The sequence below is a fragment of the Eulemur rufifrons genome, chromosome 7, assembly GCF_041146395.1.
Source record: "Eulemur rufifrons isolate Redbay chromosome 7, OSU_ERuf_1, whole genome shotgun sequence".
NCBI lineage: Eukaryota > Metazoa > Chordata > Mammalia > Primates > Lemuridae > Eulemur > Eulemur rufifrons.
This window is the reverse complement of record NC_090989.1, coordinates 11,960,532-12,021,479: the sequence shown is the minus strand read 5'-3', so window position 1 is coordinate 12,021,479 and position 60,948 is coordinate 11,960,532. Positions and strand designations below refer to the sequence as shown.

Genomic DNA, 60,948 nt, shown 5'->3' with positions numbered 1-60,948 from the left:
CCTTCCTCACCTATTTTGGAGTTAATTCCGATAATTACTCCAAGAGAAAAGAATAAAAAGCAAAACTTCAGTTTTATCAAAATGTAACCCTCTGAATTTACCTTTTGACAATTCCCTTCATAAGAAAGGGAAAGCTATTTCAGGAATAATACTTTCTTGGTGACATGAAAACCACTTGTTTTATGCACAGTTCTATGTTAAATTCACCTTACATCAAATTTCTAGTGCAGTGTTCAAACCCATTCCCGAAACCCTAATAGCCTGCTCAATTTCATAAGATAAAAAGTCCAAGTTTATTGTAAAAGTTCTTAAAAGAAGATATAGGAAGAGTTATCAGTCTAATGAGTTTGGAAACACATAAGCCAAAAGGATCTGCATATGATGTATATGCATGTTTACATATTTTATTCCACTGATGGTAAGAATACATATTCTGACTTTATTTCTACTTAGTAGGCTACTAAGCTGTAACAAAAAATTCATCCAGAATGAATATGTAAGGATGAGATAAAATTGACGGAGCAGAGTGCATGACACTATTCTAAATATTATTTGTCTTGACCAAGAAAGCGTACACCATGGACCTGCTAATAATCTCACTTTGTGAGAGTCATTTGAAATACTGTAAAATTAGTCACCAGGAAAATACAACAAAGGATATATTTAAAAATTAATTTAATGCTTGGCTAAAGCTTAATTACATATATAATTATCAAACAATAGTCCTTAATTTCCAAAAAGTTCCTCTTTTGAAAATCACAGAATCAGAAAGCATAAACTTTAAAACAAGTTCTCTGAATATTTACAATGTGGTATAAACATTATAGAAGACCATGGATATTAAATTGCCTGGGTGTGAATCAGCAACGCGTATTCTTTATTGCATATATAACTCACATATGTGGGATTTTAAATATAATGACAGACTACTAAAATTCAAATGCATGTATCTGTAAGCTGGGCAGGGAATAAAATCTTGAATGAGACAGGACAGTCAGCCCAAAACCATGCAATTAGGTTGTGGGTTTATTATTTTCAAAACTTAAACTGCTATGTTCCATTTGAAACTATGTCGCATATATCATTTAGCATTCACATTAAACCCATTTAACTCTAATGCTGATTCAAGGAAGAATGTTCAACATTCACTCAATGACTAAGTCCACAACTCAGCTCTCAATTTTAAGGCAGCACAGCTACAGTGACAGCAACGCTAACCAAAAGGTGATGAACATTTAGTCACTTGCCAGCCCTTTTGTTGCAACAGTGTAGTAATTTCCCTAAGACAATTTGCTACTGGATAATTTTCTGCTGTTAAAAGGCTTCCTCTGTAGAAAAACACCACAAATTTCCAGTGTGAAAGTAAGTCCATGGTGATATAAATATATATATATATATGCATAATTACATAATTTACACTGCACACATCGTTTACAGAGGACAATTAACTAGTTGAGAGGGTTAATTTGAATGACCATACAAAATACTTCTGTAAACAAAGTATGACAGGCAGTAAAGAAAACATTCATTGACTCCTAGAAATAATCTGAATTCCTTTCATTCTGAAGAAATTTCATTTAAGGACACAGTATTGAATATAATGTTTTTTGTATTAAAACAAGAATCAGTATTTTACAGTTTAAGAAACTTTACATATATACAAAATTTATACATTGGGAATGGTACTAGAGCAAATAGGCTTTTCGGTCTCAGATCTATTTTCCTTCAATCAAAGACTTAAATTCTTTCACATTGTGGTCACTTGCAACAGACATAGCATGATCCAAAGCTCGAACACTTGCAAGGAGTTTAACTATCTGTTTTATGTTTTCCCTAAAAGAGAAAAAAATGTAACAGCATCTCATTAATCAGTACATTTAAGGGAAAATTTGTTATTGATGTTATGATCATTTTAGAGACTTTGCAATCAAATTTTCTGAGAATACATTTTTTAAAAAAGGAAACAAACAGAGATGCAAGCTACAGCATGTAAAAAAAAGTTAATATGTATCCATGTGAAACAAAACATATGTTTAAACAACTAGCCCTGAGACAGGGGACTCATTTTTAAAAACAAAACAAAACAAAACATAACAAAACAAAATTCATTCAGATCAATCATTTTCATTAATATCTAGAAAGAAAAGAAAGTAATTTGCAAACTACTTCAGAGCCCTGTCTCCCAATCCTTCCCAAACCAGCTCTTATGGAGTACACCTAGAACACAAATTATATTTGTGTGTCTTCATCACCAATCCATCAAAATCCAGCTTAAATTCTACTCCTTCAAAATTCACAAAATATAGCATAATATGGTATTCCTTATCATCCGAGCCAGACGTCATTCTGCCTTCTTATGAAATGAACTCAAATTTCAGCACAGATCAGAATTACCGAGGGGGCTGGGGAAACACAGATCACCCACAGCCCCACCCCAGAATTCTAATGTGGCAGGCCTGGAGTAGGGTCTGATAATCTGCACTTCTAACAAGCTGCCAGGCCATGCTGCTGCTGCTCTTCAGGGACCATACTTGTAAGATAAGAATGACTGTTTTAACCACCGCTCATGAGAAACAACACACAATGTGACATTATTAATTGTCTCCTCTCTAAAAAAATTATGGTAAGAAACTTTTAGGGAAGGATTATAATTTGCAAAATTTTGCAACCCACATGAAATCTACTTTATGTGCATACCAGAGTGAGTAATTAAATAGCTGCTAAAGTTCTTTTCTGTAGAAAAGTAAATTGTTTGTTGATATTTAACTCCCCCAACAAAAATACTGTTAAATATATGTAAATCAAAGTTTTAAAATGTGATAAAATTTATCAAGTATAAAACAACACACTGAGAAAAAATATTAGTGCCAAGAAATAACAACCAAAATGATATACACTAAGAACAAAATAAAAACATAAACCAAAATCACCTGTCGAAGAATTTTACCATTAAAATCTTTACCATCTACTTTGCTTTTAATTTTTTTGTGGAAGATAGCAAATTTTCTTACAAGAAAATAAGGTTCTTTTCAAGAAGGGGTAATGAGGGAACAGAAAAATGTTTTGTTATAGAGGTATGACCAATGATGTGATCTAAACAAAAACTGAAACTTTTGATTTTAGGAAGATACATGAAATCAAAGCTTTAAAAAGGAAATTTTTTCCAAACTGTACTAGTTATGATTTACTTTTTACACTAGAGATTTATCCCAAAATTACATGAACATCCACAATATTAATGTCCACAGAAAGATAATGGTTCATTCATTCCTTGTAACCCTCGATAAATAGCATATTGAAAAAAGATAAATGAAAGATTATGTGCATTTTGGTAGGATTATAATACTGAGTGAACATACAATTTAAACTAAAATATAAACATGTCTCTAACTTAAAACATCTTAATACAAAAATCTGATGACAACTAAAGAAACTCTAGATTACCATTTCATCAAGTAATTACAAAAAATTACCTTGCATTTCTTTTTTCCACATCAGAGCACCCAATACTATTTCTATAAATTGTATCTGCTAAATGTACAAGGTATCGACAAAAGTTTTCTAACTGAGAAATAGTTCTCTCCCCTTTCAAATTCATGAACCACTGTTTGGGGAAACAACTGATTACCTATGGAGAAAAAAGATGCAAAATAAAATAGTTAAAACAGAATAAATGAAAGCATCTACCCTGACTTCAACATAATACATTGTATCAGTGTAGGAAAATTACACTTGTACTGCGTGAATATATATACATATAAAAATAAATGAAAAAAATTAAATTATACAAAGAAAAGTAAGTATCTAAAAGCTAAGCCTAGATAATGGGCATGACGTATTTAACTAGAAGACTTGCTATTCAGCTGTAAGTTACTCTGAAGGGATATTGTTTAAACCTGACTTCCTACATTAACTATACCTGAATTTTTACTCCAACTGATGGGTCAGGTACTCGAAGCAAAAGACAAATAATTTGTCTGGTATTTAAATAAATTAATAACATAAAATGAATAACCAACTGCTTCATTCTCCAGCCTTCCAGGATGCCCTAAATGAACTGAGTTCTCCTTTATCAGCAGCTTTTGATATAAAAATATGTGCAGTTATAAATATGAAATTGTGACACCCCCGCAATAATTCCACAAATAGGCATCCACGCTAGCAGTCGTGGGAGCCGAGCTGGCCCAGACTGAGGTTAAGATAGATAACAAGGTTTTTATTATTCCAGAATTAAAACTTTTACTAATAACTACAAAAAATTAAAACTTTACTAATACCTAAAAAAAATTAAAACTTTTACTAATATCTACAAAAATAATGATACAGATAGATGGATAGATATTACAGTACACATTTTTATGTGAAAAATGCTATGGGGGTTTGGAACTACCTAAAGTAAACTGATTGTCAACCTTACGTAAGTCCAATCATCAAAGGGGGTTACATAAAATTCCCGAATTTTCTTCAAATAAAGAAAACTTAATTCATCTTATCTTATGTACTTTAAAAACTACATTGTATGTCATTTAACTTACATTTTGGGCTTTTTTGATGCTGTCATCTCCATATTCTGAATTCTGAAAAGCCATGAGAATGTATCTATTTAATAAGCCATCTATTGATAATTCCTGAAGAGTTTTATTTGAGAAAATGCCATACCACTGAAGAAAATTCCCTAATAGCTAGAAAGAAGGGGGGAAAAAAATCACTGAGAGGCAATGTTAAGCAATTAAATTTAGGTATAAAGTAAATTAGTTACACAGTAAAATACCATATGAAATACAGTAGATAATGTCTTGCCAAAATACTAGTAAGTACTTTCAAAGGTCTGAATATTTTCTAGAATTACTGAAGATTTGAATTTTAAATTTTACATTAGTTAAAATTTAAATAGACACATGGCTAGTAGCCATAATACTAGTCAGCACAGATACAGAACATTTCCATCATTGTAAACAGTACTACAGGGCAATGCTAATTCAGATAAAGTATCTCCTCCATTCAAAATTATGCCTAAGCTAGTCCTATGACCCTCCCCCCAAAAGATGGGAGATTCTCTTTCTGACTACCACACTGCATGACTACCAGATCTCACGAACCTGGACCACGCTCTATCACTTGGACATCTTAAGCTACTCAAGCTCAATACATATAAAATGAAAGCCATTATCATAAAATGGAAGGCCCAATCCATCCTACCACAAGAATTTCCCAGTTATTTCCTAACACTATCTATCCAACTGCTCAGGCCAAAAGCCTGGATATATTTCTGGACCTCTCCCTCAAGTTGTTTGATTCTACCGCCATCAAATCTGTCCGTTTCTCTCAGTTCTGGTTGCTACCCCCTAATCTAAGCTGCCATCATCTCTTTCTAAACCCTGCAGTCACTTCAGTGATTATGGGCAAGAGTTCTGGAGTAGCCTTTCTCAAACAGAGTTCGGCAAGAGAAATAAATAAACCTACAGAAAATGATCTGAGTGACTCTTTACTAAATTTTCCCAAGGGTAATACATAGCTAGTACCATTCTAGATGCAAAGGAAAGAGAATTTATTATACACAATGGAAGCTTTAGGGTATTAGGTATGATTCCCAGTTGCAAAGAGCTGCTCAAGAGTCAGACTGGCCTGAGTTAGATTCCCATATCTACCACAAACAACAGAATGACCCCGGGCAGGTTGTTCTGTGCCTCACTGTCCCAGAAGTAGAGTTAAAAAATAGTGTGTATCTCACAGAGCTGTTCTGAGGACATAACAAGACAACCTATATAAAAGGTGTGGCACAGTGCTTGGCACCTAGTAAATATACAATAAATACTAGTTCCCATTTTCATTACTACTACTTCAATCCATTATCTCCACATGCAGACAGAGTAATCTTAAAGATGGTGATCTGTTTATGTCACTTCCCTGCTAAACCCTTCCATGACCCACACATATATGGTAAACTGATTTTTAACAAAAGCACAAAGCAATTCAATGGAGAAAGAATAGCCTTTTCACAAACAGTGCTGGAACAAATGAACCTAAATTGAAGCCTCATACCCCATAATAAAAATTAACTAGAAATAAATCACAGACCTAAATGTAAAACTTAAAACTAAGAAACTTCTAGAAGAAAGAATAGGAGAAAAACTTTGTGGCCTTATGTTAAGCAAAGATTTGTTAGATATGGCATAATCCATAATAGGAAAAAATGATAAATGGACTTCATCAAAATTAAGAACTTCTGTACATGGAAGACTGTTAAAATGAAAAAACAAGCCGCAGACTGAAAAATCTATATAAATTATTTGCCTGATAAAGGATTTCTTTCCAGAATATAGAACTCAAAACTCAGGAAGAAAAAAACTGCCCAACTTAAAACATGAGCGCAAGATTTGAGAAGACACTTCACCAAAAAACATACACAGATAGCAAATAAGCACATGAAAATGTGCTCAATACATTAGGGAAATGCAAATGAAAACCACAATGAGATACCACTATACACCTAGTAGAATGACCAAAAAACAAAACAAAACAAAACAAAAAAAAACCACACTGACAACAGCAAGTGTGCTGACAGTGAGGAATTACTAGGACACTAATAGAATACTAGTAAGAATGTAAAACCATACAGTCACTTCAGAAAATGGCTTTGCCTAGTTGTTTCACCCAAGTGAAATGAAACCTTATTACTCAGAACACTGTAATAGTAACTTTATTCATAATTATACCAACTTGAATACAATCCAAATGTCCTTTAATATGGGAATGGATACAAAACTAAAAAGCCCAACTTTGGTACAACCACACAACATGGACAAATCTGAAATACGTTATGTCAAATGAAAGAAGCCAGACTCAAAAAGACTCCCTACTACATAATTCCATTCATAAGACATTTCTTGCAAAGAAAACCACAGAACATTAACAGATTGGGGCCGGGCGCGGTGGCTCACGCCTGTAATCCTAGCACTCTGGGAGGCCGAGGCGGGTGGATCGCTCAAGGTCAGGAGTTCGAGACCAGCCTGAGCGAGACCCCGTCTCTACTAAAAAATAGAAAGACATTATATGGACAACTAAAAAAAAAATCTATATAAAAAAATTAGCCGGGCATAGTGGCGCATGCCTGTAGTCCCAGCTACTTGGGAGGCTGAGGCAGTAGGATCGCTTAAGCCGAGGAGTCTGAGGTTGTTGTGAGCTAAGCTGACGCCACGGCACTCACTCTAGCCTGGGCAACAAAGTGAGACTCTGTCTCAACAAAAAAAAAAAAAAAAAAAAACAGATTGGGAGATGGCCAGGGGTTAGGGGTGGGCTTGACTAAAAAGAGGCATGGGGAATTTTGGGGAACAACAGTGTTACATATCTTGATTTTGGTGGTGATGACATGGTTGTATTCACTCATCAGAATTCACAGAACTATACACTAAAAAGAGTGAAATTTACTGTATATAAACTATACCTTAAAAAAACTGAATAAACAATCTTTCTGTGTCTTCCTACAACTTCTAAGATAAAGAACAAAGACTTCCATAGAACCTACTAGATCCTATAGCATCTGGACACCTAACCCCCTCCCTAACGCTAGCCACCCTATACTTTCTTCAGTTCCTCTAATGTAGCCTCTTCTCTTTCACTTCAGGGCCAACTCCTATTTATTCCTCTGGTCTAATAATCTAAACTGCACTTCCTCAGGTGAAAAATGATCTTCTGGGACTGGATAGTCAAGGTCTCTGTGCCCTTTGTCATATGCTTCCCCCCTAACTTGAATTTCCCGTTTCACAACTCATCATACCTGTGATTACTTATTCACTGTGGGCCAATTGTGCTGGACTGTAAACTCCATGAAGGCTCCCCCCTTCTATCTTATTCAGTGCTATATCCCCCAAACTTAGAAGAGTACCTGGGACACCAGTCCCCCACTTATCGGCGGTTTCAGTTACCCAGTACAGTACATCAAGATATTTTCAGAAAGACAGAGACACAAAGAGAACACATTCATATAACTTTTATCACAGTACATTGTTAATAATTATTCTGTTTTATTATTACTTATTGTTAATCTCTTACTGTACCTAATTTATAAATTAAACTTTATCATAGGTACCTATAAATAGGAAAAAACACAGTATATACAGGGTTCAGTACTATCTGCAGTATCAGGCATCCACTGGGGGGTCTTGGAGTTTATCCCCTGTGGATATGGAGGGACTGCTGTACTCTATTTACTGCATAACTTGTGGCTTAGTTAGGCATTTTCTTGAGAAGCTTGGACCTTACTTTGAAACCCAGGATTCATTGTCTCTTGTTGAAACATCAAACTTGAATAAACTTTTGGAAAAAAATTAGTTAGCAAAATGGAGATTTTTGTATATATAAATAAAGCTAAGCCTATGGAGTTAATAAAAAACTGAAATACTTTTCGAAATATAATATGAAGTCAAACAAAATCTGAAGTCTTTTAGATACCCTATGGACACATACCTTAACCGAAGACCAAAACTGTCGTTGAAAAAACAAGTAAGGCCCAGAATTTTTATTTTCTAAGACACTATTTAAAAAAAGAGAAAAACACAATGATCAAATATTTTATAAGTAGCTGCCATATGATTCCTACAAAAAAAGGTTTTTCTATAAGTAAAACAGGTAGGTTTTTCAAATAATTAGATTCTGAAAGATAAAAAGCAATGGAAATTTATTCTGAAACACTGAGGGAGGACAGAGTATTAACCGCATTATTCTGCTTATGGGAACAATGTTCCCACTGTGCTATCTCTTTGGAACACTGGCTTACACTACATAGGTAAAGTCTACATTTCAAGCAGTTTTCCAGAATTGCAGAAGCCTTCTCTGAAAGATAATGGAGAATATTGTTTTTAATATTCTTCAGAGTTACTTACTTTTTGGGATATAAAGGCATAAATACATCATCATCTAAAGTTCTTCTCATTCTCAATAGAAGTGCTTTTAGGTATACCTGAAGAGTTAAAAGTAGATCACGTATTTTAATAAGGACTGTGATAACAAAAATAAGCCATATTCAAAATCATATAATTGAGTACTAAATTTTGAGTGAATCATTTTCTAAAATTTTTTATTTTCCTCATTGAAGGTCCTTATGTCATTAATAATTACTAATCTATTAGTTCATTCCTCAACAATTACCAAGCAATAAAGCTATTTAGAAATTTTTCAATCTCTTAGGCTACTGTATAAAGATCAGATGCATAAGCTGGTTCTTCTCAAAATGAAGTCAGAGAAAATTCAACAATAATACAGAGCACCCACCTTCTCCATGTTTACATAGCTAATATAAAATGTCCCCTGAGGGAAAGCATCAGCTTTAAGTTTGGAAACAAGTTATAAGATAATACTTAGTCCTTTTATATGCTGTTTAAATGTTTTAGCATTTAAATTAATTGTTAACCATTCTAGTAGTTTTACATTTTTCTCCTTCCCAAAAAATACAGATCTGAAAGGGACATTTGATTAGTTGAATTGGGAGTGGGGGAGTGGTGGTGAGAAATAGTACAAATGAGAGGCTGACTGACAGTATCTTTCTTCCATGTAGATTTTTTTAAATGAAAACTAGTATCTCAAATTTTGTACACTTCAGGCTTATTAAAAGCCTGGATGACCAGACTGGGAGAATCAGATTTCTAGTTGGTTTAGAATAACCACTCGTTCTTCAACTTTTGCTGATTTTCAATAGAAAAAGGAAAAAAAAAAAAAAAGCCTCCCAAAGATAATAATTACATTACCTGTGTATTTTTATTTTCTGCATTCACTACCGAAGGATATCCATTTATTAATTTTAGTGTAATTCCAACCATTCTTGAAGTCTGTGTTGTAGAAAAAGGGTCCCACATATTTTCAGCTATCACTATTAAGAAAAAAATAGGATATGTTGAGATACAGATATACAGAAGTAAATTATAGCTTACTTAAATTTGTATCAAGCAGTCCTCTAATTATAATGCCAATTCTAATTTATTTTTCCTTTCTCTCTACAATGTAAGTGTCAGTCTTCTTTGTCCTATTAACTAGGGGAATTCTGAGGGATAGGGGAGGGATGTGGAGCAAGAATAAAGTCTTCCTATTTCTGCTACTCAGAGAAAATAAACCTTGAGGGGAAAAGGATTTCTGTATTGAGATGTCTCAGCAGCAAGAATTTCTAACTAAACTCGAAACTTATTTCTAATACAGGTTTCTGTATCAATGATTCCTAATCTTTGAGGAACTGACGAAACTGCTCCCCAGATAAATGCATATCCCCTCTCTAACTACGTATTCAGTTTTGCTCCAGGCAGTCTTTGAGTCTCTAAAACTCAACCATTGATCAATTACTCCCACAGGCCCACCTCAAGGGTCTTCAAGTCCCACAATAAGAACACCCTACCCTTTAGTCATCTCTGGGCCATACAGTAACCATCATTTATCAGGCAATTTCTATGAGAAAATATGCTCTGTATTAAAAACTCTCTTAAAAATAGGTTTGGAAAAGCCAATGTGTCTGAATGTTCAACTCAGAAAACAGGAGATTTACCTGTTAGTTTAGGAAGAATCACCTTTTCCACAATGGTAGGTAGTAGTGCAACATCTACATCATCTTTTTCTTGCTCTCTTTCTTCGCATCCGTAAAACAGCAAAGACTCAAACCACAGCATATTCTCAAAGTCACGACATTTTGCCTAAAAAATATTAAGATGGTTACCCAAACATTTAAAATAGTGGCCATTTCTGCTTTCAGCCATAATAAGAGTAATAGGGACTGGATTTAGCTGTTGGTTGTAAACAATTAAAAACTGGACAAAATATGAAATCCACTTTCCGACAAAGAACCACAAGCACCACATGAAAGAAAAGAATCAAATGAGGTGAGCTATTGGTTCAGGATAGCAGAGCAGTCTTGCTGAGTGAAGGAAACAGAACATGGAGTTTAGGGAGGCTGACAAGAGCTGGAAGCTAAGGGACAGGAGTGGGCTACACGGAAAAACAACTCCAAAATATACACAGCCTTGAGCCTTTGCTGTCTACCAAGACACCCATGCACAGGGTAAAACTTCACAAGGTCTGGCAAAGAGCACCCAGGATCTGTGTGCTGAATGCTTCCCAGAGCTCACATTTTTTTCAGTTGTGTTTTCAGGGCTTCAGGCTCAGCCTTCTTTTCTTACAGTTTATACATTCAATCCAGCCAATCTTAATCATGTCTACAGCTCTACCCATATGCTGATAACTTCCAAAACCATACTGTAAACATACCACTAGACCTACCTATACAGTCTAATCCTAGTCCTCTCCTTTATATACCAGGCCAACGGGGCCTACTGATTCCACCTCGTAAGTTTATCAACGTCTCACCCTTCCAACTTCCATTACCGCTGACTTAGTCCAGGTCTTCATTTTGTAACTGCTTCACTGCACTTTCCCATCAGGTTCTAAGTTCCTCTAGGATCAAAGGACCAAGTTCTTTGTACTCATGTTCATATTCCAGTGTCACTACATAAAATTTTAGCTGACTGAGAACGGAACTATGCATCAAATGAAAAGCAACAGATAGCTCTTTTGGTAAGGTATGAAATTTAAAAGGAAAGATCATAAGATTATACCCAGATACAATCTGCATTAATTAATTATAGCCTGTGCCTAATTTCCCCTGAAAAATGTTTTGCTTAAGCTTTATCTATAACTCTGAGATTAATACTATCCAGACATCAGGTTATATTGCTTTCTAACAGTGACAGAAGCCACCCACCTCCAAAGGCGTCCAAGTGAGGAGCTGCAGTCTTATGAGGGGGTTGAACAACTTTGGCAAACAAAGGCCGATGTAAGCATCCTTATAAGATATGTAGTATTTTGAACGCCATGCTTCAAACTGTGCTTTAATACAGTCGATTGAACAGAAACTTTCAAGGACATCTTCAAAAACTTTGCCGGATTCTTTTGAAATGCGATCTAAAAACAATGTAAAACCCCACAGAGAACCATAACTTAGAATGAAGTAGGAAAAAACAGTTCAATACTTTCAGTGTTTTCTTTGTAGCCTTACTATTGATCAGATAGGCTCATTAACAAAGGGCTATTAATCACAATTTAGAAGAAAAGACAAACAAAGGTAATTTAGGTTTCATTTTGTCTATTATGCAATCTAAGGTGCAGCCAGTCCTCGTTTTGAACAGTTTCAATGTGCACAATTTTCTGTTACCAGGGTTTAGCTAAATAATATCTGTGCCCTAAAAACATGGTTCAAATTTCAGTTACCTGGTATATTAATTGTGAATAAACGCTAGTAATAACTGACACAGACAAGCATCAGCTGAATGGATGCTAGAATCTTTAAGGGAAAATTTATTTGGGAATAAGATATTAATATGATGCCTCAGATGACTTGGGAAAAGGAAATCTTTTATAATGGAGAGATTAAGTCCTAACAAACTTCATCAGAAGATCAATCGTAACATCGATAATAGTGGGACAATCTAACATTTTTTTATGTGCTATTACATAAGAAACAGCATCCTGTATTAAGTATTCTTGCTAAAAAAAAAAAAATTTAACCTGAATCTAATCAAACCTTCAGACCTAGCTTTCAATTTACAAGAAATACTATGAATGGAAGAACAAGTTGAACAATACCATGAGGAAACATACAAACAAATCCAGAATGTAGGATGTTCTACAAGACAAGTGGTCTGGTCTCTTCAAAAAGTTAATGTCCTAAACAAGCAATAAGGTCGTGTGAATGTGCAGAGTAGTCATGGATACCCATTTATTCCAGATGAAAAAATGTAACAATCAAATGCAGAGCATGAACCTTGGGTGGTTCCTGGTTTGGAAAATACAAATGAAAACCACAAAATAACCCCCCAAAAAAACAGTTCTAAAAGAGGTTTTCTGTGAATGCCATTGAAGAAAATTAAGCATTGTTCAATCTGAGGGATAGGAATATGGGTGACTGCTGTGCTATTCCTGAAATTTTTCTGTATGTTTAGGAATTTTTACCATAAAAAAAGTGGGAGAAAAAGAAGATTCTCCAACTAAGTTTCAAATGGCTTGGAGGCAATATAATTACAAATAATTATGGTGGGAAATGAAGACTTTTATTTGGAGATCCTTCTGGAAATGCCTCACACATAATACTAACTATTCCTCTAGGTTCAAATGATTCATGACTCTATAAATCAGGAGTTTTTCTCAGGTCTACTGCCAAGCTTTACCTTTTCAGCCCAAATAGGCTGAAGTTAGAGCTGCCCTCAGAATCTGACACATATTTTGGTCACTTAAAATTCTACTGAAGAATAACATCATTTATCATTCAAGTACTAAGTAAACCCTTTGACAAGGTGTAATCCCTATTTTTGAGAATTCATCATGATATTCACTAATAAAAATGGGTACAAGTTTTTGCAATTAAAAAAAAGTGTTTGGGTTCTAATGTAGAGGCCACAAAGATCCAAACCATTTCATGGTAAAAACCACACCCAAGTAGAAACCAAATTGACAACATGTTTCATTTCCAAATAAATGTCTAACCTTTTTCCAGATTGAAATTAGTAATATCTGTAGAAGTTTCTTCGTCATCACTGGAAAGGCCTTCAAGGTGATCTGCCATCTTACCAGTTTGCTCTCTGGCTTGTCTACGACGAGTCCTAAATAACAAACGTGAAGTTTCCAAATCACATGAAAAAGATTCCTCCCTTCCCAAACAAAGCAAGCATTTCCCAAACAGAGTACTTTTAGAATTACCTCCTGGCCTCCCGCTCTGCAATCCGGCGTTTTGCATGTTCTTGATACAGTGCCCGATCTCGTCCAAAGGAATCAAGATTTGGTGCCATCAGAGCTTTATCTGTAAAACAGCAATGGTTAAAATTAAAAGCCTTCCTTCAACAATCTCGAGGAAAGAGTTTGCACAGAATAAGCCATTATGATAGACTGTTTGCTAATCTCAACAGCAGAATTCTGCAATAACTGGGTAGGTTTTTAGTTAGAACAAATCTCAGTGTTATTCTGCATTCCCATGAAAAGAAGTAGAAAAGTTCAAGAATTGATTTCTTTTTTAAGAGTCCGGCAACCCTACACAAATGCAACTGAGCTTACTCACTATTTTTATGTCTAAGTAACAAGACTAGTTTGTGCTATCATGACGACCAAATAAATTAAAAATAAAAATTACCTGTGCAAAGGGAAAAATAATAGATTACATTTTCAAGGAAGAACTTAAGCATCACATGTTGAATGACATGAAATGGGAGCAAAGAAACGTAGGTAGGAAAACATAAGAAAACAGCTTTGTTGCAAGAGTTTAATAATTTATTCTCTTTTATTCTAATTTTGCTTTGTAGAAATTTACTCTATCAATACTTTTAGAACAAGGCAAAAGTATAGATTGAAAACTGTATCTGAGTAGGACCAACTTACACATTCTCAAACACTACTCTTTCATAGCACACTTGGCCTTTTTTAAAAAGAAAAAATCTTTCTAGGGTAATTTTCTAGCTTTAGATTCCAATTCTTCTAATTTAAATTTATATTTTAGTTACCATACTTTTAGTTTCCAAGAGTTGGTTCTTATTCTTACAATATTGCTCTTCTATAGCATTCTATACTGGTATTGAGTAAGATACCTTCTATTATCTTTAAAACATTTCAATTACGTTTTAAAGCTTTTTGCTGCTGTCAACATTGTCTTTTTCCTCAGTCCTTTTGTTCTATTACTTGTGTTGGTTTTTATGATGACTGTTAACTGCCTGTTCACATATAAAAGCAAGATTGGAAGCTCTGTGTGCATAGCTGGGAGTTGTCTAAAACAAGCAACTCCAACACACCACTGGGTAGGAAAGCCATTTCTTTTATTGGGCACTCCCAGCTGTTAGTGTCCCAGGGTCTTTTCTCCATTCTCTTTCATCAGAAAAGACCCCTCTAATCTTGTCTAGGGTAGAAGGGATGGCGGAAACATCTGTCTGCTATACTTCCCTCATTTCTACATTTTAGTTCCACACTATGTAGATATTCTGGAAAGTATAGAATAGTTATGGGAAATAAACAACCCAAGAGATTGGGGGAAAGGGCGTTCTCATGTAAGATAAAAGACGTCCATTTAAGACATGCTAGCTAGCATGTCTGTTCATTAAAAAAAAAAAAAAAAAAAAAGACCTGTGCATTTTTTTCTCTGATATCAGAAATATGTCACCAAAATCAGCAGCAGGAAAAACAAAACCAAAAATCAGCTCTTACTTCAGAGTATCCTAGCTATCATAGTCTATTATTTTCAAAAGCTGACTTTTTTTAAAAGAGTTTTTCATTCATTCAAAATAGCTCTGATATTAGGAAGGAGATGTGTTCCAGAGTTCACTAATTTACAATGGAAGATTACTACAGTAAACAAGAAAGATGCCCCAGCCCCACCTCAACTATGAGTTCACTATACACCCTAGATGAAGTAGATAAATTAGCTAAAATATCCCAAACTACAGAAATAATTCCTGACTCTTTAAGAGGTATCTTTCATTAAAAAAATATTTTAAAGACTACTCATTACCTACTTAAACACTGCTTATTTATAGGTTTCATAAAATGTATATTGGGGGAGATACGTGAATGTAGATGACTCAAGTGATAACCTCCTTCATTTCTGTAAGAATTATACACAGTAATTGTGGAAAAGTGCTTATAAATCTAAATACATAACTTTCAGGCTATTCTTTACTTCTTTAAAAAAAAAAAGATCAGAATTGATGCTTCAGTGTCTCAGCAATTCTCCTCAAATCTCTGGCAATTAATACATACTACCTCTAGAACAGTATTTTCACTTTCCCATTATCTTTCAATTTCCAACTTTCAGTCTAATTAACAGGTATCATTCAACTCTTCTTCAAATTCCATATTAAGTATATAGCTCCATATTCTGAATAACAGATTGTAGGTGGGAAAGGTATTTGATGAAATGTACAGTTCACACAAACCATCTAATTTAAAAGTAAATGACTTCCCTTCGTAGTTTAATGGTTACCTGTATTCTGCCCCAGAAATCTGGTTCTGTCTGGATCAAAAGTGATCTGGGAGGGATGCATTAGTCATTCAGGTGCCCAATGTTAATAGTTCGATTTAAACTTGTATGGCAAAAACAGAAGGTCAAAGCTATTTATTTATATGGCTCACAGCTGAGTCTGTCTCAGCTCTGAGGGCCATATTACCATCTCTTTATGCTTCTCTAAAACCCATCTGATATACAGGAGGATGCTTTCTCAGAGATCCAAAGTCTCTCTGACTTTGAAGACACCTTGTATGGCAAGGCATTGCTTTCGGAAAGAATAACATTAGGGTCCTTTACACTTCAGTCACCTGAAGTGGTTGTTTAACATGCAGGTTTCTGGACACCAAAGACCTAGGTAAGAATCTCTAGGGCTAGGACCAGGAAATCTGCATTTTAAATGAATATCAGGTAATTGTGATACACTCTTCCATTTGAGAACTAGTGACATGGGAACAAAGAGATGACAAAAGAAGCCACAAGGAATCCACATCAGGAAAATTCCTATTAGGGCACTCAAGAATATGAAGGGAAATGGGAAAAAATGGAATTTCTCAGCTAAATTGTTTAAAAAGGTTTCCAATTAGTTTTGGTTTTCCATAACACGTCATAATGAAAGTAACAGAAATTCAATTTCTACATTTTTACACAAAATTTCCAGAATTGTAGGCATCAACTGACTTACTAAAAAACTCAGTACATAAGGCAAACTAGAGAAAGGAACATTTAAAAAGAAAATACAAAAAAGTATGCTTTATCCAAAGGGTGAAGCTCAAACTCCCCTAATCTTGGAATTGTAGCAGTTTGTTTTATAATACAGCTCCCATCCCCTTCCCCACAAACTTTCCCAGTCCCTAAACTCAAAATCTTTCACTGTGATCAACAGCATTTGTACTGGTGTTATGAACAGGATGAAAATGGAAATCAAAAAAATCAATTAGGACCAAACAGATAGTGGTTTTAATATAAAATACCAATAACGTGTTTTTTATACTCTAAAGGAGAATGAAAAAATATGCCTAAAGAAGAATAAGACTGATAGCATATTATCGCATGTACTTTGAGCTCCTCTGTGAAGCTGTATTTTCTTAAACACAATTCAAGGACATGTCGTTATAATCTTTAGATCTACCTGACATAAGAGCAAGGAAATTTGTTTCTTAAAAAAAAAAAAACTGCTCTGAGATCTCTAATTTTCAATTAGGCTGCACTAAGTAAACAAGGTTGTTTAATGAATAATAAAAACCTTCAAGATGGACTGACTTGAATGGCTTGAAAACTCCGAAGATTCATCTTTAATATCATCTTGTCGTCTTTGGACAAGGCGGGAAGCTCGCTGTTTGTACAGCTGATGTATTGCTGATTCAAGTTCATTAATCAGTGGCACCTGTAAAAATACAACACACTCCGTAACACCAAACTCCTCAGCTGCTTACTTATTTGAGGGTTCCATTCTATTTCCGGATTTCTGAAAAAGTACCCTCTCTATGGACAGAATATTCATGAATCCCCAACAGCACATAAATGTCAATTCAGTTTTACAATGCTTAGGAAACATGAGTTCTTCTTCTAATCCAATAATGTCCAGTGCCTAGTTATTGGAGTAAAAGGTAAGTTCGGTTAAGAAAGGTAACATTTCAATATTAATAGAGAGAACAAGTAAAGAAATGTCAAAAATTTTAATGCTTTTTCTTTAAAGAATATTTAAGTACTTAGAAGTCTTTCAAATGTCTATTTTTAATTTTTCAGCAGCATAATTTCCATTGCAATGGATCTGAATAGGTAAGAACAAGAGTCTGCTAACTGCCCAATTTTGGACATTTAAATTGCTCTGCCACTCATATGTACCAAGTATCTTGTAGTAATATGTTAAACCATTTTGCAGCTTTATTACACATTTTAAACATAAACGGAATGATTTATAAGGCAAATAAAATGTTTAGCTATCACTGACCTGTCTGAAATCAATATATCTCAAACTGAGAAAGTTCTTCCCTTCCTATCAAATGTTTAAATTTTTCCATATTTTGTAATAAAATTCTTCACATGGATTGTCAGCTTACAAAGTCAAGAGATTTTTTTCAGGTTAGTATTCATAGCTAAAGCATTTACTTGATTCACATAGACTATAAAAGCTTATAGAACATGAGACCTAACTTTAAAGAAAAAAAACCAAACAAACAGAAAATGTTCTCTTTATAAATATCTTATGTTATAACCAAATGCTATGAAACTTTCACAAAACACTAATGACCACTAGACATACCTGAGGAAACCAGAAATTCTAGTTTCCTGGTTGTTAGTGCAAATGGAAAACACATTATTTAGAGTTTGGGAACACTGGCACCAAGTGTTATAGCAGCTTCCTGAACTGAACAGACTGCAAATGGAAAATAAAAAAAGGCAGGTGGAATACAAAGATGTCTGTAATAAAAGCAATTTTATATACTTGCATGATTTCATTGCAAAAGTAGCAAATGTTCACAGAAAGGTCAAACTGATGGAGTCATGTGCCACAGCATGGGCAACAATGTCCCCAAATCTGCAATGATTATCCTTGACAGCTGAGTCCAGAGACTCTATCATTAAAATTTACTATAATCTGATTTCCCTTTAGTAATTACTGCCATATCATTGTGACATACACTTTCCCACCCCCTCATTTAAAAAAAAACATTGTGGGACTAAAAACAAATGTACCTAGCAAGCATTCTTTTAGTCCTGGAGATTGTTAACCTTTCTCTTCTGTAAGAGCTACATATCTGAGCTGGCATCACACAGAATTTAATTTTCCAATTTATAGTTAAGATTCTGACAATGTAGTTTTTCTGTTTAGGAATTGGAATGCCTTTAACAAAGCTCAAAGAAAAACTTTATTGAGAATAAAAACTCTAAACCACATTTTCAGCTCTCATTCAAGTTTCTTAACAATACTGATTTATCTCAAGAGTCTGCACTGTGACAATTTCTTTACCCTCTCCAAACTCAAGACTGTTATTGATTATTACTATTTTAGGATCAAATTTAAGTCAAAGAACACAAGAAAGATGATTATAGGGAAATAAAACAATGCAAAGTTAAAATGATTTACAAATAATTTAAAACCTAAGTTCAAAAACCACTTAAACTTTATAAGGAAAGAGGAAAAAACAAGGAATCTTTACCTTTTTATGATCTTACCCTGAAATAATATTTTTATAGTATAACAACTAAACTGAATATTCAAATCTATCCAATTGTTCCTAAATACTTCCAAGATGACAATTTATGGTATTATCAACTCAGCAACATTCTTAATAAAACTGAATGCATATAAAGATGTCAGAATAAAATAAACTACTCATCTTTAAAAGAGGGTATATCTATCTCTCTTTTAATTAAAATGTAATCACTGTAAAATATATAAGGTTTAAGATCTGCTCCAAAAACATCTAAGTGACTATAGCCACATTAGCACAACCTGAAGTAACTTCTCTAGGACAGGATAATCAAGGAGAGATGAAGTACACTAATAATTCAGCAATTAAAAACTATATAAAGTAGGTATCCTACTATTCTTTTTAATTCAAGAATGGTATGATCTAGCCGATCATATTACTGTCGAATTTTTTAGAGTTAACTGTGTTTGCAATTACAAATGTCTTAGTTTACTCAAGTTAAGTTCCAAATCAAAGGCCAAGTTACTTCAAAAACCTCCCCAGGGAAAGCCTAACGTACAAAAACATAGTTTAAGAAAAAGATCCTTTCGCTAGTCACAAAGGTTATGGGACCAGCTCCCAAGGTCCCCACTGGGCTCAGAGGGGCTTTACCAGGAGGAAGGACCGTCAGCTCTGACACTTAGGTTCCACTTCCAATCTTGACTCCAGCCCCCTGCACAGAGGAATACAGTCAAGTCTATGTTACTTCCCCAACCTAAGCAACTGATCAGCCAGATGGGATATTGTAACTCAAACTGCATTTGCTTCACCAGAAACCAGGTAATAAGGATAAAACATGGCCGGGCGCGGCGGCTCATAACGCCTGTAATCCTAGCACTCTGGGAGGCCAAGGCGGGTGGATCATTTGAGCTCAGGAGTTCGAGACCAGCCTGAGCAAGAGCGAGACCCCATCTCTACTAAAAAATAGAAAGAAATTATACGGACAGCTAAAAATATATATAGAAAAAAAAAAAAATTAGCCAGGCATGGTGGCGCATGCCTGTAGTCCCAGCGACTCGGGAGGCTGAGGCAGGAGGACTGCTTGAGCCCAGGAGTTTGAGGTTGCTGCGAGCTAGGCTGACGCTACGGCACTCTAGCCCAGGCAACAGAGTGAGGCTCTGTCTCAAAAAAAAATATATATTAAAAAAAAAAAAAAGGATAAAACATGATAAATCCTACAGAGAGGACATGGCCAATGCTGTCTCATGCTGGATCTGACCACAGATTGACTGGAACCATTAAAACCCATCAGGAAGACAGTCTGGCAATATTCTTTTGCCAGCCTTTGGTTTTAGGGTATTGAAGTAAACAAAAGAGATTTAAAACAAAAAAGTTAAAATACTCATTTAACCACACTATATGCTTATAAATTCTATGCTAATCTGCATAGCCATTATGATGAGAGGAAATGTTCCTTCCAATCCAAAGTTCAGAGACAGGATATTTAAGGACCATGATTTTAATTTTTTTTTTTTTTTTAAAGATAAGGCTACAAAGTCCACTAATGATCAACATCAAACAATACCTTTATTTTAAAGAAAAATCAATTAAGAGGTCACTTGAGAAATTAGCTGTGTGCATCTAGTTTTTAAAAATGCAAACAATAAATGGTGTAATAGAATGCAAAAAATTGTGCCAACTATCATACTAAAAAAAATGAACTTGGAAGAAATGAGACCTTAAAAAATATTATGTCCAATGAATGGTTTCTGAAATGAATAAAGCATAGGTTTACTTAAGATGAAAACACTAGCAGCAATGGCAACCATCTAGAGTAGAAAAAAAAAAAAAACTAATAAAATTTTACAACTTTATTCATATTTAGAATAACTTGTAGAAACAGTTATAAAAATAAGTTTAGACCTAAACCATAAAAAAGAAAATTCCATCAGAATGAGTCCCTTATAGTTGAATAATTCAGTGTAGGCTAATAATCTAGCATTATATTGAGATAAGACTCACCAAAGCCTTATTTAAATGTGCTTTGAGGTATTATCTATTTTTCTGTTTTCAACAAAGGTACTATAATGCCCCCAAGAGATAATGCCACTAACGAAGTAAAGAAAATGAAGCATGAGTTTCACCACTTCTAAAGTTGAATTCTGTGAATATTTCCTGATAATTATAGAACGTTCTACACAAGGCCATCTAGACCTCCCTAATTTTGCCTTATTCAAAGAGATTAATATTTTTACATTCTTACCTTTTCACTGAAACACTCAAGCAAGTCTTGGACATACCCTCGCATTTCTTGCAAAAATTTATACCGTTCACCAATACCCCCAGAAGACCCTTCTAATCTTTCGATAGCCCTGGTAGAATCCACTCGGCTTTGCAGATGTTTTTCATGCTGCTGTCGATTTGTTTTGTGCAATTCTTTCATGGAGTCCAACCTTAAGAACACAAAAGGATAAATATAACACATTTACATCCAAAAGTCTATGCTGTCAGGACTCTTGCAATATTATAATAATGCATTTAGTTCCACTATTAGAACATAAAAATACTTGGAATGGCATCTTTTCATGTGTACTGCTTTTTTCCTCCCAAAAAAAAAAAAAAAAAAAAAAAGGCAGTTTACAGACTTCGTATAAAATTATTGGGGAGCTAACCAAAAAATCGCACTGTTTTGCTTTCCCCCCATAGCTTGACTACACTTTTTCAGAGTCCAAGAGGTACAAACTTAGAACTGTCTTCAACAAGATCATGGAGTGGCATTTTTTATAATTTTTCGAGGCTTCCACAGAAGTAATCCAAGAAGGTAGCAGAACAAAGTATGAAGTCATCTTCTGTTTAGCGTTTGAAGATGGGCCAGTTAATCTTCTTTGCTGATGTTCTGCATCTGCTACCCCAGACTACAAGTTGCCTGAGGGAACAGAAAGCTAGAGGACAGGTCTTTAAGAAGTTGATCTGCCCTACCTGTCTTTAAGCTGTTTCTTTACCAAATCAATAGTAACGGGAGTCATCTCATTACTGGGAGTTTTGAAAGGGACTGTATTATCTGATTTTTGAGATTTGGCATCTGATGATCCATAGGCCGTATAACTATAAGGAATGCCATAGGATGAACCATAAGGCATTGTCTGGTAAGTGTTCTGGTAGTACATATTCACTTCAGCGGGCTGACTCGCTTGAACCTAGAAAAGAAATGAGATATATATATGAAAATTAGAAGCTAAACCTTTGAAAAGAATAATATGCCTTTAGGATTAAAAAAACAAAACAAAACACCTAACAGCAAAAATTATAACCATTTCCCAAACAGCATGTAATTAAAACAAATAATTGCAGTATTCTTCAAAATCAGGTAAGAGTAGCATTGGATGAATGTCCTATCTCTTGATGGAATCACTGTATTTATTTAAAAATAATTTACAGAAAAACATATTATCAGAGAAGTTTAGAGTTGGAAGGGGCATTAAAAATAATCCAAGGCCACTTCTTATCAATGGAATCAGATAAATGTCTTGCCCACGGTCATGGAATAAATGGGCAGCCAGAGATCACAATCTAAGACTCCTGACATCCAGTCCAAGACTTTCCTTATTATACTATGTTCTTAACACCACCCAAATGCATGCAAATTGTGCCTCAAAATACTCATTTATGCAATTTCCCCACTGTATTACCTAATTCTATAAAACAAATTATTATAACGTCCTGGGAAGGTATTTTTCACCTATCTCAGTAAGTTTCTGCATTAGAAATCCATCTTAATCAAAATTTTTAAAGTCCCTGAAAATAAACTATACAGGAAAGAAAAAGTCTACCTAAAGCAGCGGTTCTCAAACTTTAGCGTACATCAGAATCAATTAGAGGGCTTGTTAAACACAGATTGCTGGAGCCCACCCCCCTGGAGTATCTAACTCTGTTGGTCTGGGTCTGGGGCAAGAGCGAGGACTTTTGCATTTCTAACGCACTCCCAGGTGACAGTGATACTGCTGGTTGCAGTATCACTTTGAGAAACACTGATGTAAGAAACTGGAAATTCTTCCATCATTCTGACTGCAAAAGGCAAAATATAATACAGTTTCCTCTAAAAGCCTATGAATATATACAGTTCTCTGATATAGAAAAAAATAAAAGAACAAAACCCTATGAATATATAACTTCATGTGATTTTCTTGATTATGTTACTTGAATGAATTGACAAAGATTCAATATGGAATATGTTTTTACTTATAAGAAAAGAAACAAAAATGCTTTTCAATCTACTTTTTAATTTTCAAGTTGAATTCTTTAGTTCTTACCTGAGGGATATTAATTCCTTTTCTTATCTGCTCCTGTTCCCATCGGCTGAGCTCCTCATCTTGTTCTCCAGTTACTAAAGCATCGTCATCACTCCCCTCAATACCTGTGGCCATTAGCAACAAAGGAAAGTAACACTCAAAAAAGAGGGAGGGAAGAGATGCTATCCTGATATTTCACAAGAATTGTGCAAAACTATTGTTATTAACTCAATCTTACTAAAATGTCTATTATGAACCCTTCTCTCATTGATACTCCTGACTTTGTTTAAACACAGCATCCCTTGAAGCTAAAGGCAGTATTAATGTAATGGTTAAAATGTTAGGTAGCTTTCTTAATCTCTGTAAGCTTGACATCAACTCAAAGGGAAGAATAAAACCTAATGCTGCCTAACAACACTGATTAATTTATGCATGTAAAGTGCTTAGCACAATACTAGCCACACAAGAAGTATTTAATAAATGTTAGTTACCACAATCATGCTATAGTTTTCAAAAAATTCCAGTAAGACACTTGCACCCAAGCAAGCAAGAACAGTCCTCTAACATAAAATAGTTAATTAAGTGTAAATACTTTTTGACTATAATATCAAATCACATTTAATAGTAATGCAATGGGCCAATGCGCTTACTATTCAAATAAATCACATTACCTATTTCCTCAGCAATTTTTTGTCTTTGTGACTTTTCTTTCACAGAAAAAACTATACGGCGTTTCTCATCATCATCTTCATCATCGCTGGCATCGTTCTCATCTTCCCTAACAAGGCGACCTTTACCAGGCTCATTATCATGAGGAGTGAAATCTCCCAATTCCCGGGCCATCTGACGTTTTTTCCTTGCAGCATGTATAAAAGCTGCATCTGGAATTTCTCCTGGAAACAAATGGTAAGAATTATAAAATATATCAGTAGTAGAGATATGAAGTTTCTATTTCTTGAAAATATGAAGTGTAAAATAATCCAAGATAGCCTGGTCACAGCTGCTGGCACCCCCTCCCTTCCCAAACTGTGCCTGCAGTCCAATTGATTTATATTTTTAATTCAGCATAAATGGAAGCTAAAACTCACTAAGGAAACTAAAAAGAATGTACAATGGCAATATATATGGGAACGAGTGGAACGGGAAAAATGGAAAACTTACCAAAGCAGTTTTGTTTTAACTGTAATTTTTTTTTATTTTTTAAGAAATAAAAGCAATGAAACCATATTACTAAACTGGAAAACAAATAACAAAAATGGTACCCACAATCTCAAGACCCTAAATGCACTATTTGATTTACAGCACATTTCTCTTGCAGACATTGTTTTCAATTCACCTGTAATCACATTGTATATATAATTTTGTATTTAATTATTCTTCATATTAAACCATGATAAGCTTTTCTCCATGTTATTTTTCCATATAAATTTAATTTTTAATGTCTTAACAGCATTTCCTGAACAGTTACAGTTAATGCCTTGCTACTTGCCTAATTGTTACTTAAATAGCTACATAATATCCCATCAAGTAAATGTACTGTAATATACTAAGCCTTTCCCCTCCTGCCATTTTGCCTAAATTTTGCTCATTGCAAATAATGTTGCAATAAAAACATAATTTCCTTGGGATAAAATTCTAGAAATGGAAAGACAGGGTCAAGGGTAAGAACATTTTGAAATCTATTGATTCATATTGCCAAATAGCTTCAAATAAGGACTGTAGCAATTAGACTGCCACTAGTGAGATATATATAAAATTTAGCACAACTTTCCCAGCCTAGAGTGGGCATTTTTAAATTTTACAAACATTAAAATTTTATGAGTTAAATGGTATCTCTTCATAATTTAAATTTGGCTACTAAGCACTTACTTATTCAAAAGCTGATTAGCCAGTGGATAGATTTGTAAACTATTTCCAATAAAAAAGTAAAAAGGAAGAAAAATATGGACATAAAACTAATCTTAATTTGAAATACATAAAAAAAAAAGAATTTGAACTGCTTACCTATTTACTTGAAGATCCATTTACTTAAATAAAAAAATTGTGAATAAACTTGGGAAAGTTGGGTAACTTCTAGTTCTCCCATTTTCTACATTTGCAAATGGAAACACCCTGGCTTCAAACAGAAATGTCACTGTAAGAAATACCATTTAGCTAACTCCTTCCTTAATATTCATCTTTAAAGACGGCCCCTTCTTGAGGGCTTAGTTCAGGTGTGATAAATATTTGCAAGTACATACCTGGACGGAGAACATTCAAAGAAGATAAAGCATTTGAAAAAGTTCCACCAGCCTTTGGCTTTTCTTCCTCTTTTTCACTTTCCATATCCATTTCATCTTCACCATGTTCACTGATGATAACACCATCTTCTTGACTTGTATCCTTAACATGTCCTGTTTTGTCCAAAGGTTGTTCATCTAAATTTTTGAAAAGATCAATAAAAATAAAATGTATAAATTATAGAGTCACTTTTTATTTAATTATGGGCTCAATCCACTAGAGCTTGAATTACTTTAACTGTTTATTAAAAACTTAAAACACTGATGAATATGAAATAGCATAACAGACATTAGGTAAAAACAATATAGAGGACACAAGCATGTATTTGAGGCCCCCTGTTCAATCCTACCTCCATTAATTTTATCAAAATTTTAGTCATTTATCAAAATCAATTGTTTCTTCCTCTAAACTCCCACAGCTCAGACCTCTTTAAAGCATTATTTCATTTTATATGTCAGTATTTCATTAAACCCCTAAGCCCATTCAAGGCAAGTTTCTGTTAAGAGCAAGGTATAATACATTTATGGACCAGATAAGTTTCTTAGTAACGTACACTTATATGGGATATCTTCTTAGCTCATAACCATTTGTCACCCATCATCCAAGAGGTGAGACCCCAATAGTCACATTTACACTGTGCAAGCCTGACCCCACTGCCATGACTCCATTTTTTAGTGTGGACTTCTGACTGAAGCAGAGATAACGTCCTTCTTTTTCTGGGAATCTTGAACCAGGACAAAGACAAGTTATAGACTATGTGACACTAAGAACAACCACATGTAAACTAGGAAGGGTGCTGTGGAGTGGCCACATTCTGCCATCTGAACAGAGAAGATAGCTCTCTAATTCTCAGTTCTAGGACAATCCTGACACCCATTTCAAGAGTGCTTTCCTGCCACTGGGGTCCAGGAGGCACCATTACATCTTTATGATAAACTGTTCTCCGTTCATATAACTTATAACTAAGTCAGTCCTATTATGGCCTCCATCCAAGGCAAAATCAAGAAAATCAAAGTGTTTCACCTTAAAGCACTGAACCTGGTAATGCTCACAATAGGCACAATTGAGTATAATGAAACAGTAAAGCAATAGTTTATTCTAAATATGAGATATTCTGCTGTTGTTTCCTTAGCATGTTCCCTTCAGGAAAACTGCTTCTAAAGTTCTCCCATCTTCTCAAACCATATTCTACTCCCGTAAATAACAGTCCCAGAGACAATATCCCTCCTTCTTTGTAACTTTATCAGGATTTAGGTCATTCTTTTTTAGGCTTTTTTCATTTAGCATCTTATCATGTTAGCCACAGACTTCTTTCTTAAGTGCATTCTAAAGTTATGAAATTTTCAAGCTCACTTTATCAGATGTATGATTAAATGAGGTGAAATACTACCTATTTCCTTCTGCTCTAAACCCACACTAAATCAGTGGCTTTTTAATAGGCCAAAAATAGAACTGCAAAAGTTCTACTATATCAGATATGCTCGAATAATGAATGATTTCTGCAGATTTTTAAAGAGTCAATGTTCCATTAAGTTCACAAATACTTGTGATTGAGCAAATACAAGGCCAAAGCAAGGTGATAGGTTAGTGTTTGTGAATGGTCATGTTATCCTTCCAGATATCTCTATAGAGATGCTAAGCTATCTTTTTCAAGGCTCCCCTTCTGCCTTCAATTTCCCTTATGACTACTTCAAGACACTTGTTCTATTACTATCCGCTTCACCTTAAACCTGGTCAGGCTCCCCTTCTCCTCCTCCTCTTCTGTCTACAAAGACACAAAGGCTTCTCTTCATCAAAAAAGAACTTCTACTTGATGCCGTCAGTCCCTCTAGCTACTGTCCTCAGCTATTGTCCCCTACTTCTTTCTGCCAAACTTCCCAAAGAAGCAGTTTAGACCTGCTACCTTCCACTTCCTCACCAACTTTCATGCCTCACCTCTAGCAAACGGCCTTAGATCTCACAGCTAATGCATATATGTGGTATTGTAAAGCAATTTAGCAAAATATATTCCTTCTTCCGAACAGCTCTGCAGGCACAGAGCCTAGCCATGGACCATTTCCTCCCATCAGATGTCTGCTCCACAGAAAAGCCTAGCAACCCTGCAGACAGCCATTCCTTGGTCCTCATTTTCCCTGACCTTTCTTGTACTATTTCAGATGAGATCAGGCATGTTCAGGGTGGTATAGCCGTAGACTCACGAACTATGTGTGTTCATACAACACACAACTGGCCATCATCATCTTGAAACCTTCCTCCCTTCTCTTCTTTGGCCTTTCTGATTCTATTGTATCTTTGGTAACTTTTGTACCTTCTCCTCTATATATAAGCTTATTACAAAATAGAAGTCTTTGGTCCCCAGTAATTTTTCCTTTATACTGCTCTCTGATCAATTCCATTCACTTTTCATTATCCCCTCAATAAGCACCATACCTGAATCTCTAACTGTTCACTGGCTATGTCCGCTCAAATTCACGTTAATGAGTGAACTCATTACCTTAGGAATGTCATAAAAATGGGTTTTTCCAGTCAATATTGCTCTTGAAGTTAACTCATCTCTGCCTAGCTAAGGAGGGTTGCAGGTAGAAAGGATTATGATTTGATTAACAAAAGACATTTCAGTAATAATGACAATCTATAATACAAACAGAGGCTCCACATTTGGAGAGGACATAAATTTGGTTATCTAGTGAGTGGAATATCAGAATTATATGAGGGTGGAAGGCTGCAAGAGGTCACAGAGGATGGCCTCATAAACCTCATACTTGCTTCAATTTCTAAACTTAACAGTACATGGCCACCATGCCAATAGACTTCCTCAGTTCTCACTTTTCCTGACCTTTCTTGTACTATTTCATCATATATAGTTGGTTCTCAAAGTTCAAGGAAAAATGAGGCAGTTTCCTAGACTCCAAAATAATCAGTTCCCCTAAAATATTCTTCTTCCCACCCATCTTCCTTATTTCTGTACATACTACATAATTAATCTCAGTCACCCTGTGCTATGATTTGAATGTGCCCTCCAAAACTCATGTTGAAATTTAATTGCTATTTTAACAGTATTAACAGATGAGGCCTTTAAAGGGTCATTAGGCCATGAGGGCTCTGCCCTCATGAATGGATTAATGCCATTATCACTACAGTAGGCTCCTGAGAAAATAATGAGTTTGGCAGGACACCCTGTTTCACATGCTCACTTGCCCTCCCACCATGCTATGACCGAGCACGAAGACCCTCCCAAATGCCTGCACCGTGCTCTTGGACTTCTCAGCCTCCAGAACTGTGAGCCAAATAAACTTCTATTGTTTATAAATTACCCAGTCTATGGTATTCTGTTATAACAGCAGAAAACGAACTACAACACCCTGGCACAAAAGCTCAAATTTGACTATTTCTGTTTTTTTTTTCTTTTGAGACAGTCTCACTCTGTTGCCCGGAAAAGAGTGCCATGGCGTCAGCCTAGCTCACAGCAACCTCAAACTCCTGGGCTCAAGCAATCCTTCTGCCTCCACCTCCCAAGTAGCTGGGACTACAGTTATGTGCCACCATGCCCGGCTAATTTTTTCTATATATTTTTAGTTTTCCAGCTAATTTCTTTCTATTTTTAGTAGAGACAGGGTCTCGCTCTTGCTCAGGCTGGTCTCGAACTCGTGAGCTCAAACAATCCGCCTGCCTCGGCCTCCCAGAGTACTGGGATTATAGGTGTGAGCCACCTCGCCCGGCCTAAATTTGACCATTTCTTTTAAGTCCAATAGCAAAAGCATGTATCAAGCCAATCAGTTCTTCTCTTGGAATGTTTCTCAAATAATCCTTTCTTACCATTTCTTCTACACCAACAGCAAACATTCTTAACCCATCCACAATTTCCCACTGAGTCAGGAAAAGCCTCTGTCTTGCTCAACTGAGACCTTTTTAAACCTGCTATTAATGGATCAAAGCTGGCCCTTGAGTTTATACTGCTTTAGGCCTCCAGTCTTTCCTCATGCCAACCCATACTGCATGTTAATACCAGGTTAAAGTTTCAAAAGGCATTTATCATGTCACCATCTTGGCAAGCCACTGAACACAGCAACTCTAAATCCCTTACTGAATACTGAACATCCTTCACGATCTGTCAACAGCGTGTCTTTCACACTAAACCTCTAACTATTTCTTTCACAAATCATCTACTTTGACCTGTTAGTGTACTTGCTCTTTTCCAAAACAGCTTTAGTGTTTTTAATCCTTGATCATACCTCTATACTTTCCCTCTTGTATCTTTTGGAATTTTAATTATCAAAGATGAAGCTTCAAGTCCCAATTTTTCTATAAAGCAGTCCTCCCTCCTCTGAAAAAAAATGCATAGTTATCCTTTAGACCACTCACTGAACATTTTGCCAAACACTGAGTCCTATTACACATTTATGTGATGTTGTCTCCACAACTAGATTGTAAATTTGAGATGTAATGCCATACTTTTTCACAATGAGCCTGTAAGAAGCTAATAGAAAATAATAATTGTATCTTCAATGCCATAAAATAAAGACTTCCCTAAGTCATTTGCATGAAAATAACTCAGACCAGAGACTATTATAATGGATCCACTCTCCTAAAGACAAAATAACTACTTAAAAATGTTTAAACTTAGGTTTTGAGAGACATAAGAGACGTCTGTACAATATAACTACCTCATACTGAAGAGCCTTCACCCATGTATTAGATAGAGCTGCTGAGTGCGGGTATTCTCAGTATTAAACTTAGGGTATTCCTAAAAGTTCTCTAAGAATTAAATTCTGTGAAAATACCGCCAAAGAAATTGAAAACCTGTCTCTATAAAATACAAGTACAGGAATGCCTACAACACTCCTTCAAACAGAAATAAATTTGTATCTTAGGGTGAAATGTACAGACTCTGTTCAATGGCACTCTGTACACTAGTAGGAAAATTGGGAGAGGATTTAGTTCTTGCAGCAGAAACATTCCAGCAGCAACAGTTCTGTCTTTTTTAAAAATGCATTTAAAAAGCAGTTGTGTTACAACATAATAACAGAACTGTATTGCTACTCAGTGTGGGCCCTGGACAAAGACAGGGTCACCTGAAATGAGTTCAGAAGACATACAACAAAGAGCTTTCATTTTGTATTTTAAAAGAATCCTATTACTCTGATACTTACTGTCAGCTGATGAATTGAGTTCTGTCTTAATCTTCGATTTTTCAAGATCTTCCTTATATTCTTTCTTGAGCAATTTTACTATCTTTTTGCTATAACTTGATTTCTTCACTTTGAAAACTTCTTCATTTTCTTGAAAAAGAAATTAAATAAACTATTTTCAGAAAATATTTTCCCTTTTTCATATCTTATGGGCCACTGAGATAAATTCTTCCAAATATGTACTCATGTACTGAAATCATTACATAATTTGAAGTTATTTTACAGCTGTCATAGACTCTCAAAAACTGAAGTCAACTTAATAAATTAATCTAGAGCAGTAACATTTTGAGACTTTTTAAAAAAGCAATAACATGTCACTTCACAGAATTTTCCATTTCTCATTGTTTTCTTTAAATCATCTACTTCAGGAGAAAAAAAGTCATTCAGAATGTTTCTGAAAAATTAAATCATCAAGTTACTAAGGAATCTAAAAATATCCACAATCAGGAGGTGCTGTCAAGTCTTAGTAACTCTACATCCACTGCAAGCTGACAGTTATTTCAAAACTAAACTGAGAGCAAATCACTTTTCAAAAGTAAGTTTTGGTGATATATTCATCTTCTTTGATTTGAAAATTTAAAAAACCAAGCGCAAAACGCTTTACAAAAATGGCCCATCGTTCTCAAAAACAAAAATCTGCCTGTACTCCTTTCAAACTAAATAAAAAATAACAGAAAGGCCAAAGACAAACTGCCTACCTTGCTAGAAACATCTCGAATCAAGGTGTAAGATTTCCAAAACCCTTAATTTCTTTTGTCATAACAGAGAATTAATCGTGTTATACACACTCAACTGTTCGGGAAGTAAAAAGATTTAAAGCTCATTTAAGATCAGAAATCTAAATCCACTGCAGCCTGGCCTCTCACAGGGATTGGAGAAACTGCTTAGGTTTTTTATTACAACGTCTCTTTTCCCTGTTCCTAAAGCCAATGCGAAGGTCAGACGTCCGCTGCGCCTATTTACTTTTATAGGGAAACTGAGGCTCGGCGATTAAAAGGGACTGGCCCAAGGTCACTCGGAATCAGAGCTGCAACTCCAGACTTCTGTTCCCAAACCTAGTACTCCTTTTTACAAACCCGGCCTTCCCGGTCAAGGATGCCTAGACAGAGCATCCAAGAGGCGTGGGCACAGTGACCTGCAGAGGGCTCAGAGAGCGTGCCAAGAGCAGTTAGCCACGGGACCCAAATCAAGTTCTCCCTGAAACACACCCTGCAGGAAAGAGGCAGAACAGGGAACACTAAATTTCCACTTAAAGAATTCGGAATGACTGATCTGAGCTCCGGCCCCTCGGAGTAGAAAATGCACAGGAAGACGATGAGGAGGTGGCGGTTGTTAAGAAAAGCCTGGTGGCAGCGCGGGAACGCGTCCCCCGCCGGAGCAGAAGGCCGGAGGCGGGGAAAGATTCGCAGCCAGTCGGGTGGCAAGGGGTTCCGTTCCGGGGTTCGGGGGCTGGGCGTCCAGGGAATGCGAGGACTTGGGGTGCGGGTCTGGAGTAAGGATGCGGAGGACTACGGGTGCCAGAAACGCAGTGGTTACCTTCCTCCTCGTCCTGGAAGCTGAGCAGGCTGGCCCGGGGCACCTCTTTGTTCTCGCGAGGCCTCTTGCGCGGTTTTAGTCCGTTGCCGGGCTCCGCGCCGCCGGGGAAGCCGCCCCCTGCCTCAGCCCCGAGACCTGGTGTCAGCGTGGAAGGCGGCGGCAGCCCCGGGCCCAGCAGCGTCTCCCCCCCCGGGGCCCTGTCGCCGCCGCCGGGGCCCTGCTCTTCGCCAGTGCCCGGTGGCAACAACGGCGGCGGCTCCTGCTCCTCTTCGCGCTCCCGCTCCTCTTCCTCGGAATCGTTCCGCTTGCGCACGTTCACTCGCCGGGCCTTTCGGAACATCTCGGCGGCCCGCACCGCTGTCGCACACCAGCTCTCCCACACGGCGGCCCCGGCCGCGCCAAGCTCGCGACGGCGCACGCGCGCTTTCCCGAGCGCTAGCCGGGTTGTGTCTTCCCTCTCGCTATGGAGCACCAGCGAGCACGCATGCGCTTGCGCCCCCACGCGCTCTTGATGCTTGGAGAGAGAGAGAGAGGAAAAAAGAGAGACGGAGAGCAGCCCACGCCTCTCGCCAGAACGTCTGCTCTCTGCAGCGTCCTCTGTGGGCGTGGAGGACTATTGGCACGGAACTCCGGTGTCGTTCGACTGGTCACAAAGAGGATCATAGAGATGACAAGAAAGAGTGGTCTCTGTCGTTCCCCAGACGGTGCTGCTGCAGTGCGTCTTCCGCACTTACGTGAGCGGTCTCGAGAGGAAACATACCTCCAAGTGCCGGACCGCGCAAATAGAGCAGGAGGAGGGAGGAGCCAGAAGGAGAAACCGGGTTTGGGGAGGGAAAGTGTGGTCCGGCGATGGAATATTTTCCTGTCAAATCTATGACTTGAGGTGTGATTAGTAACAAATCATTACTAATGATTACTAGTAATGGTAATTATTAGTAACTGTACTGAGCAATGCTTCCTATTTCTACAGCTTTATAGCTACAGAGCTCTTTAAAAGATATTGAATTTCAGTTATGATAAAATGTTACCTGGCGTAATGCCCCCGCCGTGGCACTGCCCCCACCCCCTGTTACGAAGAAAGTAAAAGTGTTTTAATGTCTTCAAAAGAATGCCAAGTTTGTTAGCAAGTCTATGACTAAGTACTTTGCGAAGCATAGTGAATTTCAGAAACAAACGTAAGGAAAATTGACTTGGTATCGGGATGGTTGTGACAGTTTTCAGTCTTGCGTCAGAAAGGGACAGTCTTAACTGGCAAGACCTTATGGAGTGATTGCCTCCGAGGTTGAATTCAACGTGCATTCCCGTTTTCATCACCAAACTTGGAGTTTCTCCTTCCGGTGCTTACGTATATATGTGAATTTATTTTCGTGTTTCAAAATTTAAAAGGTATTCCGTTTTGTGAAAAAAAGTCCACCCATGATCAGAAGTTTTCCAGTTCACCTCTTCAGCGGCAATGTTAACAGTTTCTCATGATCCTGCAGAGATATTCTATGAACATAAAAGCAAATAAATATACATATTTTAACGAATTCTCCTTTTTACATAGATGGTGAGTAAATGTGTAAACAGTGCATTTGTAGCCTAACATAAATTAAAGACAGGTCCACATATGTACATTTTCTTTTACCCAGCTGAGTAGTGATCCATTGTTGAAATTTACCTTAATTTATTTAACCAGCCTTATAAAATGGATATTTAGGTTATTTCCAGACTTACTATAATAAGCAGTGCTACAATGAAAAGATTTGGAAAATTGTGACATCTGTAGGATGAACTAGAATTGGAATTGCTGGGTCTCAATATATATGCATTTGTGATTTTGCTGATTCTAAATTGCTCTTTATAGAAGTTGTGCAATTTGTACTGCTACAAGCAAACATTAGCATGCCTGTTTGCCCACTGAAATTGTCAAAATTTCAGTGAGATTTAAATTCCAAGTCAAAGTAGAAGATCCCAAGCCCTCCAAGAATTTCTATCTCATACACATTTGCCTCTTTTCTCTTATTTTGTTTGATTGAATTTGAGATCAGCCCACCCAGGACTGAGTTTTGGAGCTAAAAGCATCCTGTGTAGCATTTTCTTCCAGTTAATAAAAAAAAAAAAATAATAACATCTGGTTTCCATTCAGTAATGTGGAGTACATTACTCTCAGTTCTTATATTCTGGCTGTTCAGCATTGGTTTAAGCTCTGATTCCAGCAGAATGTTTCATTGGCGAAATTGGACTCCCATTTCTAATCACAAAAGATTCAAATTGCACCAGGTCAGCCTTCAGACACCTGAGCCAAGAGACAGATTTGCAGTAAAATGACCAGGGTAGAGGTAGCAAAGGTAAGGACCAGAAGCAAAATATGTTAATATGTTGGCCTGAAACTTAAAAAAAATCTCCCACTGTAAAAGTGATTGGATATGAATAAAGGGAAGAGCACTTGTCATTTTTAAGTGAGCCAAAATACAGTCATGCATCATTTAATGACAGGAGCGTGTTCTGAGAATTGAGTTGTTAGACAATTTCATCGTTGCGTGATCATCATAGAGTGCACTCACACAAACCTAGATGGTATGGCCTACTACACACCTAGGCTACATGGTGTAGTCCAGTCCTACTGGGCTGCAAACCTATACAGCATGTTACTGTACTGAACACTGTTGACAATGCTAAGTATTTGTGTTTCTAAACATACCTAAACAGAAGAGGTACAGTCAAAATATGATATAAAAGACAAAAAATGATACACCTGTAGAGGGCACTTACAATGAATAGAGCTTGCAGGATTGGAAGTTGCTCTGGGTGACGTCAGTGAGTGAGTGGTGAGTGGATGTGAAGACCTGGGACATTACTGTACATTACACTACTGTACACACTGTACACTTGGGCTACACTCATTTTTTAAATATTTCTCTTTAATAGTAAATTAACCTTAGTGTACTATAACTTTTTTACTTTATAAATTTTTTTAATTTTTGAAACTTCTTTTATAACGCAGCTTAAAATATAAGCACATTTATAGCTGTACAAAAATATTTTCTTTGTACCCTTATTCCATAAGCATTTTTCCGTTTTCAAATTTTTCACTTATTTTTTTCTTTTTACTTTTTAAGCTTTTTTGTAAAAAACTAAGATGCAAACACACACATTAGCCCAGGCCTACACAGGGTCAGGATCGTCAGTATCACTGTCTTTCACCTCCACATCTTGTCCCACTGGAAGGTCTTCAAGGGCAGTAACATGCAGGGGGCTGTCATCTCCTGTGATAAAAATGCCTGCTTTTGGTACACCTCCTGAAAGACCTGCCTGAGACTGTCTTACAGTTAACTTTTCTTTTTAAGCAGGAGTAAACTTGAAAATGATAAAAAGTATAGTAAATAAATCAGTAACAGTCATTTATTATCATTATCAAGTATTATGTGCTGTACATAATTGTATGTGCTATACTTTTATGCTACTGACAGCACAGTAGGTTTGTTTACACCAGCATCAACACACACACATATACACACAAGAGTAATCCATTGTGCTATAACATCACGATGGCTGTATTGTCACTAAGTGACAGGAATTTTTCAGCTCCATTATAACCTTTTGGGACTACCATTCTAAATGCAGTTTGTCGTTGACCAAAACATTGTTATGCAGTATTTAGATACAACATAGGTATTTATAACTTCTCCAGTCTACCTATTTAGATAATTAAAGGGCAAAGTTAAACATGTAAAAGTTATTTTGCTGCCCAAACAAGCCAAAGGTCCTTCTACCAGAGGTTGTAGACATTGTGAAAATCAAATTACTGAAATTGAATAGCTGCTTTAATTGCCTGTCAGCCAGTATATTATCAGAAACTAATTATTTGATAAAGTACTTCTGTGCTTTGAGTATTAAACCGACTAGTTTGTTTATTAATATAGCAGGTCATCACCATTTAATATTGGAATGTCTTTAGTATTTGAGAAGACAAAGAACTGTTATATCACCCATTTTGTTTGAATCAAATTCTTTTTAAAAAGTCATTTTTCCAAGCAATAATTCTGATTAGTTCTTTTTCCACTAAATTGTGATTTCACATGATTAATTAATGTACAAATTAGGACAAAATAAGCAAACCAGTTTTGTTTGCTGATTCCGTTTTAGTCCCTGTAGTCTAGAACATTGGTTACCAAACGTGGGTCTGTGAACCTGTGAAAGTTTTCGTTGGTCAGCTCCCAAAAGAGAAGATTAAGGATAGTCTATTTGTGTAGAGTAAAAAAAATGGTCTTTTATTGTGAGATTATGTCTGTCTTTTTCTTTCATGTTAAAATGAGAAAATTTCTTTACTCCTGTAAATGATAATAATATATGGTAGTGTGTGTTTGTTTTTGTGCCCTTACTTGGCAAATAAAAAGCAATGAATGCTGTAAGTTTATCCCAATTTTTTATTTTATCTTTTTAAAAATATTGACAGGTGGAGTCTAATCATCTAGGAATCCTGTTCTAGGAATTTTATCTTTTTTTCCCCTAAAGCTACAAACCTGGACATCTCAATTCTATTCTGGAAAAAAGCTGAAGAAATCTATTTAATATAGTTTTTAGATCCTACCTTGATGAAGGCAGTTCTGCATTAACTTAAAGTAGAATGTAAGCTTCATGGGTGTGCTATGGTTTGAATGTATCCCTCAAAGCTCATGTGTTGGAAACTTAATCCCCAAAACAACAGTGTGGAGAGGTGAGACCTTTAAGAGATGATTAGGTCAAGAGGGCTCTGCCCTCATGAATGGATTAATGGTGTTATCTCCGGATTAGTGAGTTAGTTATCTAGGGATTGGATTTCTGATAAAAGGGATGAGTCCCACCCCCTTTCTGTCATGCTCTCTGGAGCTCTCTCTCCTGCCCTTCCACCTACTGCTGTGGGGTGATGCACAAGAAGGCCCCCACCAGATGCAGCCCCTCAACCTTGGACTTCCCAGCCTCCAGAACTGTAAGAAATTTCTGTTCTTTATAAATTACCCAGTCTGTGGCATTCTGTTATAGCAACACAAAACCTACTAAGACAATAGGGAAGAGACTTTTATGTGTTGTTCAGTGCTGTCTTCACAGTACCTTGAATAGCATTTGGCACACAATAGACACTCAGTATTTGTTGACTAAATGGTATTGGACATTATGTGTTTAATTGGTGATAAGTGTTCTAACCTATGTTGCTATACATAAACATTTGCCACAGCTTACATCCCTTTATTCCCAAAACATGATCTCAATGTATCTGTTATAAATTACCGAGATAGATTAGTTCTTAAAGTGGTAGTAGACACCTCCCCTCCACCTTTGGGAACTCCCTCCTTCAGGGATCAGAGCATCCCCGCCCAGCCAGGTAGGAGACCAAGTTGCATTGTACTCACTGGGCCAATCAGATTTTCTCAAGATTTAGCACTTGGGACAATGAGTCCCTGCTTATGGCTAGAACTGCAATGAACTCAAAGCTGTAGGAAAGCCATAAATTACATGTCAACCCAGGAGCCAAGAAATATAGTTAGTGTAGCAGGAAAGAAGAGTGAAGTAGACATTCCAGAAAGCAGAAGACAGAGGGAATACCATGTGGGATTCCAGTACCTTTCCTGATCCTTGTTCTCGACTCTTCCTGAACCTGGAGTGCACTCTTGTCTGTGGGTTCTCTTAGATAACCCTGGAATCCTGATAATAAATTTCCTTTTTGTTTTTGTTATTGATGATGTTTTACTGTGTAGTATGTGTGTGTGTTTGCTTAAAGATTTTAATTTTATACTAGTGTTAATTTTATCTGTGCACATTATACAACTGTTAAAGTTTACCCACTTAACTCTTCAGCTGTAACTTTTGTTCAACAAAGGGATTTTTTTTCCTTTTTTCTTTTTAAAAATTATACACACACATATTCTCACAGGCAGGCACTTTAGCAACAGGTAAAAGTGAGAAAGGCCTTTCTCTTCCAACTATGAAGTTATTGCAAGTAACTTTCAAACAGAGACAAGCACCTCCATCCAGAGCATATGAATGGTCCTAGTTTAAAATGTCAGAAAATTTCTAAGGTCTGTGTCTCAAACTCCATGAGAATTTAGCCATTGGTTCTAATTCAGTGGGATCATCTTTTCTATCAAACTATTGTCATTGACTCAATCCAGGTTTAAAAGATCCTGAGTTTTTTAAAAAGGTAATTATTAAAAAAAAAAAATTTTTTTTTGGCCACATTAGTATCCCCAGGAGAGAGTCATTCAACTCATAAATGTTGGCAATTCAGCTGTAATGGTCATTCATTTTCTGAAATGACACTTTCTTCAACCAAAAGAAAGTTAGTGAAATTTCTCTTTAACCAAACTGAGAATGTCATAACAAAAGTAAATAACGTTTTAATAGAGGTTACCTTGTTCATCCTAGTTTATTTTTAAAATGCATCTGCTATTTATTTATTTATTTAAGACAGAGTCTCGATCTGTTGCCCCTGGCTAGTGCAGTGGTGCCATCATAGCTCACCGCAACCTCAAACCCCTGAGCTCATATGATCTTCCTGCTTTGGCTGCCCGAATAGCTGGGACTACAGGTGAGTGCCATGTTGCCTGGCTAATTTTTCTATTTTTAGTAGAGATGGGGTCTTACTCTTGCTCAGGCTGCTTTCAAACTCCTGAGTTCAAGCAATCCTCCCAGAGTGCTAGGATTACAGGCGTGAGCCACCACACCGACCTGCACCTGCTATTTAGACCAGTTAGTCATCTCTTATCGTTCCTTCATTCAACAAAATTTATTGAGCTTGTTTGATGTTCTAGGCATTGTGTTAGGCAGTAGGAATGTAAGAGTGAACAAGACAAATGTGTTCTTTGTCCTAGAACTTTAGTCAGGTACTGGAGACATAATAAATAAGTAAATAAACAAAAAATCATTACTCACTGTGATCATTATTATGAAAGAAATCAATAGGGTACTACATCTTTTTTTTTTTTTTAACTCAGACCCATCTGTGCAAAGGGTACTACATCTTGAGAATTATAGATATGAAATCATAGAAATCTCAACTTGAGTTCTTTTTTCTATATGCTTTAGGGGAGAGGAAACTTTCTCTCTGCCCTCTGAAGGTTTGATAATTGAGTTTATGAAATAAACTAATAGTAGACAGATTAATAGGAGAAAACAATTACAAATTTATTATATGCATGGAGGTATCACAGGAAAGAAAAACGAGTACCCAATAACCCAGTGAAATTTATAATAGAAGCTGTATACCTTCTTCAAAGGGGAGCGGGAGGGGGGATGTAGTCAACTTAAGGAAAAGCATATAATTTTTGGGAAAGATTAATAGATGACAAAGTCTGGACATGGTATCAACCTTCAGTCTCGTCTCATATGATATGGTTAATCTTCCTTGGTTGCTGAGATTCCCAGGAAAGAGACTCATGACAACTGAGTTCCTTTTTGGAGGATCTACCCTTAGGCGCATAAGGGAAGTTCAGAGTCCCTGCACTTCGGAGGAGAAAGAGGGGTGAAAGACAGGAGGGCAGGAGAATGTCAGAGAGACCTTGGTTCTGAGGCTGCTTCTTTTAGTTCAAAGTAGTCGGCATTACAATCTGAGCTTTTTGATCAGGAAAAGACAAAACAAAACAAACCCAAATAAAAAAACCTAAGTGATCAGCGTGCTAAAGTGCTATACGTTGGGGTGTCACCTTCTGGGCCCCAGTAGTGCCAATGGCCATTTCAGTATCTTTATCATTAGGAAATGTGTAAGGATTTCTGGGATTAAAGCAGAACATTTTCCTGTAAAATGATTACAATAAACAGCTCCAGGGTTATCTCCTTTAGTAAAATTTTCTTAGAACATTTCACATAAAATGAGCAGTTGAAATCATTTTATCCAATTAAGTATTTCACATCTTCTAGAGTTACAATGTGAAAGAATGTAATTCAGAACTGTAGTACGATAAGATACTTATATTACACTCACAATGGACACTTTGTATATACATCTAAGAACAATGTGGCCAATGAAAAACCAAAAATAGCAATCCATCCTTTCTGAAAGAACTCACTGATCACTTGTGTTGGATTGGTAACATTCAAACATTATTGTCGGTCCCTCTTGGGAAAAAAATTTAAAGCAGATACATTATTGAAAACAACTGGGTTATAAACATCCCTCTGGGTATAAAAGATAGAAGAAATTAATGTTTCCTTTTTTCTGTATTGTTTCATTTTACTTGAGGGCAACAAAGTTGTATAATAAACATGTAGATTGTAGTATGATTACTGAGAGAAGCAGCTTCGAATTTGAAAGTAACCTTTTTATAATTACAGAAGTACTGCATGCATATTTTAGAAATTTAGAAAAATATAGAACAATACAAAGAAAAAATAAGAGTCATTTATAATCTTATTATCACTTTTGGTACATTTCCTTCCAGAATTGTTTTAGGAATATTCATTGACTCATTCATTCTTAGTGGCTTCAATATTCAAGTGGTCTGTCTGCTTGCATTTTTAGTTTTCTAATCTCACCTTTAATAATCACATCCACCGCTCCACTTCAGCCACCTACCATAATGATTGCACCCTTGGATCGTCTCCAGGTTACTGGGAGCTTCTCCAGTAACTGCATCACTCCTGTTGGCCCAGTGTGCTTTCTCCACCTCCAGTCCAATGAACCCATCACTTTTCACTGTCTACGCTCTTCTTCCTGCCATTGTTTCCCTTCTTATCCACATTGGATTTCAGAGGGCAAGATCATAACCACTCCCTTGCAACATGTTCAACTAACTCTCTTTCTCACTCTCCTTGGTTGTACTCACCCAGCAAAACCCTGGCCATGGTTGAGCCAGACAATGACCTTCTCTGTACCTGTTCCTGATTAACAAGCTGTCCCTGTTTTGTTTTAAATTCCTAAGTACAAACTTCAAATGGACACTAAATATTATCAGCATTTTTTCTTCATAATGGAATATTTTAATATGCCTCACTCTGAATCACACAAATCAATGAGCCAAAAAATATATAAAGTTATGTGAGATTTTAATAATATAATCAGTGAGCTCAAATGTATATAGATAGAGACAGATAAATACAGAGAGAGAATTTTCCACTCTCCAAACAGAGACTACTTCATTTGTGAAACATTTGTGAATATCAATCATTTACCTGGCAATGATTTTTAAAAACTGAACAAATTCTCCAAAATAAAGATTTTACAGCCACATTCTCCAAAGTGAGGAAAAGTTAAATGAGAAACCAAATCCCCCCAAAATTGAACAAGCTTTCCTAACTAAAAACAAAGAAAAAGCCTTAATAACTTGGGAAATAAGGAACAGTTATCTAAATCTCTGAATCAAATAGGAAATAACATGTGATATAAATTATCTAAACTCTCTAGAAATTAATAGAAATGTTGCTATTCCATATAAAAATATGGTATACGTTAATAGCTAAAGGGGTACATGACATATAGCTTTAAAGTAAGTTTATAATTATAAAGATAAAAATAATCAATAGTAGAAATTATACACAGCAAAACAATTCAAAGAATGTGGGAAGTAAATCTAAGCCTAATAAACGAACAACACAAAACACACACACACACACACACACACACACACACACTCTCCCACTACTGTAGGTGCAACTAGAAATAAGAAAGAGACCAAATTAATTATGAGAGAATATGAGAATATTATGTGCAACCCAGTGACAATACATCTGAAATTTTACAGAAGATATATTTTCTAGCAAAATACAAATCACAAAAAACTGACTCAAGAAAATTCCTAATGGCTTTTTTTTTTTTTTTTTTTTTTTTTTTTGAGACAGAATCTTGTTCCTAATGGCTCTTAACAGACCAATAAACTAATAAGCAGCAGGAGAGATTTTTAAGTCAGGCTTAAAAATGTGGGAATGATCATTTTAAAAAAATCAATTCTTTCTCCCATCACCCCAATAAAACAATGGTGAAGGCTTTAAACTGTCTAAACATATGGCAATACAGAGGTCACACACATGAAGGATTTCAACAAATTTGTCTGTCCTGTATTCATAATATGTTTTCTTGTCAAGTTTACTTTCCTCTACCATAAGATGATTATTATGTAACCTCCTCTCTTCTCAAAACCTTACATTCTGTGGGGGAAGTTCCTAGTATTTCCATGTGCAGACGAAAATTTCAATGGAAGTCTCTGGCAATCCAACCAGGGCAGGACTGCCAAGGGCTCAGACCCGTCAGGAACAAAGTTTTGGGTTATTCCAGAGGATAAAGAGCCTTGGGCAGCAGACTCTCTCTCTCTATCTTTGCTGAGTCACTTCAAAGTTACATGCAGACATCCTGACACTGCACCCCTGAATACTTCAGTGTGTGCCTCCTAAGAATAAGGGCATTCCCCTACATAACCGTAATATAATTATCATGCTCAGGAAATTTAAGATTTAACACACCACTGTTCTCTAATATTCAGTTCATATTCAAATTTCACCCAATGGCTGAAGAGGCTAGAGAACACAGGATGGGCAGCAGCAGGAAGCAGAGGGTTTCTAGAAGAAGTTGTGGCAATGGAGGATCTTGGCTAACATTCAGTGTCTAGTTCCCAGCTTCCTGGGTGTCAGGAGGCAGGGCTGGTGGTGTCCGCGGTGGCTACCATGTCAGTGGCAGCACCTTCCTGCTCTCCGGTGTGAGGAGTATCATGCCGTCAACTCCTTAGTGCAGTGGCCACCTGCAATTTTCACTCCTCTAGCCCTTCCTGAGATTTTGCTGGCAACTGATTTCCTGTGTTTAATCATTCTCTGCTCAAAATACCCAGACGATGTTCTTTTTCCTGCATGGATACAGCATCTATCTATCTATAGTAATGTTCTATGTATTTTTAAACTAAATTGTATCATATTGTATGTGTCATTTTATAACTTGCTTTTTCCTTTCAGCTTGGGATTTGGAGCTCTTGCCTTGTAAGTGCATAAAAATATACTTCGTTCATTTTCTCAACTTTTTATTTGGGAAAAATTCAAATGTATAAAAACAAGCAAGAGTAGTACAAGGAACATCCAAATACCATTCACTGAGATTCATCACTGTTAATACTTTGCTGCATTTGCTTTCTCTCTCTCTCTCTCTCTCTCTCTCTCTTTGCTGAGTCACTTCAAAGTTACATGCAGACATCCTGACACTGCACCCCTGAATACTTCAGTATGTGCCTCCTAAGAATAAGGGCATTTCCCTACATAACCGTAATATAAGTATCACATTCAAGAAATTTAACATTTAACACACCACTGTTCTCTACTATTCAGTTCATATTCAAATTTCACCCAATTGTTCCACTGACGTCTTTTATAGCTGTTGTTTTTTCCCCAATCCAGGATCCAGTAAAGATTGTGCATGGCATTTAGTTGTCATAGCTACTATAGCTCCTTAGTCTCCTTTATTCTAGAACTGCCCATCTTTTTTTTTTTTTGCCTTTTAAGTTTCATGACATTGACATTTTTGAAGAGCCCAGATCAGTTTTTTTTTTTTTTTTCTGGAATGTCCCTCAATTTGGATTTGGATGAGATGAAGTTTAGCATTTTTTGGCAAAAATGCTACATAACTAATACGTCCTTCTCAGTACATCACATCAGGTAGCACATGATGCCAATTTGTCCCACGATAAGTTTAATCCCCAAGCTATGGGCCTTTCTCCATTTGTAATTAAAAAGTAATCTGTGGAACAATGATACTTTTGGACTGTGTGAATATTCCTTTACATTTCATTTAATCATTTAACATCCATTAATGATTCTTTTCAGAATTCATTATTACCACTGTGCTTGCAAAATGGTGATTTGGTATCTCTAAATTGTTTCTTCTACGTTTATTAGTTGCCATTCTTCTGTGAAACAGAACTTTCTTTTCCCCCTTCCTACCTTTTTATTTCTTTATTTTCTTTCTCAGTATCAGTACAGACTCATAGAATCTTTTTCAAATCAATACTCTATAATCCATTTCGGTAATTGATCCATTTTATGTACAGATTGTCCCTAATTTGGCCAAGGGAATCCTTTAAAATGGCTCCTGTATCCTATTGCTGTGTCCCCATCAACTTTTTCAGCTTTTCTTACTTTCTGTCACAATAAGATGTTCCACACTCACCTTGTATTTTTGCTCCTCTAGCCTCCTCGAATCAGTCATTTCTTCAAGGCCCTATTTTTGTATGTTTGTTGTAATGGGGAATGGCATTGAGAAACCAAAATTTAGGTGTTGGGTGCACTCTTTGCCACAGGAAAGTCATTGCTTCTAGGCCTTTTGAGAGAATAAAGCTAAGAAATATATGTCTTTTTTGCTTGTTTTTGAGATAGAGTCTTACTCTGTCACCACAGGTAGAGTGCAGTGGTGTCATCATAGCTCACTACAACCTCAAACTCCTGGGCTCAAGTGATCCTCCTGTCTCAGCCTCCCCAGTAGCTGGGACTGCAGGTGTGCACCACCATGCCCGCCTAATTTTTATATTTTTTGTAGAGACTGGGATCTCACTATGTTGCTCAGACTGGTCTCAAACTCCTGGTCCCAAGGGATCCTCCTGCCTCAGCCTTTCAAAGTGCTAGGATTACAGGTATAAGCCACAATGCCCAGCCAACAAATATATGCCTTAAAAATCATGAGTTTGTACTAACACTTTTAATTCTATTCCAACACCCCAGGCTTCTTTTTCTCCATCCCTCAGTTCTTATTTCCCACCCTAACAACCCTGACTTCCAAAAAACTTCCCCATATTTACTCTTTTGCACAGTCCCACCATATACACAAAATAGTTTCAGAATTGTTGTGCCAATACTATTACCAACAATAAGGCTTCTAAATAAAATTCATAATTTCTTTGCAGTTTTTTAAACTAATAGTGTTTTATTTCTTTCCTTTTTTTTTTTTTTTTTTTTTTGAGGCAGAGTCTCACTCTGTTGCCCGGGAGTGCCGTGGCGTCAGCCTAGCTCACAGCAACCTCAAACTCCTGGGCTCAAGTGATCCTACTGCCTCAGCCTCCCGAGTAGCTGGGACTACAGGCATGTGCCACCATGCTAGGCTAATTTTTTCTATATATACATTTTTTAGTTGGCCAGATAATTTCTTTCTATTTTTAGTAGAGACGGGGTCTCGCTCTTGCTCAGGCTGGTCTCGAACTCCTGACCTCGAGCGATCCGCCCACCTCGGCCTCCCAGAGTGCTAGGATTACAGGCGTGAGCCACCGCACCTGGCCTTTTATTTCTCTCATTAAAAAAAAAATCTTAAAATAAATGTGACAACATGTTCATATTTGTCAATTCCAGAGGATAATTACATGAGTGTTCATCACAGTATTCATTCTTTTCTTTTAAAAATTTTTAAATTCAAGTATAGTATGCATATAGAAAGGTGTGCTTATTATAAATAAGTGAATGGCTAAATGCATTTTTGCTAATGGACCTATGTGTATCTGTGAGGGATGCTTCTCTATGGTAGACAGATATAGAAAAATAGAATTGTTGGGTTCTAGCTTGTGAACATTTTAAGACACATTCCTAAATTGTACTTCAAAGTGTCTGTGCCAGTTTATTCTCCCACCAACATTATGTGAGAATTTCTGTTTGCCTACAGGCATGACAAAACTCAGTATCAAATAACTTTATTTTTTGCCAACCTGATGGATGAAATGACAGTTTCCCAGTGCATTTCCCTTAGTGGAGGTAATTTTTTTTGTTCAAGTATTGGCCATTTGTTTCCATCTCATGTGAACTACATGATTATTTCCCTATTTTTCTATTAGATTGTTAGTCTCTTTGTTTCTCATATTTTTAATTGTTGGATAGTTTCATTTTAATACTATCTAATTTAACATTGTGATGTGAGAATGTGACTTTAAGTAGTAAGCACTGATTCCAGTATCATTTGTTTATCTATGTAAAAAATGCTCTTCTTGGATTGCCTCTATCACAAAAGTGATTATGTGTTTACACAAAAAAAATTTGGAAAAGCTAGATACTCAGGAAGAATAAGATAAAAATTGCTTCTAATACCATCACCTACATACAATACTATTAATACTTTAGTGCGTATCCTTCTAGTCTTTCTTTTCTTCTAAGACCGACCATTCATTGAATTACTTTTCCTTTTCCTATGGCTTTGTGATTTTATTCTTAGCATGTACTAATTTTTTAAAATTTAGGATCTTTGAGCCATCCTTCTTGCTTTATTTATTTATCTATGTATGGTGCCTGTACTATTTAAACTGGCTTATGACTGGCTTGATGAGACCTGTACTCTCTGCAAAGCCAGCTCTCTCTCATTGATTTTCTAGGGTCTAGACTGGATAAACAGGACTGTATGCATCATTATGATTTGGGACTCTGTTAAATTTAAAACGCATAAAACAAAAAGGCTTCTGCATGTCATTATTCCTATAACAAATCACATCAGATTTACAAGTGTTCTGTAAATTCTGAAGAAAGGGAGGGCCTCAAATTATTAGTGAGCAAATTTGGGAAATGGAAGTGCATGGTCTCCTTCCCATTTTTACTAATTTAATGAGTATAAAATATTACTCATATCTTTTCTTCATTCCTTTGTTCCTTCCTTCCTTTTGGGGGGCTTTCATAGGTTCATTCACAAGTTTTAATGCCTAACTCATTTTTTTCATAAGGCCTTAAATTCCCCAACCCCACCATCTCCCACCTAAGGGGCTCTCAGGATCCTAACTCTTATCGACGAGCGGGCTACTGCATGGAAGGTGGGTGCAAACTCCTAAAGTTCCCACTTCTAGTTCTGGCAAGTGAGGAAATTGGGCATTTCAATCCTGCAAGCGATCCTCCACACTCTAAACTCACGGTCTTCTCTCAGTTCCTTCAGCGTTTCTTTCTCCCAGAGTCAGTGGGGGTGTTGGTATGGACCTGTCCCAGCTCATGGGAGCGGATCGGTAAATTTTCAGGAATTTTGCAGGCTGGTTGTTAAGTATGGTCATTATTAAAAATTAAATTATATAAACTTACAATTAAATAAGTTATATCAAAACCAAAAATAATAAATATTCACAACTTCCTAATTATTTGACTACATTTTACTGTTATCCATGCCCTTGAGATTATTTGTGCCTATTGTATCTACAGGGTGGAAATGCTATGTAGTGCTGGGCTTTGTGTACGTTTTCTCAACTCTGTGCTCTCTTGGTAGCATGAAATTGGTTATGGTGGAAGTATTTACACCACTGAAATTGGAAAACACTACAAATCAGTTTGAGTTATGATTTTCTTGAGTGTGACGGACAAAATGTTAACAGTGCAGATTAAACTTAAAAGTATGTTATGTCCATAGTCCTTACATTATGAATAGTTCCCCAAATTGAGGAAATATTTCTCCCATGTTTGAAAACTATTATTTAATTTAGCAAAGAATTTGCTTGTGTCATTGACTAACAAGTGACATTCTCACATGTATCTCTGTTGTTTAACTTTCCTCTTACTCCTAACACAAATGAGCATTCATCAATCAGCATTCATCCCGAAGCTGTATTTGCTCATTAGCTGCAATCCTGGGTTGGCTTTGAATCCAAGAGTTTGGCAAAAATCAACTAAAGCGTTCTTTGAGAATTAACTATAATAAAGACTAACATATGTTTTATTATCATTTGCAAATTGTAGGCTACACATCCTTCACATAAGTAAAATTTATAATAAACCATGTACATATTTATCTGCACACTTTTTTTTGGAGAGTTAGGGGTTAATCTTTTATCAGCACACCACTGGCCAGAGGTGACAAACTGCTAGCCCAGGCCAGATTAGTACCACTGGCATAGTTTGTTTTAACCCACAGGATGTTATTTGAAACAAACAAAGAAAAAAGCTTAATGGCAGGCCAACTTTTATAAATTACTAGATTTCACATAAAAACCTGGAATCCCTAATTCTCTTGAAGGGTCAGACCTGGCCCCACTGTATTCTTCTGCGGCAACACTCAGCGGGAGCCGAGCCACCGTCCGTGGACCTTCAGGTGGAGTGTGTGCCCTCACTTTGCCACCATCCCACCCCTCTCTGTGCTTCCCCAACCCTGCACCTGAGTGTGAAATGCCATCTACCCCCATGTCTGTGCTGTGGATTTTCTCTGCCCTTTATTTATCCCATAAAAGCACAACCCTGAACCACATTTTCAGTCCAGAAATCTGGAAACCTCAGGCTGGATTTATTACTAAATTAGCTTTCCTTTTTCTATTGGTTCAAGTCCCACTGACCTACAATTATTTTTCAGAGGAATCACTTAAGGTTGAGGATGGTGGCTCATGCCTATGATCCCAGCACTTCGGGAGGCCGAGGTGGGAGGATCATTTGAGGCCAGGAGTTCAAGAGCAGCCTGGGCAACATGGTGAGACCCCGTCTCTGCAAAAAACATATGTGAAAGGGCTTTGAAACTGTTAAAAGCTACCCAAAGAAAGACATTTATAGGCTGCACATAATTTCTAACATCATTTAATTTTATACTTTATTAATAAAAATTAATTTTATTTTTAATGGTAAAATTCAATGTATGACATTTCAGCAACTAATGACAATAAATATATTACTAATCTTTTCACTTACATCTTTCTTGCCTTCCTTTCTCCTCCTTTTTTCACCTTCTTTATCTTTTTCTATCACTTTAATGCTACCTCTGAAGTACAATGCAGTAATGAGGTCATTACAGTTTTCTATTAAAATTCATACTTTGGTCTTCCCTTTGGCCTAATTTAAACACTGACATTATGGACTCATGCTAATTAGCCTGAATGGCCAAATCCCCCACCAATTAAGCAAATGTAGAAAATTTCAGGTTATTTCAGTTACCTTACGTTAAGGGTAAGAGAAAAAAATGTGATGAATGTGATCTGAAGTCATTAACTCCAGGACATCCTGTTATTTCATAATCAAACTGTTTCTTATCATTATGGTATCATGAATGCAGTAATGTTTCAACCTCACTGCACTCTAACTTCAGACATTTGCACCACAATTGCCATGAATTCGTCTTTATACTCCACTTTAAGGAAAAATTTTCTTTGTACAATGATTATACAAAGAAAATAAAATGATTTGATTTTTAAAAAATATGTTGATTTGGTTCCTTTTATCGATACACATAAAACCATTCTGGGTTAATCATGTTGTGTAAAGTGTCTTAACTTTCTAGTCTTAAACTTCCAAATGGAGTGAGCCCTAAAAGTTCTTTTAATTATCTACTTGTAATCTGAGCATTTTTACCCATGGGAATAATGTTATAAGTGGTTATTAGATTCCCAGGCTAGCCTCTAATGTAGTTAAACACAGTTCTAATGGTATTCATCTAAGTTCTGATTTCTGGAGCAAGAGGAGAAAGAAGAAGAGAGGGAAGAGGAAAATGAGAGAAGAAACAGGGGAAGTGGTAGAGGGGTCAAAGGTAGAAGTCTCAAAGAAAGAGAAGAAAACGAAAACGAAGGGCTAGAGCAGAAAAACTTTCTCTGGGGTTAGGCCTGGCTCTAAGCAAAATTTTGAGCTACATGTAAATGTTTTTTGTGTCCTCCAATTTTCATTTTTTTTTGTTTTGTTTTTCTTTCTTCCTTTTTTTTTTTTTTTGTGACGGGTCTCTCTCTGTTACCCAGGCTGGGCTGCAGTGGTGCGATCAAAGCTCACTGCAGGCCGGGCGCGGTGGCTCACGCCTGTAATCCTAGCACTCTGGGAGGCCGAGGTGGGCGGATCGTTTGAGCTCAGGAGTTCAAGACCAGCCTGAGCAAGAGCGAGACCCCATCTCTACTAAAAAAAATAGAAAGAAATTATATGGACAGCTAAAAATATATATAGAAAAAATTAGCCGGGCATGGTGGTGCATGCCTGTAGTCCCAACTACTCGGGAGGCTGAGACAGGAGGATCTCTTGAGCTCAGGAGTTTGAGGTTGCTGTGAGCTAGGCTGATGCCACGGCACTCACTCTAGCCTGGGCAACAAAGTGAGACTGTCTCAAAAAAAAAAAAAAAAAAAAAAATGGCTCACTGCAGCCTCCAATTCCTGGGCTCAAGCGATCCTCCTGCCTCAGCCTCCTGAGTAGCTGGGACTATAGATGCATGCCATCTTCCCCAGCTAATTTTTAATTTTTTTTGTAAAGACAGGGTCTCACTATGTTGGCTAGGGTGGGGGTCTTGAATACATGGCCTCAAGCAATCCTGCCATCTTGGCCTCTCGAGTGGTACTTTTTATTTCTGCATCCCCTTCTTCAGAACCTTGGTGTCCTCATTTAGTCCTAAGCTCCTACCCTACCCATACCTGTTTTCCCTCCCCTACAACACACACAGTCTCAAAACTCCCATTTCTCAATGCATCTGTTCTTAGCAAGGTATTTGGAAAATATCAGTTCAAGAGAATCTAATCATTTTGTAAAATTCGCAGTCTCAAAACCTCTGAAATCTATTATTCTCTACTTAGGGGAATTCCAAGCAATGTCACAAAATGAAGCAGAAAAATTTAAGGCAGTATTCTGAAAGAAGATACCTTTCTTGGGGGGTTATGTTGAGCTCCACTAAGCAGTCCTTGGGTGCATTGCTTTCTCCACTTCTGCTGTGACATTTCTCTGCAGACTTCCAGTTACAGAGACAGCCTCTAGCTGGCTCCCAAGACATATCTCTGGACGGAATCGAGTTGGGTTTTTTGGTTTCTTTTTATTTTATTTTTCAAAAGAGTTCACCCAGTTGAGCACAGAGCAGAGCGGAGAGAGGTGAGTTTGGTTATTTGTACGTGTGGCTCTGCTGGGAATGGGGGCCAGGGAGAAAGGCGTAGCTATGCAGGGATACCTATCTCATGGCCTTATTTCCAGATTCCTTGTTCAAATTATCAGTGGTTTGTCAAAGCCACTGCGTCCAGCTGTGTCAAAGCTGGACACAGTTACAATGTTAGTAAATAAATGTAACAACATAGTGTTTGTTGCTTGGCATTGGGAAGGTTTTAAAGTAAGAAAAGTCAGGAAAGTTGTTGGCAATGCTGGCCACGTTTTCAATGCTATACGATCTTAAGGATGAGTCCCTGTTGAAAAGAGCCGTATCTAAGAATGAGATGTACATACATGTTTGCCAGCCTTTGTGCAACAACCTGGGCTTCTCTTTGGAGTCGCCGTCTGCACCACTGTGGACGAGTAAGCTCTGCTCTGGGAAGGGATGCTTGGCCTCCGTGTTGATGCGAAGCCTCTTCAGACCACAAATAGCCAGGTATTCAGTGGGGAGAGTGTTGGTACTGCACAGGGAAAGCTTCAGGTCCTGCACCAGCGTGAAGTTCAACAGGCGGCCCAGCGCAGACGTGTCTGTGAACCAGATGGTCAGGTGGCCGTTGTAGCTGGTTTGCTCGACGGCGAAGGGCAGGACGGTTTTGCAGCTGCACATCAGGTTGGCCAGACTGTAGTCGCAGTCCCGGACGTCAGCAGAGCAGCTGCAGTTCCGAATGGTGTTCTCCCTTGTGAAGATGAGCGTGCTATTCTTCTGACCTCTCGTGAAGCGGTTGAGTGCAAAGGTGCCCAGGGCGCAGAGCAGAAGGAGGCAGTGCCCGGGAGGTGGTGCCATTCTTGCCCAGTGAGGGCCAGCGTGTTTGTGTCTCCCCTTCCTGAGCCAATTCGCTGGAACTCACCTGCAAGAAAATATGCAACTCTGTTATCACAACCTCTCATTAGAAAGACACAGCTAATGGAAAAGGAGCCCCCTAAGTAACCAACGATAAGCCTCCCTCTCTTGCAGTTCTAATAAAGACAGGCAAGGCTCGAAGCTCAAGCACGGGGAAAGCTCTTTTCTCAGAGCCTCACCAGAGATGGCAGCCAAACCTCCAAACTCTGGTCATCCGAGGCATAAAACTCCCAGCGATGTCTGCTGACAGTGAAACCAATGTGCCCACGAGAGAGCCAGAGCAGATGCCAGAGGGGAGACCTACCGCATACAGGCAGGGATTTGGAGTTATTTGAGCGAGCACATCCTCCAAACATCCAGTTACTAGTCATTAGTACCTGTAAAGCCCCTAAACATGCACATGCCCTCCTCCCCCTCAGTGTCTGACTTCCTGGAATTCAGGAGACAAACAGTTCCTTGTTAGATTCAGCTACCCAAGCACTACCTGTTAAACAACATAGCATGAATACCAACGAAGCATTTAGTTAATGTGTCTTCAGCCCCCAAGTATATTAATCTACTTATGGGTCCTTTTTCTGGCCTCCTACAAATGTACTATGTAACTGTGTTAACAGACGATGAAAAGACTAGTCATCCACCAATTAAACACAATTATCTTGGTTCATCTACTTCTATGCCAGAACAAATTATACGAATTGATTTTATCAAGCAATTTATCATAGGGTTCCAAAGCAAAACCATATACAAGCACTGCTAAAGGATCTGGATCAAGTAGGGATGCACGCATAATTTAAAGAGCAACGCCAACGTCCAGATTAGGGGAAGTGCCCTACAGTGCCTGGTGTGTAATAGATACATAGTCCTCCTTTAGGGTATGACTGGAATAAGATCATCATTGTGGAAGAGGGTACAAGATTTCAGTTTTGCAAAAATAATCGAATTTCCCCTGAATTCCCCGATAATTAAGAGAGACACCAAACAATACAATTCAGTTCACCTCTATTTACTGAACTCCACGGGTATGGCCAGATACTTGGAATGAGACCTCTGGCTAGGAGGGCCCAGAGCTGTTGGCAGGACCACGCCAGGAAGGGCACCGGAGCCCCAGAGCGGAGGGTCAGTCCGAGGAGTTCAAGACATGTTCAAAGAGTGTGCTGACAGCAGGAAAGAGGCCAGGCAGACATGCAACACTTACGGTGCAAGATGAGCCACAAGATGGCAAAACAAGGCAATAAAAAATCCAAGGGAGCCAAAGCTAAAAATGCCAGGGATCGTGTAGACAGGCAGGAAACACAAGCCTGTCTGGAGTGCAGGGAGGATAAAAATAAGCTCTCCTGTCATCCTAGCACTCTGGGAGGCAGAGGGGGAAGGAATGCTTGAACTCAGGAGTTCAAGACCAGCCTGAGCAAAAGCGAGACCTTGTATCTACTAAAAATAGGGAAAATTAGCCAGGCATGGTGGTGTGCACGTGTAGTCCCAGCTCTTTGGGAGGCTGAGGCAGGAGGATTGCTTGAGCTCAGGAGTTTTGGGCTGCAGTGAGTTATGATGACACCACTGCACTCTAGCCAGGATGACTGAGTGAGATCCCTTCTCAAAAAAAAAAAAAGAAAAGAAAATTAAAAAATTTAAAAAGCCCTGGATCCTGTCCTCCAGGGGTTGATACTCAAAGGAGGAAGACAAATAAGGCTGAACCGAGAAGGGCTCAACTGCACATAGAACACAGAGAGATAGATTCAATTCTTTTTGGGAGACTGGCTAAGGCTGTTTCTGGTGCTCTGTGTTTATTTTGAAATTGGCACAGGATTTTCTTAAAGGATTTATTAATAGATAGATTTTGTAATAAAGGAAAGAGCTTTGAGAAACTTGGAGAGCCAGAATTCTCCCTGAACAAGAGGCTTAACTGTTTTAAATAGTGTTAGAATGTGGTGGTGACCACGCACTTAACAGAGAACAGTGAATAATTTATTAATTACAAGATAATTTTAGACAATCAGTTGTCCCAGATTCCACCAGAGTTTTCTGGGACTTCATGTCCCAGTAACCCTGCCAACTCAGAACTAGGAATACTGTCAATACCATTGGTCCACTCTGACCCCAGGCTTAAAGGGAAAGGGAGGGAAGAGCATTTATGCATCAGCCCAGAACCTGGTGAGAAAAAGTGTCTGCCTCGTTCTTTCAGGTGCTGAAACTATTTGGAATCTGCACCTGAAAGAGGCATGTATGGAAGAGGAAAAGGGGTAGGAAAAGAACAGGATATTGGTTTGTTGGAACCTGTGGGACTGGAAGTCCCAAAAAGGATTTGTGATTAACTTGCCAATAGATAAGGCCCTGGCTGCACCTCAGGATGGGCCCTGCCTCCCAGACATCAGGGCCCCAAAGGCCAGAACAAGGAGGCCTAATGCAGAAAGGCTCACGGGGAGTGCCTGGATGGGGCAGATATCCGCGAGGACCACAGTGGGATTCATGGGTGTGCCACAAAGGCGCCAGTTGGGTATTTTTCTCCTTCAGTCTACCATGAATTTCTTTCTTTTGGGTTTGTTGAACATAGATTGTGAACACCCTAGTTTCACTATTTATTTATTCATTTGGGGGCAGGTTCCAGCATGTCACAAGCAGAATGGGGGCAAATATATTACATCGCCTCTGCCTTTTGCGGTGGCTTTGCCCATGGTGGGAGTGAAGTGGGATGATCAGCTGTGATTGTGGAGGTGAAGTGCAGTATAGGGCGCAAGTCTCAATGATGAAGCACACAAAAAGTTGGGGTACTGAGAAAATGGTGAGTCAGGCCAGGGTGGGTCAGAGGGTTCCAGCCCAACGGGACCCATTGGTGCCTCTTCCCACTGCCAACCTCGCCACGACCATTGTCGTCAATCTTCTCTGTCCAACTTACGGATTTTTCAAATTCTTGCTACACTATGTTAATTATAGAGGAATTTTCCTACTTAAAAAAATATTCCCCTACTCAGACATTACCTCCTCCAGGAAGCCTATCATGACATCTTCCACCCCTGGGCATAGTTAGGTGTAGACTTAGTACCCCATACAAATTGTCATTATGGTGAGTATCACACTATACCATGACTATTAGTTCAAGTGTCTCTTCTACTGGGAAGCTGCCCTGGAAGCAACTCTTCTCTGCCTTTATGTGATCAGTTTTCAGCACAGTGCCTAGCACATAGCAAGGACTCAACAAATTTTATTGAATGAATAAAAAAACATAGTTTACCAAATGTCCATGTACTAAAATTCTTTTGACTGCTAGTTATAGAAATCCAATTCAGGCTGGTTTGAGTGAAGAAAAAATTGGCTCACTTATTTGAAATGTCACAGAAGGATTTCAGGCATGGCTTGATCCAGCTACTCAAAAAAGAGGTCAGGAATGTCTCTCTATTTTTCAGTTCTCCCGTGTTGGGCTTTATTCTCAGACAAGCTCACACCTTCTGGGGAAAAGATGGTCACTAGTAGTTCCAGGTTTTCCTTCTACCAGCTGAGCAACCTTTAGAGAAAAATGTCTCTTTTTAAATAGTACCAGGCAAAAATGCACTGGTCTTCCTGAGCAATATGCTCAGCCCTGGAGCCAATGACTAGGAGCAGCCACACTGGAAACAATGGACTGACAGGGCAAAAGGCTGGTTCTAGAAAGAGAAATATGGGAGCTTTACCAGAAAAAGGCAGGGTAGGCAGTCAAAGCAGTGGGTGAACACAAGACCCATGGGGTGAGTATGGCTCCCTTACTTCTCACAGTCTCAGCAAATGCTAGGAACCACTTTGCTAAAATACACTCCAAGAGTGGAAGAATGTATCTTATTTTGTGGGATACACACAGAATTCCACATTGTCTCCTTTACTGAAAGACCCTTCACTTTTATTGCCTTGGAATCTTCAAGGATTTTTGCAGGGACACACTTTGGGGACTGCATTTATGAGAGACATCCTTGCTTAGCTCCCCAAGGCCTGGCTTCACAGGGTGTTTCTTGAAGTGATCAGAAAGACCCTGACTTTCTTCTGTCTTTAACCCTGGGGCTACAGCAGTTCAGGTTTATATTTGAGGTTGTCTGCCTCTTGTTGGAGCATCTCATCAGTTTCTGGCTCTCTTGTTTTTCCCATTTCTTCATTTGAACCTTTTCCCTAACTGCCCTTCCACTTTTAAAATAAAAAAATCACTTCTGATTTCAAGTTAAACTCACTTCTGAATTAAATTTTTCATTGCTTTTGATTTTTAATTGCTGTAAGGTTTTGGAGAATGTCACTAGATTTTTCCACAATTATATATTTTCTTGTCTTTTGTGTTAAGAGTTCAAAACATCATTATTTATGACATTTCAAATTTGTTTTGGGCAAATGGTCCAAATGCAATCCTCCCACTCACACAGTATCTCCTTACTAGTAATGTCTTCTTATAAACAGAACTAGTCCAGTTTGAAGTATTCCTTTTGGAGCCAAGTGTAAACATTATCTAAATGTTGGGTGTAATCCTAGATTGAGAAGGAATCTGTGTGGAATTTGTTTTGAACTAACTGATGTCTGTATCTGTTCAATTCAGAACTCTTTGTCTCTGTGAAGCTGGCTGCTAGTATTAATTGCTCTTGTGATTTCGTTAGCTACAATACAAAAATAATACTTAAATTGACTCTGAATAGTAGCTCTCTTTTTTAAAACATGTCCAGTGATTGAAAGGCTCAAAGATTTAGTGACGATACACAGTCTTTAGCATCTTGACTGAAAAACTTAGCTGCATTGACACCACCTGAGTTTTTGTCATGTTGCATGAAGCCACTTATTGTGTCTTATGACCCAGGTATGTCAGAGATCTCCAGCGCCCACCAATACCCATGTCTTCGTCTCTCCATTGGCACACCATTGGACTTCATTTCCAAGCTTCTTGCAGTGAAGTCGTGCCATGTGACAGAGTTCTGGCCAATGGAATATGGTGGAAGATTCCATGGTGGACATAATGGCCCTACAAGATGGTAGAACTACAGATGAAAATTTGAGTCCCCGAATGACTGTATGGATCAGAGCACATCCCTCTCCCTCTTAATGGCGTTTATACGTGATGTAAGGGAGGAATAGACCTAAACTATTCTAAGCTGTGGATATTTTGAAGTTTGTCAAAGCTGTTAGCCTGCCCTGACTAATACAGCAGGTGCTAATATTGTTTTGCAATTTGTGATGTTTACATCCTCTTTTCTCAAAATAAAACGAGAAATCAACATTTAGAGAACATTTATTGGGTGTCAAGCAATGGTCTAAGTTGTGGGAAATTATTAATATAAAGAAAGAAGACGTCATCCCTGCCCTCAACGCACTTGAAATTTACCCAAGGAATCTGGAATGTACTCTGGGAACAAACAACCAGGCAACTAATTATAAGACAAAGTATTGATAGTGCTTATTAAAGATGCAGATGAAGTGTTGAGCAGGAAGAAATGGGAAGGACTCCAAAAGGAGGCGCTCTTTGGGCCAGGCAGAGAAGGAGCTGGGGTTAGGGAGGGCAAGACAGTGCAGATACAAGGGTCACCTGAACAAAATCTCAGAATGACTTAAGTCCTTGGCATGTTTAGTGCAAATCTAAGATGTCTTAGGGCCCAGGAGCCTGGGAACGTGGGCAAGACAGGGCTGGATTGCACCTTGCTGGCCAAGCTAAGGGGACTGGACTTTACACTGGCAGCAATATGTTTTCCAAACTCTTCTGATCTTCAATAAAAAATGTAAAAACCTCCCCCAGTAGATGTATTTATTTATAAAGGCCATACATATTGTCATACTTATATTAATATATTATCTATTTTATAAAAAATACACAAACAGTAGAATTTTTTCAAAAATTGAGATGAAAAATAAAGAAAAATTAAAGTTTGAATATTTTCAGCTCTACCCCACTGGCTTGGCTTGCACACGCCCTTTGGTGTAAACACCCTCTTTTGAGGCCCCTGTGTGAGACAAAAATGAGCTGGTGAAGGTTTAGAGCAGGGAAAAGCTGTTTAGATTTGTGTTTAAAGAAGATAACACAGGTTGCCGGGTAGAGGTTGACTTGGAGGGGAAGACTTCAGAGATAGGACAGTGAGTTCTTAGTACGAGAACAGCTTTTCTTTTGTATTTTCTTTGGAAGTTTACACATCTCCATTTGTTGGCTCCTTCTGACTCCAGGCTCTCCAGATCAATGTATTTCCATATCTGGAATCCTCACGGGGACAGAGAGGACCAGGAGAGTAGGGTTGGGGAGGTGGGGAGGAGGACGAGACTCCTTCCCTCCAGCGAGCATGCCCTTGAGATGCCTGCCGGAACCCCTCGGAGGGAACCGGCGGCACGGGAAGCAGGAGAGCCCACATGGGCAGCTCATTCTTAGCATCCCAACACACCTTGCCTGGGCACTCTGCTCCTGGAGACACCCGCCGTGTGCCCTGCCAGCCATGAGAGAAGCACCGTTCTCAGAGTCAGGAGGCTCTGGGTGGTTTCATGAGACTGGCCGCAAGCCCAGCTGCAGGCGAGGACTGGATATGGGCAGGCTGTAAAGTAGAGTATCTCTCCAGTCCTTGGGTTCACCTTGATGTCCCCTCATCTGAATTCCTTGATCATCCGCTCATCCATTCCTTCCAGGTGCCCAATGCTGCAAACCTGCTCTCAGATAGGAATCCAATACCAGTCACTTAAGCCTTAATGGGAATTTAAACCAGCACATTCCTGCCCAAAGGTATGTGTGCTTTAAGCCTTCTCCCTCCCTTGTCCCTTGTTAGAGGGACAGCAAGTACGAAACAGGAGGCATGGGAGGAGTGTGTGGTGGAGACTCCACTGCAGAGCTCCAGAAATGAGTGGTCACCTGTTCCCCTTGTCCATGGCTGTGCAATGTCCCTTTGCATTTAGGTCACGGAGGAGCACTGGCCTTTCTGTGTCATGAGGATGAGTTGCTCACAGAGGCGCTGTGTGAAGGCTTTAGGTGTAGGATCTTGAAAAGCTCTTGAACAAAGGGATTTTTAGCATTTTTCTTTTCTTTGGCTCTGTTCCATGAATGCACTGCAGGAGGCAGGTTAGGGACACACACTCCGTAAGATGATATTTAAAAGGAGAGGATGATATCCTTGTGGTTTAATATTTCAAAGCTTATAAAGTTGAAAGTTAATTTGGGTCTCTCCCCAATGTTTTCTTACTGTGATACGTGTTGTCTTTTCTTTCTTCTTCACATTCCACAACAGCACAACTCCCCCCTTCTTGGTACGAGCCACTGAATTTTCACATGCCCTTACGAGTGTCTGCTGCTGAAGTCACCTCTCTGCGCATCTCTGTTGGTAAAGATCACTTCCCTGTCACTGTGGCTTACGCAGTTCACTGGGAAAGGCAGGAACTGAGTTCACAGTAATAATGATATGATCGGTATCGTGCTTGATGTATATGTAGGATCTAAATTATATGCTATCATCTGGTATATTTGCTCATCTCGAGGAAGAAGTAAAACTTCATGTCTTTATAAGTTGGAATTTAGGCAACATTAGCTTCAAGTGCGAAGTCTGGGTTTTAAGAGGACACGATATAAAAATCTTTGTGATTGTTCAGGTTCAACTCACGGTACATAGTTGGACCAGTCAGAGAGCCTTTCTGAGTCTCACTTCTCTCAGTGTGGCGCGGGATGGGGAGCCTACCGCACAAGGTTAGAGTGACAGCAAAGCAAGATGCATGTGATTATAGATATACAGTCCATTAGTGCTATTCACAACTACTATCACTACTGCCCATAAATATACTGCAATATACAGAGCACTATAGTATTCATAAACTGTGATATTTTGTAATGTTAGAATTACAATGAAAATAAGAATACATTAGCATGCTCTGTCAGGGCATCCCAAAGATATAAAGATATCTAAAGTAATCAATTCATTTAATGCATTACTTCTATCAAAAATTTCACTACAGAACAGGCTCAATATACAACAAAAAGGCCTCTTTGTGTGATTTTTTTTTCTTGTGACAAATCAAATCTGATTTACCAATGTCCTCCTATAAATCCTGAGGAATGGAAGGTCCTGCAACTATTGGTGAGCTAGTCTGGGAAATGGAAATTAATTGTCCAGTTCCCATTTCTACTAATTTAAATGTGTGTAAAATGTTTAAAGGAACAGCAGGAGTATGGGATGTGATCAAAATACTTTATTTCTGGTGTTCTACTGTGCCTGTTGGATATTTTGGTAGGCTGAATAATGGCCCTTAAAAATGTCTCTGTCCTGGCTGGGCGTGGTGGCTCACACCTGTAATCCTAGCACTCTGGGAGGCCGAGGTGGGAGGATCGCTTGAGGTCAGGAGTTCGAGACCAGCCCCAGCAAGAGTGAGACCCTGTCTCTACTAAAAAATAGAAAGAAATTAGCCGGGCAACTAAAAATAGAAAAAATTAGCCAGAAGTGGCAGTGCTCGCCTGTAGTCCCAGCTGCTCGGGGCCGGGGCCGAGACAGGAGGATCCCTTGAGGCCAGGAGTTTGAGGTTGCTGTGAGCTAGGCTGACGCCACAGCACTCTACCCAGGCAACAGAGTGAGGCTCTGTTTCAAAAAAGATATCTATGTCCTAATCCCTGGAACCTGTAATATGTTGCCTTACATGCAAAAAGGATTTGCAGATGCACCTAAGTTAAGAAACTTGAGATGGAGGGGTGATCCTGGGTTATCTGGATAGACCCAATGTAATCACAAAAGTCCTTATACGAGAAATGCAGGAGGAGACAGGAAGAAGAACACAACGTGACCACTGAAGCAGAGATTGGAGTGATGGGTCCACAAGCCAGGAATGCCACAGCCTCTAGAAGCTGGAAGAGTCGAGGAATGGAGTCCCCAGGAGGAACCAGCCCCACGGGCACTTTGACTGTAGCCTAGTCTGACTGATTTTGGGCTTCTGACACCCAGAGATGTAAGAAAAGACAGATGTGTTGTTATAAGCCACTCAC

The 60,948-nt window shown here is 37.9% G+C and overlaps 2 protein-coding genes across 3 annotated transcripts; both read right to left on the bottom strand.

Moving 5' to 3' along the window:
* Positions 1–658: 658 nt before the first annotated feature.
* On the bottom strand, positions 659–32,883 carry PAXBP1 (PAX3 and PAX7 binding protein 1). 2 transcript variants are annotated; one of them, XM_069472334.1, is made up of 18 exons: positions 32,444–32,883; positions 30,869–30,997; positions 25,679–25,855; positions 24,110–24,331; positions 23,460–23,563; positions 22,129–22,346; positions 21,413–21,602; positions 17,276–17,399; positions 13,729–13,828; positions 13,516–13,631; positions 11,738–11,937; positions 10,529–10,673; positions 9,744–9,865; positions 8,883–8,959; positions 8,467–8,533; positions 4,536–4,682; positions 3,474–3,628; positions 659–1,833 (listed from the first exon to the last, which is right to left on the bottom strand). In XM_069472334.1, exons 1-18 carry the CDS (start codon positions 32,781–32,783, stop codon positions 1,716–1,718), a joined length of 2,751 nt encoding a protein of 916 aa, XP_069328435.1. In that variant the 5' UTR covers positions 32,784–32,883; the 3' UTR covers positions 659–1,715. The 2 variants fall into 2 exon arrangements, with proteins under 2 accessions (XP_069328435.1, XP_069328436.1); XM_069472335.1 differs by lacking the exons at positions 659–1,833; positions 3,474–3,628; positions 8,467–8,533 and having other exon boundaries at positions 4,634–4,682.
* Positions 32,884–51,302: 18,419 nt separating this feature from the next.
* Positions 51,303–51,962, bottom strand: EPCIP (exosomal polycystin 1 interacting protein). The gene has a single exon (XM_069472333.1). It carries the CDS (start codon positions 51,960–51,962, stop codon positions 51,303–51,305), a length of 660 nt encoding a protein of 219 aa, XP_069328434.1.
* Between the last annotated feature and the right edge of the window lie 8,986 nt (positions 51,963–60,948).

What these genes read in the sequence shown, in the direction of transcription:
- PAXBP1 (XM_069472334.1), bottom strand. Translation starts at nt 32,783, where the DNA reads ATGTTCCGAAAGGCCCGGCGAGTGAACGTGCGCAAGCGGAACGATTCC. An exon ending in AAGAAACAGCTTAAAGACAG is followed by an intron (nt 21,603 to 22,128) that starts GTAGGGCAGATC and finishes TGTGTTCTTAAG; the next exon opens with GTTGGACTCCATGAAAGAAT. An exon ending in GATTCTTCCTAAACTAACAG is followed by an intron (nt 9,866 to 10,528) that starts GTAAATCTCCTG and finishes TTTTCTTAATAG; the next exon opens with TGATAGCTGAAAATATGTGG.
- EPCIP (XM_069472333.1), bottom strand. Translation starts at nt 51,962, where the DNA reads ATGGCACCACCTCCCGGGCACTGCCTCCTTCTGCTCTGCGCCCTGGGC.